The 70069-nt window shown below is 33.5% G+C and overlaps 3 protein-coding genes and 1 long non-coding RNA gene across 6 annotated transcripts; 3 read left to right on the forward strand and 1 right to left on the reverse strand.

The window, feature by feature from the left end:
* Nucleotides 1-19868: 19868 nt before the first annotated feature.
* Nucleotides 19869-22358, forward strand: LOC132737694 (uncharacterized). Its single transcript, XM_060725027.1, has 2 exons — nt 19869-21839; nt 22350-22358. Exons 1-2 carry the CDS (start codon nt 19869-19871, stop codon nt 22356-22358), a joined length of 1980 nt encoding a protein of 659 aa, XP_060581010.1.
* A 2174-nt stretch (nt 22359-24532) lies between these two features.
* Nucleotides 24533-43974, reverse strand: LOC132737690 (uncharacterized). Of its 3 annotated transcripts, none has more exons than XM_060725024.1 (5): nt 43777-43974; nt 32127-32313; nt 31470-31682; nt 27556-27764; nt 24533-25246 (listed from the first exon to the last, which is right to left on the reverse strand). In XM_060725024.1, the coding sequence occupies exons 1-5, from the start codon at nt 43900-43902 to the stop codon at nt 24548-24550; spliced, it is 1434 nt and encodes a 477-aa protein (XP_060581007.1). In that variant the 5' UTR covers nt 43903-43974; the 3' UTR covers nt 24533-24547. The 3 variants fall into 3 exon arrangements, with proteins under 3 accessions (XP_060581007.1, XP_060581006.1, XP_060581008.1); XM_060725023.1 differs by having other exon boundaries at nt 27556-27760; nt 31466-31682; XM_060725025.1 differs by lacking the exon at nt 43777-43974 and adding an exon at nt 43724-43746 and having other exon boundaries at nt 27556-27760; nt 31466-31682.
* Nucleotides 43975-43991: 17 nt separating this feature from the next.
* LOC132737691 (pre-mRNA-splicing factor 18-like) lies at nt 43992-55961 on the forward strand. Its single transcript, XM_060725026.1, has 10 exons — nt 43992-44147; nt 47806-47922; nt 48486-48548; nt 49134-49247; nt 49804-49965; nt 51373-51441; nt 52045-52185; nt 52525-52596; nt 53393-53548; nt 54006-55961. The coding sequence occupies exons 1-10, from the start codon at nt 44082-44084 to the stop codon at nt 54090-54092; spliced, it is 1047 nt and encodes a 348-aa protein (XP_060581009.1). The 5' UTR covers nt 43992-44081; the 3' UTR covers nt 54093-55961.
* Nucleotides 55962-60893: 4932 nt separating this feature from the next.
* LOC132737692 (uncharacterized) lies at nt 60894-63624 on the forward strand. Its single transcript, XR_009626772.1, has 2 exons — nt 60894-62195; nt 62659-63624. It is a non-coding gene; the product is annotated as an uncharacterized LOC132737692 (long non-coding RNA).
* The last annotated feature ends 6445 nt before the right edge of the window (nt 63625-70069 follow it).

Below are 70069 nucleotides of genomic sequence, written 5' to 3' on the forward strand. Positions count from 1 at the left end.
AATTGACACTAAAAATCTTAACTGGAACCGAAAATATATTCTTATTAAAATATTGTATAAATATGTTTATCTATCTTTTCGAAAAAAAACAGTCCGCGATATTACGGTTTTTAACTTGACTGTAATTCTCCCGTTAACATAGGCCAAAAAATGCTGAAGGGGCCAATAAGGTGCTATCAAAGTCCCCGAGCTTTTACAAGCCAACAGAATATTTATAACTCCGGGAACTAAAGCTACAGGAGGTACTAACCTTATTTTCATTAGCCCAATTTACAGAAAAACGCGTCAACTTTCATCAATGCCCGGGAACCCAAATAAACTGTTAAACGAACAATTTTTCGATTATAATGGTTCGCAAAAATCTACTGTATAGGTCCCAACTTAAACAATGAAATCAAAAAAAACCTCCCTAAACGCCCCAGTCATCAACATCACATAATTTTACTATAATAATCAGCCAAAAACATTAGATTCTCTGGGAATTTCCATGTCATATGTAAAGAAAATCTGATGTTTAATGCACAATTCAAATAATATCTAAAAGCTATCCTTGTAATCTAATGACGTACTCCCCCATCAACATATGAACACAATTCTATTATCTAATAACTCAAACACCCCCCCCCCCCCTATAAATGGTAAAAAAACTTTTTAAGGCAAATAAAAAAGCAGTTTTAACCCGCCATGTAGAACTGGTGTCCTTCTCATAACTGAGACCAATTCGGTATGACAAATTTTTATCGCATATTATCTTTTCAATATAAGCAGCGCAGGCTATTTGGCTTGCATCAGAATAGACAGTTACTGACTCAATAACTATATGAAACAAGATCTAAGGTTGGTTTACTTATTACTTTCTTTTTCCAGAATTTGATTTCTCGAATAGCTCCCTTAAACCGGCTAATATCTAAAACAGAGTCCCAACCCTAATTTCTCATTTCTAGATTCAATGACATGATGCAAATGTTTTGTCATTAATTTGCAAATATTACCTATAACAGGCATTAATGAAATAATTTTCCCTGTAAACTTTGCTATTTCTCGTGCATTTAACAGAGGAATTTTCGCATTACATATTCTCCGCCTTTTCGGAAAATTTCCAAAGCAAGTTATCCTTTTAAATTCCATAAAAAGCCCAGCCATTCAAGAATTTGTACTGTTTCTAAAAACGCATTTGTTCAAATCAATCAAAAATACCTGACCTAATCAAAAAATGACTTCACAAACATAAACGCATTCTTAGCCGATTGAAGTTTTTATTTACACCCTAGCCATCATCTAAAAATAGTACAAAAAAATATACCATTTTTCCCTGATATGCTTAACAATTGGCCGTAAACACTTTGTCCAGATAAATGGAGCCGATGTCAGTCCGAAAGGTAAAACAGTGAAAACATAATATTTTGTTAAAACCGTTTTCAAATCCAAGAAAATCCTAAACATGTTTTGCTTAGATGGAGCTATATCTATATGGTGATATGGCTGAGGTTACATCAAATTTGTACATGAAGCTTCCCGATACACAATATTCAAAAGCGACTGACCAGTCTCGAACTTAAAATGTTCTTTCCAAACATACCTTATTTCATAACGCTTAAGTCAAGAATAAGACGTTTTTTGCCAGAAACTATTGAGCGACACTGACAACGGATTAACTAAATAAGGAATAAAAGGAACTTCTAAAACACAACCAGAATGAACTAAATCAGCGATAGCACCCGAAACAAAATCACAATGTTCAAAAGCAGACTTGTTGTTTTTGAGAAAATAACTAATTTTGTATTCAAAATACTTAGTTTGTGCTAAAATAATGTCATTTAAAACACAGTTTTTGTTCTGCAAAATACAATCATTTGAAAAATACTCATCTTTACAATAAGCCGGTTCTTGGTTCAGTTGCGGTTTGTTGTGGTTTTCCCGCTTGTTGCTGATTGACCTTGACTGGTTGACCTTGTAAAGAGAAGGCGCTTCCAAGAACGGGATAATATCCGACTCCTTGGGGTTGACGTAATCTTGGGCAGTTAGACCGGAAGTGTCCAAATCCACCACAGGCATAAACACTGGATGAGCTGTTTGTTGTTTCGTCGAAAGGTGCGAAAAGACAGAATACACCCCTATCAGTTGTCATCAGCATAACCCGTATCACGTGACGAACTCCAGCAAGCTGACTGTAGAAGTTGCAGGGTTTCGAACCCGAACGAATTTTTTTCTTGGCCAAAGCTCGCTTTTTCAGCACGACGGATCTTCTTATCATCGTCGCTATCGCTGGCGATTTCATCCGACTCATATTCAGCAACTGTGTCCCATGCCGCCGGGACTTTTATCAGCTAATTTGATAAGTTTATTCCTGTGAGTCAGGCTTTTGACGATTCCGGCAACTTATCTAATGATCTACGCTGTTCGTCGTTCTGAATAAAACTGGACACCGACTCTAACTGTTCAATTAATCCCGAGTTGAATTCAAACTGTTTCCGGTTACTTGTCCACTTAAAGTCCCTAGCACAAGAACTAGTACTTCCTCTCAATTTTTTGAACTGCTTGTCATTGGAAACTAATAAATCGTCTCTCAATTCTCGCTTAAGCGAAGGAAACTTCTTATCTAGATACTCCTGAAAAGCGACCATAGAATCTGCTGAACCGCCTCTATCGCTACCACGTGGCCGCCCTGCGTTTTCGCTATCACTATCCATTTAAGTGGGAAAATAAAAATAAGAATAAAGCAATGCAATTACCTATGGTAAGAGAAGCCCTTAAAGTCTGAAAATAAAAGCATATCAATCATTGAACAATTAAAGACAACAATTATTTTTCAGTTATCTCAAAAATTCAAACATATGATAACTTTGCTCATTGAAATGAAATATGCACATATTGACATCTTAAAAAGCAACTTTACAATTTTCATAAACGTATCCCTGAGGATCAGTCATGAATATAAGGGATACTTTTACTTTTTTCTATGTGTCAAGTATTGCTATTTTATAATATATAAATCATGAATGATATTTGAAATGACACTTTAAAATTATTTGGTTGTTTATATTTTATGAGACCTATTATATTACATTATTTTATCTAATTATAAACAAATTCTCCCTGGTCTTTTCTTAAGAATCACGTGACTACATGTTTATATATCTTGTATATCGTTATAAAATCTATAAATAGTAACAGATTGCTGATAAGACATACAGGTAACTTGTTAATGGTTGGCAAAAGGTGTGGTAGCTGATAAGATACTTATCATTGTAATTTTGTACAGATAATTACATAAGTTATTTTTCATTAATCAGTTTCATACTTTATATCATTAGAAAAACCTGTTTACTCATATTTTACACATTCAAAATAAATTTTCAAAACATTTTCCTTTCTTCTTGTTAAAGGGTTAAACTTGGTCCTTTCTGTCAAACTTTCGACAAGAAAGTTCAAAAGTTTAGTTTAGGTTGAACATCCCAAAATAATTTTATGCTTAAGAGGCACATTAGTGAAATGTATAATGGTAATCGTTGATTTCGGTATATTCCGTCGGTTTCCATCATGACGTTAGGGGTCCGGAATCGTATTAGATACATAGACTATCTTTGTGTTGATAGTTTATCGCACTGAAAGGCAATTAAACGTTAATTTTATATATCGTATGTAACGATGGGAGTACATGTATTGATTTCAACTTAATAATATATTAATAATATATTTTTTCTATTGCACAAAATAATGATGTACAACACTTTTACAGTAAAATTGTATTGTTTCATGAAATAATTAAACAAATATATTTGCATAGTCACTTTGCAAATATTCGATGATTGGTTATTATTTATCAGTAATTATCTGAATCTGAACTAGTAATCTATACGAAAATCAATGTATGGTACTACAGTATATGAATAAGGTACAATTACAAGAAGAATTACCAGCATAGCACTTGCCTTACAAGCCTCAGTGGCAAACATTACTCAACTCATTGTTCCTCTTATTTTTGTACTTGAACCATTAAACTTATATTTTCTTATATTTATGATAATACAATCATTTTTCTTTCCGGCGACTTGATGCTTTAGCATCAAAATCTCTACTTGTTATTTTAGGTCTTAGAAAATTCTATTAGATATCCAGCAATTTTCATAGTCTTACAATGTATCATTTGTAATGCAACAAATCTTTCAATGTTAAATTTGTTTAACAATTTCCTTTTAAAAATGCTAATGTTCCGTTAGCAATTTGCTGCTATATCTGACAAAGTCTTGAAACTCTTAAAACTATACAATTTATTTCTGCAAACAACTTAATATATAAGCACTTGATACAATTTTTTCCTCTATCTGACGCTGGGGTATAATTTGCAGCAAATATATCGTTACTGAAAGGTTTATGTACTAATATTAAAATCAATATTCTCACTGATTTTATTACATAAAATGGTCATCATGTTGCAGTCAACTTATAGTTTGTAAAGAAAAATATATAAAAAATATGAATGTATGAATAGGGTAACGAAAATTATGAAATCAAAGTGTCATATTTATCCTAATTTTACAACATAACATTATTTTATTTGTATTATTATCTTTTAGTACAGTTAACAATAATTCATCAAATAAATATATAATATGCATATAGATATTAATTTAAATAAAAAAATATCTTAACCACATTTGCATTCAGCACTTTAAAACTGCTTGTTTTTGCATTTTCATTTATTAGTCAAAATAATGATATGAGCGCTTTATGTTTCTATGCTGTTCTCTTTGCAGTCTGTCATTAATTTTGACATTCATGAATCATTCGGAAACATTCATCAATCCAGTTTTCACCAAAGAATCTTTTTACTTCTCTTTCTGATGGTGTCTGATTAGGGATCTCTAGGTCATTTGCGCTTGACCTATCTATCAAAGGTGAATGAGCTTTCCTCATTGTTTAATTTTTCCTATCATTGGGGATTTGAAGCGGAACACTTTGAGCGTTCAGAATTTGCATGTTAGCATCTTATACGTGCCATGCTTCAGTGTGTCGACATCAGTTTTGTTTAAGCGTTTTATAACTTTATGTACACATGTTCGGAACGCAAAAGCAACACTGTGACAATTTTGCATTTAAGTTGCAGCTGTCCCTGTCACACTCAAGTGTAACTTTGGGTTAAAGTAATCAAGTACTGGCTCTCTGTAATGATTTATTTCACCTTGAATGCATCAGTTTGAGGTTAATCCTAAAGGAACTCCGTGTATTTCTTGAGTAACAATCTTATGGGGCTTGTAACCTCGGTTAAGTTTGGAGAAAATTTCTATAGTCAGTTAGCCATATAAAGTATGTTCTCATGTTGATGTGGGGCCTTTGGTATCTCAAGGCTTACAATTGCCTCTATTTTGTGAATGGTCAGCTTTCAATAAAAGTGTCACACAGTAACACCTATGATGCATTTGTCAAGATTGAACTAAATGCCCTTGACTTAGCTCTGTGTAAATTTGCGTTGTGCTTCTCGCGAGATCTCCTTTATATAAAAAAAATATTGCATTGACTGTTATACCAGTCAGTCTCTCAAAAATGTCTCCCACTTTCTGCCTATATATGTCGCTTGAAATTGAGATTGCACATTGTAGTCTTAAGCATCGATGTTTACCAAATTCTGTCCTATAAGTCGTCAGAAGTTAGGACTTCTTTTATTTTTACGCTTCAATAGGCATGATACTGAAAACTTTAGCGACAATCAGTCTTGATGTGAAGTTATCAGTTATATAAGGCGTTTAGATCAAGCGTTCCCCCTTATATGTTCTTTTTCTACTATGACCTAGAAATTCATCCAGTCTGTAGGTTCTGTGACCTTACATATTTTACGAGTCAATGTTTCGGGAATCCGTCTAGGTGCATTAGTAACAGGAATAGAATTTGCTTTGATATGTAGCTTCCTTTCACATGGAATGACCCCTACACAACTGAATACATCACCGTACTCAAACATAACCCCTAATCTGTATTTACGCGGACAAATTTTTGTGCAGAAGACTTTAGACATAGGAGAGGTATTGATTGGCTATTAACATTGTAACACATGTTTTATCGGGATGTTATTTTATCTTTAGATCTTAATTGACAACTTATCATACTACAAACAGGTAATGCCTGACCTGTATATGATGCATAGCGACTGCCTGAGGCCTCTTGAATGTGATTTATATATAGCTTATTTAATAATTTGCCATTTACAAGATCAAGAGAAGAAGATTCTCTAACTGGATCAACATAAAATTCCTCATCACTTCTTGATTTATATCCATAATTATCATTCACATTATGAATAGATTTTTCTGCAGATCTACAAGCACTAGCAAAGTGTATAATCCCCCCCCCCCCCACACACACACACTTATCGTTTATGACGATGAGATTTTATTTTGGTTTTCTGTCAAACTTGGGTTATTTCACTGGGTGCTGCCATTGTACTGAGAATGGGATTTAAATTTGTCATAGTAGTTCTGAAGGGTTTTTGTATTGTCGACTGTGAATCAGAGGTCAGAGACATAACTGGCTTCCCAGATCATGACTGGAGCAGATAATCCTGATATTGAAACCTTTGTATTCAAATACTTTTACTCTTTCTGACTCAATATTATGTTTTCTGTTTGTGTACGTATGTATATACTATTATAATATTACGTTCTGCCACATACTAACTAATGTGAGTAAATAAAGATGAACTCAGGTGTTAAATAATATAGTTTAATATAAGAACTGGTCTTTGAGGGGAAAAACCGTCTAATAGTAGAGTCATCCGCAGAATAACACTAACATGTAACGGTCAAGGTAAAATGCATCATCATTACAGTATAGTAAGGTTACCGGACTTATTTGGCGGAAAACAGGATAGGTTGTTTTTACAAATACTTTTTATTACATAGTTCCATGGCAATGTAAACAAAAACAGGATGTTGATAGACCATATGATTATCTCCGTCACCCTGGAGGCAATTAGTATATTGAAAACTTTATGAAAGGGTCTTTTGAAAGTAAACAATATTGAATAAGATGCAGTTTCAGTGTGTTCATAAAGAGGTAGTCCTTAAAATAAACATAAATTCCTAAATCAAAGATGATTTGCATTAGCATTCTATTCCATTCCATTCCCGTTCAATGTATCCCTGTCTATGGAAGATTATTTATAACATAATTTGTGTTGTTAGATCTGTTATATACGTCTTCATGCTTAATTAGAAATTATTCGCATGTAATTAGAAATGCATAATTTCTAATAATTAAACATTCTGTTTGATAAAAACAGTTGTTTAATGCGTGCGACTTGAAATCGTAAAATTTAACTTTGAAAAATTTCAAAGTCATTGATTTTTTTAATAATTGATAACCTTGCTGATAATAACATGAAGATAATATTGAATTTGTGATTTAGCATAACACATTAAACAGATGTAAAATGTAATTACCGCATGAGTAATCTTCTCATCTGTTTACAATACTAGTTTGCTATATTTGTAAACGCTTTCCGACTAAACTGTATATCTTTCATGAAAGAATAAAAAGATATATCATCTTAATATGGTCAAAATCACTTAAAGTAATACAACGCAAAATGGTTTTTAAGACAAAATAGAACTGAGAGGCAGTAGCAGTTTGTGTTATACAAACATAGCGTAAAGACGCACTAAATGTTAGGGCTACACTATAGGCGTGCCAATGTACAGGGGATTTTTTTCACTGTAAACAGTTCTTATTTTGTGTATGTGTTAAATAGAATATCATATTCGTGTAGATTCAATGCTAAAATTATTGAACTCGTCGATATTAATTGAACCCAAACTCAATTAATATCCTCTATGTATTGTTTGTTTTTAATGCAACACTTGGCGTAATGCATATTAGAAATAACTTACCTTTGAAAATATCTTGATTGTGATAAATTTGCATATAGGACAGCTCAAAGAAGTGCAAAGTTTATCAGCAATATTTCAAAAGGGATGCAGTAAATATCTAAACGTATAATTTTTTTCCATTGCGGATAAATACAAAAAAGTGCTTCCTAGAAAGTCAGTTGTTACGGAATTTACGGTTTATATCCAAAGTCAAGGGTTGCTGTGGTAGTTACTGGTTGCAATGACAAGTTATTGGTTGTTCTGGGAAGTAAATGATTGATATTATAGTAACTGACTGTCAAGGAAAGTCAATAATTGCTATCGAAGTCTTTTCGTCTAGTTGATCACTACCAAGTTTGTTTAAACTGCTGCTTGGATTCAAATTTTGCCTCATACCGGGGAGTCATGGGTTTTCCCTATCTGTATATAGTAAAAACTTTCCTCTGAACACGCAAGGACAAGAACTAAACCATTTTGCATCTGGAACGCTACCATTTATTCAAATTAAAGGCGTGCATACATTTTAAATTGATGTCAGTTGCGTAAATGGTACTGTTGCACTGTACACACGTCAGTGAAAAACATTATACTTTTTTCAAATGTAAACAGTTCTTTTTTGTATGTGATGAATAGAATATTATATTCTTGCAACTTAATTTCTAAATTTACTCCAGAACATCTTGATTCAATTGTATACGTTTTTCAATTAATAAAGCTACACTCATTCAATTCTGTATAGGGTTTTCATCATCATAGTTTTAATATGCAGAAAATATTAACCTTTCTTGCAAAATTGCTTTTGCTTTTGCATTTGATTCATTATCAAGCTTAATAGATATGAATTGTGTATCTTTTATGTTGTTAATGTTGTTACTGGTCCGGTTTTGCTCGCACAGACAAGAATAAACCTAACCGAGCCGACTTAAAAGGGACCTTGTTTAAACTTCAATTCTCATCTTTTCAATAAATCTCAGAGACTATTTGAACCTATCCGGAGATTGACGAAATGGGCAAGGGTTCAATCAAATCGAGCCTCCAACAGTTTCGATATTGCCGTGTTGGACAATATCTAATGTTCCAATGTTTTTTTCACAAAAGCGAAACGGCAAACAAATGGAAATCATAATAAATGTTTATATATATGTTGTTTCACAGAAATTGTAACCAGATGAACATTAAACTTGTAATTATTTCATAAAATGGTGAGCGTTTAGGATGTACAGTTGCCAGATCATATTAAGTTGTTTGTCAAGAAGCTCAATTCAAGTAAAGAAATCTGGAAACAAAAGGATCCCTTGGAAGCATTAATCGCAACAAAATTACATGAAAATTGCGGACTCGGTTCGATTGAGTCTGTACATGAGGGATAATGAATAAGTGCAACATCCCTCACGCCCTTTAGCACCGGCTTGAGCGGTACTCAATTATCAACACTTTATAGTGCTGGCATCAATGATCCCGAAGGACCTGAACAATGTAACAACACTGAAGAAGAAGCCTAAAAAATATTTGTTTACACATACTTTAACTGAAATATTCTTAAGAGGATAATATACAATTTATTTGCATTTTAAGACGTTTTGAGCCCTTACCCTGAGTGTATGTGGTGACAGTCAAATAAATTTATATTTTGCAATTTTAAAATGACTTTAAGTTTCATAATTTACTTTGCATGAATTACGACAAAAACTCACGTCGCCTAAGGAAATTTCTGATAGTATCCATCAAAATTTACATGTAATGTTCAATTAATAAAAACAAGAGGGACAGTATTTTTATAATTTAGGAAAATTTAAATTTTGCCCTAAACATTTTCTTATTACTTGTATCTATATTGAAAAATGAAACAGAGGGTAATTCAGAAATTTTTGGCTAAATGATAACACCGACATTGAAGACTTCTAATCAGAATTAATTACATTCAGCAGTGTCATGACACCTCTTTTACTATTACAGGCCCGCTATGTATCGCTAATGACATTATCAGCTAATATTGAACCTTGCAGTTACTGTAGTAACTCCTCACTGGGAATGAAGTTAATTGTGTGAGTGGACGGTAGTTTGAACTTACCACAACTGTCCAATAACAGGCTCAGGCAAGTCGACCCTACATAAGTTTTTATTTGGCTGTGTTAGAACTTTCATTTTATCATTTTCTTGTTTCCCCCTTACCACGCTAAATATCTTTAATGGACTTGACAATCTTTCAATCTGGACACGGCCATTTATCGTTTTAAGAATAAGTTCTGTAATATATTGACTAAATAGCGAACAATGATCAGACGACATGGGCAGAATTAGTAGCCGGCATCAGAATTAGGGTTAAGGATGTGGGTTTGGTTTAGAGAAACTGGATTTATTGTTCCTAAAAATAGTGACAGTAAGTTCTGAGAATTGCTTTCTTGATGACCTTTTTGTGCCATTTTATACTTAAGTGTAACGTTAATCTAACAATATTGTTACAAAAATGTTGTCTATTAATATCCATTTCAAAACATTACAAAGAAATAGTCTAAGTAGAACACCGTTTCTAATGTACATATTTGTATAAGTATGCAGAAATAATCTTGTAAAGAAACAACAGGGATGGTTTAACTTTAACAGGTTTAATATTGTAAATTTTTACCTTTCCCATGAAGGAAAAAATATGAAAAGGCTATTTAATTCATTAGCAATTATTTAATAGACTTGCGATCACAACAACGATATAAACACACCCATGCAGTATACTTGAAAACAACAAACAGCAACAAAGCAAAGAAAATGTATTATATTTATTTGACTTAGTAATTCTTTTAAGTGTTATGTACGGACAAACGGACGGCAGGACGGAGGCCATTCCTATAATCCCTTTAGAGATTAAAAATAGAGGCTGTCCTACTTTGAAATGACATCAATATCAGTATGCTATAATTTGATAAAATGGTTTTTGCGGTAAGCCGCTTTATAGTTACAACAAATTGTAGAGAGACTGGTCATTTTGAGCGAAAACAGCCAAATTATTAACTCTGAGTACAAAAAAGCTCTCAAAATGCAACAAACAATTACCAATTATTCGAGGATTTTTCATGTGCTGGGCCATTATATCATAATGTAATTTTATGTGATTTTGATTACTCGAATGAGGTTGTGAGAATAAACATGTTTTGAAAATATTAACATATGCTTGTATAAGGATGCCCGATGTTACTTCGCTGAATTCAGTGAACAATCCAAACTCCTCGCAGCGGTTACTTCCCTTTACATCAGTGCAGTCTACGCTAAAAAATTAAGGGGAGATCACTGCGTGAAGATTGTGAACAGTTTCGTTTGATTAGGTCGTAAAAATGCAAATGTTATTTCATTTTGTTTTAGGCTTAACTTATACAAATAAATATATGTCAATTATTTCTATGTATTTTACTTTATTTTACAAATGTTTATTAAGTATTTGTCGTGAAGAAGTGAGAATTGAGATTTCAGCAATATCGCGCATGAATATACATTGTATCTGCATACAATATTTTTGCAAGACGACGACAGGGGTTTTCAACAAGCGTGCAATTTTCCGCGAATAAGATGTGATTTTACATATTTTCAGTTTATCAATTGCATTGTTATTGTATGTTTAAGATTATGCAATGCTGTTTTAGCGGTGTCTGAGTGAATTAAGCCTAAACGATCACTGCCTTGTACGATACCTACTTGCGCTTGGTTTGTTTACATGAAGGTGATATTGTTTACATATCAGTATAATCACATGCATATTAGATTGCATTTTACTGTTTGATATATGGTTAGTATGTGGCTGGTAAACGTATTTCATGCAGGCCTTTTTTCAGTTGCTGCTAGTTGTAAGTCTGTAAATTTATTTTTGGCGTCTTTTCCATACTATATTACCCAATATGATACATTTCCAACCTTGTTCAGTATTCAGATATTCAGAGATGGATTGATTTCAACATACTGAATTTCTCATGGTATAAATACAAATTTGATATTAAATTACAGAATTGTACATGTATTGAAATTGTGTTGAATTTACATGGGATTTGATTTACACTGAATAATACATGGAATCTGAATTGCACTGAATTTCACGTGGAATATGACGCACACTGAATCCCACATGGAATTTGAATTGTACTGAATTCCTCATAGCATTTGAATCGTGCTGAATTTCTCATGGCATTTTAATAACCGATAAACAGTTTCTGAACTAGCAGACGACAAGCTATTCTTATCAGTTGAGTTTCAAGTAAAGTTAACCGGTTACATATCTCTCAGTATAAGTTGTATGTAAAATGGTGTGACAGGCAGTATAGTTTAGGTACCTTCAGTTTCAAAAGGGGGAGAATAGTCTGACTACCTATGCTTTACAATTCTCGGTCTTACCGCATACAGCACTTTCAGTGCTTTGATTTTCTTACAGTAGTGCTAAATTTATCTGTATTGAAAAAGAAATAACAGTTGAACTTCGGCCGAGTATCTTTATTAAAGATATTTCTTGGGGTTTTTGTTGTTGAAATGGTTCGTGAGTTAAGAACCTAGAATCAATTTGGTAAAATTTCATTGTTTTTATGGTTTTGAATAACAGTTACAGCAAAAAAAAAACATATCTTGTCCAGTAATATGATGTTTCCCGGTAGTCTGGAAAATATTTGTTATCACTTCATAAAATGTGTTAATATTCAAATATTTGCAGGATAAATTTCAAAGCGGCCTTAGTTATTTAAGCAATGCAATGATAATCAAGGAAAAGTAATCAATATGAAAATTCCTGGAAACGCTTTTGTTTAATGTATTCAATTCTGGCACAAGACTTTTCATCGTGTACTTTTTCGAACGAAGTCCGTCTAAGAACGGGTTGACTTCCTGTAAAATTTACAGGGAAGAACTGAATACGAGTAATGGTTTCACTGGTCATTTAGAAATACATACTACAATCTGGATATTTCATTGGCCATTCTCAAATTAGTATAATAATGTAAAGGATATTTCTGAAACGTAAACACATCCAAACTATTAAATAACCTAAAGAATTATATAGCACAAACTTTCTAGTTATCAGATATTTGAAATATGTGAAACGTGCTTCCGCCCGCTGCTTTTAAAATTTCATTTATTCTTGAATAGCTCATTGGACTTAAGAAGTTACGTAATTAGTTATTAATGACTTTTTACAGGTTAAAGTTTTGTACAAAATAACCAATAATGCTCACGATCCCATACATAACTCATGTGCATACCAAAAGACATGAACTTTTCTGGTACTCTCAAAAGAATTTGTTCATTTTTCATGATATTATACATGTATGATTATTGATGTGTTCAAATTGATATAAATTAAAAAGCAAAAACACTTATATTTGTACACGAGTACGGAAGTAAAGGGTTCAGTTAAAGAAACGCGACAGTTTCATTTTAAAACATATTTTCTAGATCTAAACATTAATTTAAATTACTGAACTCCGACACAGCGTATGCAAGTAAAAACAGTTGTACTTCGTTCGAGTATCTTTTAAAGTAATACTTTCTTGTTTCTTTTTCAAGTTTATGCATACCTTAAGCTTACAATAAAAGTTTCGAATTTCTGAAAGATATGGTTTTCAAAATCATATACACCAGTATTCCGTGTTTGTATAATTTAATAGAAATAACAGAATCATTACTTAGTATTCATCAACTATAGCATCAGTATTTAAAAGTATTTACGTGAAAAAGGTAAAGCTTTTGTTATTTTTAATCATTCATACTGGTATTTCAATTTTAAAGAATTACTCATTCAACAACCCCTACTATATAAAAATAAAAACTTTTGTTTTCTTGTTGTTTGTTGCTTTCAAATCTCCGGGGTGTGTTTATATCGTTGTTATGATCGCAAGTCTATTAAATAATTGCTAATGAATTAAGTAGAGGTGTTAGTCATAATAAACAGCCTTTTTATATTTTTTCCTTTATGGGAAAGGTTGAAATTTACAATATTAACCCAGTTGAACCATGCCTGTTGTTTCTTTACAGTGTTATTTCTGCATTCTTATACAAAAAAATAAATGTACATTAGAAACGTCCGGTGTTCTACTTAGACCATTTCTTTCTAATGTTTTGAAAAAAATGTCATCATCGTAAAAAGCGATTATCGGAACTTACTATCACTATTCCAGGAATGCCAATAACAATAACTTCAAAGTCTCCATAACCAAAACAATACTTTGAAAGTAAAACCCTTATTGCAGGATCCCTTATCCCTTGATCTGCTGCGGCAACTGATTCTGCCAATGTCGTCTGATCATTGTTCGCTATTTAGTCAATATATTACAGAACTTATTCTTAAAACGATAAATAGCCGTGTCCAGAGTGAAAGATTGTCAAGTACATTTAAGATATTTAGGTAAGGGTACAAAGACAAAATGAAAGTTCCAACACAGCCAAATTAAAGCTGATGTAGGGCCGGCTTGCCTGAGCCTGTTATTGGACAGTTGTGGTAAGTTCAAACTACCGTCCACTCACACAATTAACTTCATTCCCAGTGAGGAGTTACTACAGTAACTGCAAGGTTCAATATTAGCTGATAGGGTCATTAGCGATACATAGTGGGCCTGTAATAGTAAAAGTGGTGTCATGACACTGCTGAATGTAATAAATTCTAATTAGATAGGAAAGTCTCCATTGTCGGTTTCCTCTCTGTTTCCTTTACTTATAATATTAACATGTAGATAATCAGAAAATGTTTAGGGCAAAATATAAATTTTCATTCAATTTAATTTCGTTAAAAACATACATACATTTAAGAGATTATAAGTTGATGTAAAAGACACGCATGAACAAAATTATCTGAAATATAACATTTACAAATATGCTATCACGTCACTAAATGTGTAAATAAAAGATATTATGAGAGTATAATATATTGTTGAGAACAAAACTAACTCATTTGGAGGAGTACACAGCCACCAGACCTATATTGGACGGGGCGCTAGCCATTTTACATCTGTGTATGAGTCCAGTTGAATCAAATATAATAATAAAATTTTTAAATTTGGGTGAACCCTAAGCAAATTTAAAATAAAACCCCTTTTAACTGAAAAATTTTTTAAAAAGCGAGAAAAAAGAGTGTTTAACAAAGTCCGTAGCTGGGACAAGGGGGCCCTTTTCAATAGAAAAAAATTGTTATTTTTTGTTCAATTTGGTTTTGGTCGGGAAAACATTACACTGCTGAATGCTTTATTCCGATAGGAAAGTCTTCATTGCTGGTGAAAAGTTTAACCATTTTTTGTTTTCTTTATCTAAACAGGATTATTTTCTAATTATTTAAATTATTGTTAGCACTACTAATACCGAGATCTATTCCTTTGCGCCGAAGATTATTTATGTTTACAAACATAAGCCAGGGAGGTTTATTACACGTCTGATTACAGAGACATAGATAACATTTACATCTCTGCTGATAAGAACATAATTAATTGACTTAAAAAAACTTCTGCAATATTATATATACAAAGAGAAGACTTTATAATTATGACATAGCACAACTAACCTATCCCATTTTCTTGCATTGTGGACGTAAATGGGAGCTCGCACTTCCCACTTCTTTCGTTAAACGAGCTTGCAACAGTTCCAACTTTGACGTGTTAGGTGACATATCATTTTGTATTGTAGACCCCCTCGGATAACATATCATTTAAAACTGAATCTTGCTTAGTAATGATAAATTGTTAAGAAACCATCGATTTCAATGTGTATAATAACAAGGGTGCCATAGTCACAAAATACGCCCGTTTACGAAAGCTTTAGATGGAGATGGGGGCATTATGGATAAGTGTTATCTAGCAAGCAAGTTTTTATTCTTGGCACTGTGTTGTTAAATGAACCTTAAAACAAATCAGTAGGGAAGATATGCACAGGATGTGTGACCTTGACCTTGGTCGCAGGGACCTGAATTTTATGCACGGCACTCAGCCTCACAATGATGAACATTTGTGCCAAATTATATTGAAATCCCTCTATGCATGTAGAAGTTTTGCTCCAGACAAGCGTTTTTCTATGAGCTCTAACTGTGACCTTCACCTTTGACCTAGAGACCTGGATCATGCATGGAACAATACATATCATGGTGGTGAACATTTCCATAAAGTATTATAAAATTCTTTCATACATGTAGGAGATATGCTCCAGACAAAATCTGGATATTTCACCATCTTTAGTGACCTTGACCTTGCATATATTGACCTAAAGTACATGTGTCACAGCCGTAGTCATGATAATGACCATTTGTGTTACAATCCCTCAATAAATGATGATTAAATCGTCCCTATACACATCTTCATATTTTTATCTAATCTTTGACCTCTATGTGTGACCTTGACCTTGACTGCAAGGACCTGAATTTTGTGCGCGACACTCCGCCTCACAATGGTGAACATTTGTGCCAAGTTATATTGAAATCCCTCTATGCATGTGGAAGTTTTGCTCCGGACAAGCGTTTTTCAATGAGCTCTAAGTGTGACCTTGACCTTTGACCTAGAGACCTAGTTCCTGTGCGTGACATGGCTTCTCATAATGGTGAACATTTCTATGAAATTTCATTAAAATCCCTCCATGCATGTAGGAGATATGCTCCGGACAAAATCTGGATATTTCATCATCTTTAGTGACCTTGACCTTGTATATATTGACCTAAATTATATGTATCACAGCCATAGTCTTGATAATGACCATTTGTGTTACAATCCCTCAATAAATGATGACTAAATGGTCCATATACACATCTTCATATTTTTATCTGAACTTTGACCTCTATGTGTGACCTTGACCTTGGCCGCAAGGACCTGAATCTTGCGCGCGACACTCCGCCTCACAATGGTGAACATTTGTGCCAAGTAATATTGAAATCCCTCTATACATGTGGAAGTTTTGCTCCGGACAAGCATTTTTCAATGAGCTCTAAGTGTGACATTGACCTTTGACCTAGAGACCTGGTTCATGTGCGCGACACTGCTCCTCATAGTGGTGAACATTTCTATGAAGTTTCATGAAAATCCCTCCATACATGTAGGAGAGCTGAACTGATATTTACTTGAAAATTAAAATATAATTAAATTTCTATGAGAAAGTATTTACATTTGATAAGGTAATTACTGTATGATCTTTATGAACAAACACCAAGTCTACAGAACACCATAGTAATCACAGTTAAGAATCTTGACCAATGAATGAAACATGTGTAAATAAATGTTACATTCTTTAGAACATACTCAAGTCCAAGAAAGAGGATTATTTTATGCCCTTTGATTAAATTCTATTTTTAGAATTGAAAGTGAAAGTAGATCAAGGGGAGTAATTGTGTAAGTCATTTATGAACAAAGTAATAACTTTGTTTGTCGCCCTTTGATTAAATTCTATTTACAAAATCTGGATATTTCATCATCTTTAGTGACCTTGACCTTGTATATATTGACCTAAATTATATGTATCACAGCCATAGTCTTGATAATGACCATTTGTGTTACAATCCCTCAATAAATGATGACTAAATGGTCCATATACACATCTTCATATTTTTATCTGAACTTTGACCTCTATGTGTGACCTTGACCTTGGCCGCAAGGACCTGAATCTTGCACGCGACACTCCGCCTCACAATGGTGAACATTTGTGCCAAGTAATATTGAAATCCCTCTATACATGTGGAAGTTTTGCTCCGGACAAGCATTTTTCAATGAGCTCTAAGTGTGACCTTGACCTTTGACCTAGAGACCTGGTTCATGTGCGCGACACTGCTCCTCATAGTGGTGAACATTTCTATGAAGTTTCATTAAAATCCCTCCATACATGTAGGAGATATGCTCCGGACAAAATTGGACGCTGAAATCGCTCACCTGAATATAGAAACTCTCAAAGACAAGAAACAAGTAATATTGTAAACTATAAACAAAAGCAGATATAAGATCAACTGATATCACAAAGTTCATATTTGTATCTGAAATAATGCATGTGAAACAAGAGGGCCATGATGGCCCTGAGGTCGCTCACCTGTATATAGCTCCCCCCCCAACCCCCACCCCCCAACCTTGCAGGGCCAATTTAACCCAAGGGCTTTTATTTGCACAAACTTGGTAGACACCCATAAGAAGATGTTTCATGCTAAACATCTAAGCTCTAGCTCATTGGGCTTTTTAAAAGAAGATTTTTTTTTAAGTTTTTACTATACACATGTAGTTAAAAACAATGACACCCCTGGGGCCGGGCCAGTTTTGACTCCAGGGCTTTTATTTGAACAAACTTTGTAGACACTTACTAGAAGATGTTTCTTGCTTAATATCTAAACTCTAGCTATTTGGGTTTTTTCAAAGAAGATTTAAAGTTTTTGCTATACACATATAAAGAAAATCAATGACCCCCGGGGCGGGGCCAATTTTAACCCCAGGTCTTTTATTTGAACAAACTTTGTAGACACTCACTAAAAGATATTTCATGCTTAATATCTTAACTCTAGCTATTTGGGTTTTTTCAAAGAAGATTTTTTAAGTTTTTGCTATACACATATAAGGAAAATCAATGACCCCCGGGGCGGTGCCAATTTTGACCCCAGGGCTTTTATTTGAACAAACTTGGTAGACACTTATTAGAACATGTTTGATGCTAAATATCTTAGCCATAGCTCTTTGAGTTCTTTAAAAGAAGATTTTTTAAATTATTACAATATGCATATAGGGAAAATCAATGACACCCCGGGGCGGGGCCAATTTTGACCCCAGGGCTTTTATTTGAACAAACTTGGTAGACACTTATTGGAACATGTTTTATGCTAAATATCTTAGCTCTAACTCTTTTGGTTCTTTAAAAGAAGATTTTTTAAGTTTTTACTATATGCATATAGGGAAAATCAATGATCCCCCGGGGCGGGGCCAATTTTGACCCCAGGGCTTTTATTTGAACAAACTTGGTAGACACCTATTAGAACATGTTTGATGCTCAAAATCTTAGCCATGGCTCTTTGAGTTCTTTAAAAGAAGATTTTTTAAGTTTTTACTATATGCATATAGGGAAAATCAATGACCCCCCCGGGGCGGGGCCAATTTTGACCCCAGGGCTTTTATTTGAACAAACTTGGTAGACACCCATTAGAACATGTTTGATGCTAAATATCTTAGCTCTAGCTATTTGGGTTCTTTAAAAGAAGATTTTTTAAGTTTTTACTATATGCATATTGGGAAATCAATGACCCCCCGGGGCGGGGCCAATTTTGACCCCAGGGCTTTTATTTGAACAAACTTGGTAGAAACTTATTAGAACATGTTTCATGCTAAATATCTTAGCCATAGTTCTTTGAGTTCTTTAAAAGAAGATTTTTTAAGTTTTTACTATATGCATATAGGGAAAATCAATGATCCCCTGGGGCGGGGCCAATTTTGACCCCAGGGCTTTTATTTGAACAAACTTTATAGACACCTATTAGAACATGTTTGATGCTCAATATCTTAGCCATAGCTCTTTGAGTTCTTTAAAAGAAGATTTTTAAAGTTTTTACTATATGCATATAGGGAAAATCAATGACCCCCGGGGCGGGGCCAATTTTGACCCCAGGGCTTTTTATTTGAACAAACTTATTAGACACCCATTAGAACATGTTTCATGCTAAATATCTTAGCTCTAGCTCTTTGGGTTCTTTAAAAGAAGATTTTTAAAGTTTTTACTATATGCATATTGGGAAAATCAATGACCCCCTGGGGCGGGGCCAATTTTGACCCCAGGGCTTTTATTTGAACAAACTTGGTAGACACTCACTAGAAGATGTTTCATGCCAAATATCTAAGCTCTAGCTCTTATGGTTTTTTAAAAGAAGATATTTAAAGTTTTTTCTTTCGGTTGCCATGGCAAAGTTTGATATATTACGTAGTTTCATTTTGTAATCACAGTGATATAAATTGCTTGTGAATTACTCTTGTGGTTTTAAAGATATTTGGAATTTAAAACTTTGATGATTCTATACATTTTAATATTTTATTTTTAAAGCATACAGCAATTATGTGTTTTAGTGAGCGAAACTCGACGAGGATTATATATACACGGTCAGACCTGTATAATATCGGGCAATTACCAAGTTCACAAAAAGGACTTAATCATATTATTATCAACACTTTGAAAGGACTTAAGTTAATGCAATACAGAGGGAACAGAGGTGGGCAATATGGGATTAGACGAGCCTGGGATACTAACAATGGTGTGAATGTTGACAATTTACAGTTACTTTTCCAAGAAATAACAAAAGAAAATCAGAGAAGACGTATAGAAAAATCACTCAGCATGTGCAATGTGAAAATTTTAATCCGGGTAAATCTTGAACACAATACAACAGTAAAAGGCCAAACAAACATAAAAATATGTTTAATGAACACACGCTCAGTGAAAAACAAAACCCTATCCATATGTGACTTTATTCTCTCCAGTGAGTTTGATATATGTGCCATAACTGAAACATGGCTAGGTAGTTCCGTTGATAAGGTGTGTATCAGTGAACTTGTACCTCCTGGCTACAAAATGAAACATGTCCCGCGTGTTGGTAGGCGAGGTGGTGGTGTAGCTATTATCCATAAAGCTTCTATACAAGTCACCACTGAGTCGTCAAGTCAAAGCAAGGAATTCTCACAATTTGAGTTCATGGACTGTAATGTAGTTATTGGGCGGTACTCTATGAGGCTAGCGGTAATATACAGACCACCTCCTTCTAAACAGAACGGCTTGAATACAAACACTTTCCTTGATCATGAGTGGCCCCTTTTCTTAACTAAGTACGCTACAGTTGACAATTCTGCAATCATAGTAGGCGATCTGAACCTTCATCTAGATATACCAGACAACAACGATACGAGAAAATTTACAAGTAACCTTGATGCATGTGGTATGCATCAGCATGTACAAGAACCAACCCATGTTGCAGGTCATACATTGGACGTAGTGATATCAAGGGAAACAGACAACATTGTATCAAACATAGAGGTCGTAGATCCTGGACTCTCTGATTCAAGTGGAAATATCTTACGTGACCATTTTGCTGTTACATTTGCTGTCAAAGCCTCAAAACCTGCACCGGTACGGAAATTGGTTTCTTACAGAAAACTTCGCGCAATTGACATTGATTCTTTTCGAGATGACATACGGAAAATGGAATTCTTCAACAAAGAGTGTATCCCTTCTGACATAGATGGTTTTATGATGGAGTATTTAGACAGTCTAACCTCTATTTTGGATAAACATGCTCCGATGATTAACAAGACTATTACATTGAGACCTGCTTGTCCGTGGTATACAGAGCAACTCCACGAAGCCAAACATGAAAAACGTAAAATGGAACGGAAATGGCGTGAAACTAAACTTACAATAGACCATCAGATCTACAGAACACACTGTTCTAGTGTGAACAAGATGTTAAAACAAGCTCGTGTAGAATACTATACAAGTAAAATAGAGTCTTGTGGCAATGATCATAAAAGTCTATCTAAGATTACCAAAGGTCTACTTGGAGATACAAATGAAGTGATTCTACCATTTGATTCATCTTCAGAGCGCCTTGCCCAGAAATTCAGTGACTTCTTTATCGGAAAGATTGAAACAATAAGGAATAACATACGTTCTCAAACACAATCGGTACCTGATAATGTAGATATGGAATCTGAATATACGGGTGTCAAATATACTGTGTTTGCTCCAACCACAGAGCAAGAAGTAAAAGCATTGATTAAAAAATCAGCCACCAAATCCTGTGAGTTAGATCCCATTCCAACATGGCTGTTAAAAGAATGCCTAGATGAACTAACACCAGTGATAACCAGTTTTATAAACGTGTCCTTGGATGCTGCTTATGTACCAAAAATGTTCAAATACTCACGAATAAGACCACTTCTAAAGAAACCAAATCTAGATCCTAACGAACTGAAAAACTATAGGCCTGTGTCTAACTTGCCATTCCTGTCTAAAATCTTGGAAAAGGTCGTTGACGTACGAATTGAGAGCTATCTGAAGACAAATAATCTACACGAGGTCAACCAATCTGCTTATCGCAAGTTCCATTCGCCCGAGACTGCATTGTTAAAAGTTCAAAATGACATTCTACGGTCTTTGGATAATAACAATGTGACTATTCTCGTGATGCTTGATTTGTCTGCTGCTTTTGATACAATTGATCACGGAACGCTCCTTCGCCGCCTTGAACGACACTTTGGAATTACAGGCAAGCCACTCGCATGGATGACGTCATACCTGACCGACCGATACCAGACTGTATGCATAAACAACAAACTATCACAGCCAGTCCACATGGAGTACAGTGTACCTCAAGGGTCTGTCCTGGGACCCAAGAGCTATGTGATGTATACGAAACCTGTCGGAGAAATCTGCCGTAAACATGATCTAAACAACCATTTCTTCGCAGATGACTCACAACTCTATCTATCCTTCAAACCAGTGACTAATATTTCAATTCAGAAAAATATAAACCGTATTTGAAAGATGTCTTGAAGATATTGTAAGTTGGATGAATGCCAACATGCTGAAGCTAAACGGCGACAAAACAGAGTTGATCATCTTCTCATCTGAACATAACGCACAACCTGTTTCAGATGTTACAGTAACAGTCGACGGTTCGAAAATTAGCCAATCATCTAGTGTGCGCAATCTTGGTGCATTTCTTGACTCGAACATGAGGATGGAACAACATGTAAATAATGTCTGTAGGAACTGTTATGCACAATTAAGACAAATCGGTCACATCAGACCCTATCTTACTGTTAAAGCAACCAAATCTCTAGTAAATTCACTTGTTACTTCTAGGTTAGACTACTGTAATGCACTGTTATATGGAGTCTCTAAGCAGTCAATGACCAAGTTACAACATGTTCAAAATACAGCAGCTAGAATTGTGACCAAAACACTCAAATATGACCACATAACACCTATCTTACGTGACCTTCACTGGCTTCCGGTAGAGTATCGGGTCGAATATAAAATTTTGACTTATACATATAAATCCCTCATCGATCAATCACCAGCTTATATAAAAGACATGATAGACGTGTACATCCCAGTCAGAAATCTGAGGTCCCAGAATAACTCAATGACATTAGTTGTGCCTAAAGCTCGGACAGTACGATATGGTGACAGGTGCTTCCAGACAGCCGCAGCGAAATTATGGAACTCGTTACCACCTGACATTAGAGACTGTAATACCTTGCCATGTTTTAAGAGAGCTCTCAAAACACATTATTTCATAAAGTTCTATGGACGTTAGTTCATAAATCATCATACATGTACTACTTTTGCTATATTATCAGTGTTAATTTTAATTGAGCCTTGATTTTAAACTAAATGTGTCTGTATTTCTTACCATCCTTTACTGGTTTTAGATTATCATTATTGTTTAATAGGTTTACTTAATTAATGTTGTACATTATGTCTTATATATATATATATATGATTATGTTTTATTGGATTTATGTAAAGCACTCTTGAACATTTATTATTTATGAAAAGAGTGCTATAGAAATGTGGTATATAATAATAATAATAATAATGGCAACCGGAGTTCTGCATGGAATTAAATTCTTTGAACAATTTTTAAAGGTGACCACCAAAGGAACATTCCTGTGAAGTTTGGATGAAATTGGCTTAGTGGTTTATGAGGAGATGTCATTTAAAGTAAAAGTTTACGGACGGACGGACGGATGACAGACGGACGGACGCCGGACGAAAAGCGATCACAAAAGCTCACCCTGTCACTTTGTGACAGGTGAGCTAAAAACATTACTGGATGCTGTTGCTAAGGGAAAACAACATTTCCAAATAAGTTAAATCAATTACCCCGACTGGGCGGGTCAATTTAGACCTCAAGGCCTTTTATTTGAACAAACTTGATAAACATTCACTAGGAGTGGTTTCATGGTAATATCTAAGCTCTAGCTATTTGGGTTTTTAAAATAATATTTTTTTAAGTTTTTACAATATACATACTAGTAAAAGGAAAATCAATACCCCCCTTAAGCGTGCCAATTTTGATCCCAGGGATTTTATTTGAAGAAACTTGGTAGAAACTCATTAGGAGATGTTTCATGTTTAATATCTAAGCTCTAGCTCTTTAGGTTTTTAAAAGAAGATTTGATTTTTTTAAGTTTTTACTATATACATATAAGGAAAATCAATGATCCCCCCCAGGGTGGGGCCAATTGGGACCCCAGGGCTTTTATTTGAACACACATGGTAGACACTCACTAGAAGATGTTCCATGCTAAATATCTAAGCTCTAGCTCTTTAGATTTTTTAAGAGAAGATTTTTTAAAGTTTTTCTTTCAGTTGCCATGGCAACCAGAGTTCTGCATGGAATTAAATTCTTTGAACAATTTTTTAAAGGTGACCACCAAAGGATCATTCCTGTGAAGTTTGGATGAAATACGCTTAGCAGTTTATGAGGAGATGTCATTTAAAGTAAAAGATTACAGATAGACGGATGACAGACAGACGAATTGTGATCACAAAAGCTCACCTTGTGACTTGGTGACAGGTGATCTAAAAATAAATTAACAAGATAAATATACTTCATAATGTGTGTACTAGTATAGCAAATCTTGTTAAAAAAGTTTTTGGTCGGGGACATCTTCTATCTACTTGTATCTATAAACTAACAAAAATTCAACCACAAATTAACTATATTTTCTTTATTCCTTAACAACATGTGCAACAACCATTAAATGATCTGATGGGAACAACTCTTCCTCTAGGACTGTGTATGTTAAATCTAACACTGGTTTGAATACTCGTTTTGTATATATGCTAAATGAATATAGGATGATTAAACATCCAAAAAACTGTATATATGGTGGAAACCAAAACAATGGCCACATCTGACAAAATTTTAGACATTGCTGCTTTCTTCCAAAAGTTTTTCCACTGAACTTGCATAACTTTGGATTGAATAAACAACACTTAAATCCTAAAATTGAATGTAAGGTGTCCCCATATGAATTTGCACCAATTGTTAAAATTAACACCACTGAATAAAACAAATGAAATAGAACGATGACAAATATAATGAAATGCAGGACTAGATTCTCTAATACATCTGAAATGCAATTATCACAGTAAGGAAGCAGACAATCCTTTTTGTTTCCAATAGCAACACAAACCCCACACTGACATGATCCATGGGGTCCACAATCATGACTGCATGGATATCCTTCCACTCCTTGATATGACAAGTACGCTGATTGGATGACAGTGGTGAATCTTGACCAATGAACAGCAGCCTTATATCTCTGTTTATATCTCTCACCATTCCCAATAACTTTTGCATTTTTTACAGAAAGCTTAGACTCCACCAGGATTCTGTCTGGTCTGCTTTCAAATCCAGGAGAAGGCTGTAATGATAAATCATATGATATCATATGAATCTTATTCATTTATACCTAAATATCATGATGAACAATAAAACAGGTGATTCAAATAACTATCTATGTGGAAAAGTTGACAATCAAAGAACAAATAATTGCAAATGAGCATTAAAGTTACATTTTAGTTAACCAGCATATATTCTGACAGTTCCATCCCTTTTTCATACTTTACTCATTAACAGATGAGTGGGAGAGGACACTCATGAGCTTTCATAGCTTTCTGCCCAATCCCAAAATGTATTGTGTTAATATTGTTCATCATGCAAAATGTAAATGAACTAAATGAACTAGAACTGCCACTGTCATGGCGTGAATACCACGGCATACCACTTTGTCAGAATCAACACTGGCCATTTAGAGCTCAAGGACAACCTCCCTGCCTAAAATGCTAAGTTATGATTCTACATGCTTCAAATGTGAAAATGTCAAAATCAATACTCTGAGGACAGGCATTCTTAAGCATTTGAGCAGACAAGCTTATTATAGTAAAAACCATGTGACCTTGACATTTGACACAGTCACCTAAAAATCAAAAGGGGTCATCTACTAGTCATAAACAACCTCAATACCCAATATGAAGACTGTTGACCAAAGCATTCTTAAGCAATTGAGCAGACAAGCTTTTTTGGTCAAGGCCCCTGTGACCTTGACCTTGGACCCAGCGACTTAAAAATCATAAGGGGTCACCTTATGGCCATGATCAACCTCCATGCCAAATATGTAGACTGTGGGTCAAAGGTTTCTTATGTTATTGGGCGGACAAACTTTTTGAAGTCAAAGTCCATTTGACCTTTGACCCAGTGACCTCAAAATCAATAGGGGTCATCTACTAATCATGACTATCCTCCATGCCAAATATGAATACTTCTGGTCAAAGGAATTTTAAGTTATTGGGTTGACAAGTTTTTTTTAGTCAAGGCCCCTGTGACCTTTACCTTTAACCCAATGACCTCAAAATCAAAAGGGGTCATCTATTAATCATAGCTAACCCCCATGCCAAATATGAAGACTGTGGGTTAAAGGAATCTTAAGTTATTGGGCCTACAAGCTTTTTGAAGTCAAGGCCCCTGTGACCTTGATATTAGACCCGGTGACCTCAAAATCTAAGGGCATCATCTACTAATCATAACCAATCTAAATACCAAATATGAAGACTATGGGTCAAAGGAATCTGAAGTTATTGGGCAGACAAGCTTTTTGAAGTCCAGGCCCCTGTGTCCTTGATCTTTGACCGAGTGAACTCAAAATCAATAGGGATCATATACTAACCATGACCAATACCAAAATTTGAAGAATGTGGGTCAACGGAATCAGAAGTTATTGGGTGGACAAGGAAAAACCGATGGAAGGCCGGACGGTGACAGCTGGATGTCTTGACGGACAAGCTGATTCCAGTGTACCCCCCTTACAACTTCGTTGTGGGGGGGGGGGGTATAAAAATAACACAGCATAATTTCACAAAATGTTAACCTTAACCACAGACTGACTTGAAATTTTCATCTTGATACCCCAAGAATCAAAAAAAGACTGTCACAGTTCTATAAAAAATTCAGCCAGGTAAAGGGTTAAACCAGGACAAGTCCATTACATTCAAGTAAGTGCAATAATGGTTAAAGCAGCATGCCTCCTAATTAATTTTTGTGAAAACTTCAAAAAATGATGAAAATTTTTTTGTCGAGTGTACATGCATGCACAAAATAAGTTATTTAATCTATCATTTGGGTCATATTTAACCTGTAACTTGTCAAAAAAGGTAAACATTTCTCTTCATTTGCTAATTAGTAAATTTTGTCATATTTTGCATAATGATAACAGACTATTTAAAGAGTCACGAGGATTATTGATATTTGTAAAATGGTGTTTTTTCCCTATATACAACAGCCAAATATAGTATGTAAATATCCCTAGCTTAAACAATCTTATTGCCAAGAAAATGCAACTCTGCACATTTCTCACCAGAACCTTCACTTAAGCTGATTTAGATCAATTAGTTAAAATTTGATGGATAGAGAGACAGAAAGAAATCATTAAAGATCAACTTTGCTATGTACCATGTATGTTTAGTTGCATTTAAATCTAAAAATTAAGTTATTAAATGCGCCACTACTGGTATGTTGCATTCAAAGTTATTAGTATTTAATATTGGTTGCTTAAAAAAAATCTTAAAAGACCAATCATTGTATGTATAATTTTTAAACTACCATTACATTTTTCTCATTATTTATTTTTTTGAAGATTTATTTTATTAATCTGGAGGCGTGTTGCTTTAAAGTTACCATATTACTGAAGGTTAGACCACTCTTTTCAGCATTAACATTCAGCCAAGCATCTTTAAATTTGAGTCTAAAAAGGTTGACGTTCTGGCTTATTTTCCAACAAGGATTGTCTTTAGTTACTTTCCCATCAAGAAATATATCTATTGGCCAGTTATAGTCATTGTATGTATTGAAATCACCCATTATTATCACATTGCGAAGTCGTCTTTCTGAAAGTCAAAGTTATATAAATTATTCAGTAGAGAAAAATCAATAATAATGAATGAGCACTTTTTCTTTCAATCACAATATTTATCAACTACAAATTAACAAATATCTTGAGCTCTAATATCTTTTCTCACAAAACAAGCCAAACATCCAAGGTTTCATTAACACAAGAGAAGAAAACGTGCATTACAACATACATCGTCTCATCATGTCAAACTAGAAATGTGTCCATAGGACACGGATGCCCCCTCATGCCACTGTTCTGTCAATCTTATGACTCAAGGTCAAATATTTTTTTGACTACATGTGCCACAAGTTGAAAACTTAAAATCAACACAGGGCCATAATTCTGTTAAATTTAGTAGCAGCAAAAATTCCTTCCTTTACTATCATCTACACATTAAGGTTGTTCATCCCTGGAAGTTTAAGCAAAATCTGCCATCCGGTTTAAGAGGAGTTGCGCTCACAAAATTTCTACATAGAATATAGTGAAAAAATCAACAAAGGGCCATAATTCTGTTAAATTTAGTCGAAGCGAAAATTCCTTCCTTTACTATCATCTACACATTAAGGTTGTTCATCCCTGGAAGTTTAAGCAAAATCTGCCATTCGATTTAAGAGGAGTTGCTTTCACAAGATTTCGGGATGTACGGATGGACGTACGGACGGATGGACAAGTGCAACGCTATATGCTCCCACTTTGTGGGGGCATAAAAAACTCACATTTAATCTTTAGCTTTGACTAAGATGGTCCAGATTATGGACTAGAAATATTGATAGCTTTGCAAGTTGACTGAGCTTGAATAAAAACCACTCAAGAAAATTTGTAGAAAATGCAAGTTTAAGTGAAGTGCAAAAATTCTATCACCAAAAATTGTGTTGTATTGGAGACATATTTGGATAAAGTTTTGTGTGTTTGTCTACCCTCATGGCATAATTTAACTACAATAAAAACAATTTTCACATCTAAAGTCTTTCAAAGATTGTCTGAGCTATTAATAAAATAATTGGGAGAGGTTTTTTCTGACATTGTTTTTTCAGTCCTTCAAACATTGACTGGAATATTCATAATATAACTGCCAGCAATATTCAGTTTTTTGCCATTGAAATTGCCCACACTCAATACATTTAAAAGAACAAAAAGTTTAATAATAGAAGCTGCCTTCAGATTGAAATTCTAAAATTGTTCTAAACAGTTAACAAGAGAGCCATGATGGTCCTTATATGCTCATCTGATTATTAGGGCTCTTAATGACAAGGATCAATAAATATTTTTAACTATGAATGAAAATTAGATATAATGTCTTCATCTTAAACTGATATCATTATGTACATATATTTTCCTTATTACCATTAATACAAGTAATGGAACCTTTCATGAAAATATTATCTCTAGAGTGTTTACAAGGTTTTCCTAAATTTGGGGTGTGTGACCTTTTTATTTTACCCCGGATGACTCATACACAATCATGAGCTAGAAATCATCTAAACAATCTTTCTAGCCAATTTCCAGGATATTTGTGCTGAAATTGTAACCTCTACGATATTAAGAAAGATTTTCCATATCTGGGCTAGTTTTTGACCCCAGATAACGCATATTCAGACTTGAACTGGAAATCATTGCATCTACCCTTCTGAAATATTTCAAAGGTATTTGGGCTGAAAATGTAACTTCAGGAGTGTTAATGAGGTTTTTTCATATTAGCTGTAGTTTTTTTTTTAAATCCAAGAATACCTAAAATGAAAAGCGTTTAAATGCTTTTCACTCAAATCGGGCAAAGAAAAGCATAAAAATACAATTTTCAATTTATTTCAAAGTATATTTCTTAACGTAACCTTTGCATATATTTCTGTTTAAAGTGTCCATGCTCCTTTATGTAAGAAATCAAAATGTTATGTTTTAAGGCTTTTAAACGGTAGTGGAGTCCTTTTAAGAGTGTTTATAAGATTTTTTAAAGTTGGCCCATGTGACGTGATCCATCCATAAATGAACTTGAGCAAGAAATCATGGCATCAATTCTTCTGATTTCTAAGATATTTGGGCTAACAATGTTACTTTAAGAGTGTTTAAAAACTTTTTCCTTATTATGACCTTGGCTAGAACTCATCTAAACAACCTTTCTGATCAATTTCAAGGATTTTTAAGGCTGATAATGTTACCTCTACAGTGTTAACAAGGTTATTTCCAAATTTTCAGGATATTTGGGCTGAATATGTTTCCTCTAGAATGCTAACAAGGTTCTTACATATTTCATACATGTGACATCCCGGCGGGATTTAAAAAAATCCCGATATTTCAACACTGATCCCGATTCCCGATATTACAGCTTGAATTCCCGATATTTAAAAAAAATCAACATAAAAAAAAATCAAACACAGCACCTGTATCTAAAATGTAAACCGTGCCTCCGGGCATTGATTGTTATATGTCCATATCCTAAATTATAGCGGATTAAATGTTGAGTCACTAATTGACAGCCAGGTGACGTAATAAACAATTCCTATACCCAAAGTTATTCTCACATGTTTAACTTATCACGTGTTGTGTGTCAATCAATTGACCTCTTTTGTAATTTGGCAGTAGAGGTATTACACGCTACGTCATCAAAACTACCCTGTAAATTTACATGTATGAATTCGGCTCAACCTTTGATTTTCTTTGATTAGTGCCGCACTGATAAAGATAAAAGCTGAGCAGAATCAAAAACCTGTTCGAGATGTCTAATTAACCTATTTCTAGTGAGTGGGTAATTTTTTTTTTGTTTTGTTTAGGAATTTCACTATCATCGAGGCAAAAATGTGGATTTAATTAACGGAACGATTCTTGTATTTATTTTGAGTCTTCTACTTATGTTACATTATTTAACTGTCAGAGTCTTATGTTCATGAATAGTTGTTGTACGTTATCAAATAGCTTGTAGACAATTATTGAATGACTGAAAAGACAGATATAATTCTTCAAACTGAAAATAATGAAATGTGAAAATGTGACTGTTTTGAAATAGCCTGTATGACTACACTTATTTATTTATCTATTTATTTATTTTTTGATGAAATAAATTAATATTGATCCACAAAAAAATCATAAAAAGTATAATCATTTAATGATTTTGAGGGTAATATAGATTCTTTGAACGAAATGTGCCAAACACGCATTGAAATTCAAGTCGATAAAAAAAATCCAGTTTTGAGCCTCAAAATCCAGCTGAAAATCCAGATTTGGCCCATTTCATTTGTCACATGTATGATATTTATGCTGTGTGACCTAGCTTCAGATGACCCATATTCAACGTTGAGCTAAAAATCATCAAAACAACCATTCTGACCAATTTCAAGGATAGCTGGACTGAAATTGTAGCTTAAAATTTTCTATTTTTGGCTCCTGTAACCTAATTTATCATTTGAGATGACCAATGTTCAAACTCGTGTGAGCAATCACTGTGACAAACATTCTGACCAAGTTTGGTGACAATTGAGGCAAAAATGTGACCACAAAAGTGTTAAAAAACTAAATGTGGACAGCCTACAGACATTCAACAATCTTAAAAGCTCACACTGAACCAGTTCAGGTGAGCTAAAAACTATAGGTTACCCTAGTGGGGATAAGAATTGTATGAATATTGAGGCATGCTGTTTTGATAATTTTATGAAAATCAGGTCTCTAATGAATGAAGATCAGCTAAACATAATTTGACATTTCTACCTACTTGTTATAAATGTAACAATATCTGCTACATTTCTACACTGTTGCTGCCTGTGGTATGACAGATGGACAACAAGAATATCATACGAAGTTCCGTCTCTATCTTTCACTCTGACATGTACTATCACACGTTTGTTTTTGTCCGGGTCTGCAGGGTGTGGCAATAGATAATGGGTGGAGCTATCTATAATTGGTAAACGACTTATGATACCAATACCTGAAATTTATGATGATCTTTTTTTAACAAGTCTTAGCACTTTTTTTCATAATATACATAAGGGACTTATACAAAAGAAATTGGGGATAATACTTTACTATAACTGTTGGCCAATAATATACATCAAAAAGACCTGTCAGCACAGATGAGTGATAAACGAATGTGGCTACATAGCGAAGTGGATAATCCATCAGACTAGCATGCTGTATGGGTTCAAAACAACGCCAAGCCGTTGTTTCCTTGAGCAAAAAATTTTAAGATCATTGCTCAGTACTGGTTGGTTCCAGGAACAAATTCAAGTGTAAGTCTGTATAAGCTTACAATTTCCTACATAATCAATCTAAAATAAAGTCTGCATAAAGTTAAACTGCAAAAAAAACTCAAAGGTACTATACATATAAGGGATCAGCAACCTATATACTTATCTGATATTACATGTATTACCTTCTCCTGGGTATGATTTGTCTATAGTCTTGTCTATGAAGGATACATTGTTTGCTACCCTGAAGACATGCCATTTAAACTGTGACGGAAGTCCTGACTTCAACTCTAATATTTGATTAGAAAGCTGTGGATGTTCACCACTTCTCACTTCTTGCAAGGCAATTATGTCTGACTCTGTTGTGTGAATCTATAAAATATAACAATCATCAAGATTATGATTTTAGGAAGTCAATAAACAAGAGGGCCATGATGGCCCTGAGGTCGCTCACCTGTATATAGCACCCCCCCGGCCAATTTTTACCCAAGTGCTTTTATTTGTTTATTTGAACATACTTGGTAGACACCCATAAGAAGATGTTTCATGCTAAACATCTAAGTTCTAGCTCATTGGGTTTTTTAAAAGAAGATTTTTTAAGTTTTTACTATACACATATAGTTAAAAACAATGACACCCCTGGGGCAGGGCCAGTTTTGACCCCCCGAGCTTTTATTTGAACAAACTTTGTAGACATTTACTTAAAGATGTTTCATGCTTAATATCTAAACTCTAGCTATTTGGTTTTTTTCAAAGAAGATTTTTAAGTTTTTGCTATACACATATAAGGAAAATCAATGACCCCCGGGGCGGGGCCAGTTTTGACCCCAGGGCTTTTATTTGAACATACTTGGTAGACACCCATTAGAACATGTTTCATGTTAAATATCTTAGCTCTAGCTCTTTGGGTTCTTTAAAAGAAGATTTTTTAAGTTTTTACTATATGCATATAGGGAAAATCAATGACCCCCGGGGCAGGGCCAATTTTGACCCCAGGGCTTTTATTTGAACAAACTTGGTAGACACTCACTAGAAGATGTTTCATGCCAAATATCTTAGCTCTAGCGTTTTGGGTTCTTTAAAAGAAGATTTTTTAAGTTTTTACTATATGCATATAGGGAAAATCTATGACCCCCTGGGGCAGGGCCAATTTTGACCTCAGGGCTTTTATTTGAACAAACTTGGTAGACACTCATTAGAAGATGTTTCATGCTAAATATCTTAGCTCTAGCTCTTTTGGTTCTTTAAAAGAAGATTTTTTAAGTTTTTACTATATGCATATAGGGAAAATCAATGACCCCCTGGGGCGGGGCCTATTTTGACCCCAGGGCTTTTATTTGAACAAACTTGGTAGACATTCACTAGAAGATGTTTCATGCCAAATATCTAAGCTCTAGCTCTTACAGTTCTTTAAAAGAAGATTTTTTAAGTTTTTACTATATGCATATAGGGAAAATCAATGACCCCCCGGGGCGGGGCCAATTTTGACCCCAGGGTATTTATTTGAACAAACTTGGTAGACACTCACTAGAAGATGTTTCATGCCAAATATCTTAGCTCTAGCTCTTTGGGTTCTTTAAAAGAAGATTTTTTAAGTTTTTACTATATGCATATAGGGAAAATCAATGACCCCCTGGGGCGGGGCCAATTTTGACCCCAGGGCTTTTATTTGAACAAACTTGGTAGACAATCATTACAAGATGTTTCATGCCAAATATCTAAGCTCTAGCTCTTAGGGTTGTTTAAAAGAAGATATTTAAAGATTTTTCTTTCGGTTGCCATGGCAACCAGAGTTCTGCATGGAATTAAATTCTTTGAACAATTTTTAAAGGTGACCACCAAAGGAACATTCCTGTGAAGTTTGGATGAAATTGGCTCAGTGGTTTATGAGGAGATGTCATTTAAAGCAAAAGTTTACGGACGGACGACGGACGGACGCCGGACGAAAAAGCGATCACAAAAGCTCACCCTGTCACTTTGTGACAGGTGAGCTAAAAATGGTATTGTGATTCAATATAAAAACAACAAACAATAGTAAACAAGAGGGCCATGATGGCCCTGAGGTCGCTCACCTGTATATAGCCCCCCCACACCCATAAGAAGATGTTTCATGCTAAACATCTAAGCTCTAGCTCATTGGGCTTTTTAAAAGAAGATTTTTTTAAGTTTTTACTATACACAAATAGTTAAAAACAATGACACCCCTGGGGCGGGGCATTTGACCCCAGGGCTTTTATTTGAACAAACTTTGTAGACACTTACCAGAAGATGTTTCATGTTTAATATCTAAACTCTAGCTATTTGGGTTTTTTCAAAGAAGATTTTTTAAGTTTTTGCTATACACATATAAGGAAAATCAATGACCCCCGGGGCGGGCCAATTTTGACCCCAGGGCTTTTATTTGAACAAACTTGGTAGACACCTATTAGAACATGTTTGATGCTAAATATCTTAGCTCTAGCTCTTTGAGTTCTTTAAAAGAAGATTTTTTAAGTTTTTACTATATGCATATAGGGAAAATCAATGACCCCCTGGGGCGGGGCCAATTTTGACCCCAGGGCTTTTATTTGAACAAACTTGGTAGACACTCATTAGAACATGTTTCATGTTAAATATCTTAGCTCTAGCCCTTTGGGTTCTTTAAAAGAAGATTTTTTAAGTTTTTACTATATGCATATAGGGAAAATCAATGACCCCCTGGGGCGGGGCCAATTTTGACCCCAGGGCTTTTATTTGAACAAACTTGGTAGACACTCACTAGAAGATGTTTCATGCCAAATATCTAAGCTCTAGCTCTTAGGGTTTTTTAAAAGAAGATATTTTAAGTTTTTTCTTTCGGTTGCCATGGCAACCAGAGTTCTGCATGGAATTAAATTCTTTGAACAATTTTTAAAGGTGACCACCAAAGGAACATTCCTGTGAAGTTTGGATGAAATTGGCTCAGTGGTTTATGAACAGATGTCATTTAAAGTAAAAGTTTACGGACGACGGACGGACGACGGACGAACGCCGGACAAAAAGCGATCACAAAAGCTCACCCTGTCACTTGTGACAGGTGAGCTAAAAAAGTCACTAGTTAGTGGAATAATAATATGTCCATGGGTTATGCAAAATCTAGGGAACCTTTTAATATCGTTGTCCATGGACTATGCACAATCTAGGGGGGAAGCTTTTAATATCATTGCCCATGGATTATGCAATCTAGGGAAGCTTTTAATATCATTGTCTATGGATTATGCAATCTAGGGAAGCTTTTAATATCATTGTCCATGGAATATGCAAAATCTACGGAAGCTTTTAATATCATTGTCCATGGATTATGCAATCTAGGGAAGCTTTTAATATCATTGTCTATGGATTATGCAATCTAGGGAAGCTTTTAATATCATTGTCCATGGATTATGCACAATCTACGGAAGCTTTTAATATCATTGTCCATGGATTATGCAATCTAGGGAAGCTTTTAATATCATTGTCTATGGATTATGCAATCTAGGGAAGCTTTTAATATCATTGTCCATGGAATATGCAAAATCTACGGAAGCTTTTAATATCATTGTCCATGGATTATGCAATCTAGGGAAGCTTTTAATATCATTGTCTATGGATTATGCAATCTAGGGAAGCTTTTAATATCATTGTCCATGGATTATGCACAATCTACGGAAGCTTTTAATATCATTGTCCATGGATTATGCAATCTAGGGAAGCTTTTAATATCATTGTCCATGGATTATGCACAATCTACGGAAGCTTTTAATATCATTGTCCATGGATTATGCACAATCTAGGGAAGCTTTTAATATCATTGTCCATGGATTATGCAATCTAGGGAAGCTTTTAATATCATTGTCTATGGATTATGCAATCTAGGGAAGCTTTTAATATCATTGTCCATGGATTATGCACAATCTACGGAAGCTTTTAATATCATTGTCCATGGATTATGCAATCTAGGGAAGCTTTTAATATCATTGTCTATGGATTATGCAATCTAGGGAAGCTTTTAATATCATTGTCCATGGATTATGCAATCTACGGAAGCTTTTAATATCATTGTCCATGGATTATGCAATCTAGGGAAGCTTTTAATATCATTGTCTATGGATTATGCAATCTAGGGAAGCTTTTAATATCATTGTCCATGGAATATGCAAAATCTACGGAAGCTTTTAATATCATTGCCCATGGATTATGCAATCTAGGGAAGCTTTTAATATCATTGTCTATGGATTATGCAATCTACGGAAGCTTTTAATATCATTGTCCATGGATTATGCACAATCTAGGGAAGCTTTTAATATCATTGTCCATGGATTATGCACAATCTACGGAAGCTTTTAATATCATTGTCCATGGATTATGCACAATCTAAGGAAGCTTTTAATAATATTGTCCATGGATTATGCACAATCTACAGAAGATTTTAATATCATTGTCCATGGACTATGCACAATTTAAAAAAAACTTTATTTCTATCCAACCCTTTACCCTTCCCCATGCACTCACAAAAAGTTTTTTTAATTTATTAGCTACAATTATTCGTAAGGCTTTATAAATGCAATTATACCAAAATATTTGTACGTTTTAATTTGTGGTAAAAGTAGTTGTTGTTGGAAGAATAAAAATCTGCTTCATCCAGTAAATGTTTTTTTAAATTTGTAACTTTGATGATTGTTACAAGGTATCATAATTATAACTGTTTTGATATACTTCATGACAATATGCCCCATGACTATATTTTGCACTACATTGATCAATTTTTCACAATAAGTTTATTGTTATTCTATGTAATGAATCAAATATTGAATAAAGAGAGATAAGTAAGAAAGTGTAAAAATAGAGTTAGTATGGTTTATTCCACTTTTTCATGACTCGATTACAAATTCACCATGACCTACGGAATACTTTACTGTTGGTGCAACATAAACCCAACCAAAACAAACAAAAACATTAAAGTCTGTCTTTTTTTTTTAAATCAGTATTTTGATATACAATGTAGCATTTAAAATCATTATTATTTAAAATCATTATTAAATTTTTAAATGCTAGCACTAGTAGCAGGGATCATTTACTAAATTCGTAACTGCCACCACATAGGAATAGTGCTGACAATGTGCATATCTGTGCAGTCATATACAAACTTTTTTTTGACCCCAATATCACGCTAAATATCTTATCTTTCATTCAGGACAAGAGTTCATCTTTCAATCTTGACTGACCATTTATTATTTTAGGGAATAATTTAAAATATGTACTGACTGAAATATTTAGCAAACTGTCTTAAAACTGTCTGCCTTAAACTTAATACAATATTTTCAGAAATTATTATTTAATCTTAATTATATCATATTCATCTAGATTCTAAAATATGAAAACTATTGTTTAGAAAAAAATATTGTATTTTACATAACAAATGTTTCTTGTCAAATTTTAAATTTTGAAACTTGAAAAATTTAATTGAAAATGGATATATTGCATTGGGCAATTTCATTTTTCCTGCTGATAGCAGGAAAAACCAGAAATTGCCCAATGCATTTATATCCATTTTCTTACCAGATCCTTTCAATTTAATAAATTCTGACTTTGGTCACACTGCAAGGTAATAGCGGGAAAAATGTGACTGTTTAATGACAAGTGATTGTGTTAAAATACTGTTTATGATTTATTAAGTTTTTGTTGATTTTGAACTTGATGATTAATTCATTTATGTGCAGTTTGTTTGTTTGGTTATACAGCACACCAATACAGTACAGGTCGTATTGCCCCAAAACAGGAAAGATTAGTTTAGCTATATGTTGGGAGTTACAAACTCCAAAGCAACATCTGAAATTCTTATGCCTCAACCATTGACAGCTGCCAATCACTCAGTCACATGGGTACATTTATCTACAGCCCTATATAAAATATTGTGATAATTATATAGTAACAAAAAGTCAGCTAGAAGTTTTGCCCAGTAATATACCATTTCTTGTTTGTGAGGCAGGGTCTCTGCTCTCTTAAAAACAAATTTGAAGTGTTGAAAAATTATAACTGATACTCGCTGATATAATTATAGGGTACATATAATTTTTTTTATAATTCCTAAAATAATTTTAGCCATTTTTACATTAAAGGTGAGTAAGAGTTTATATAACATAAGCATAACATGAAAATGCCATGTATTAAATAATTTTATTTTTTGTTGACTGACAAAAATGAATTAGCACAAATGGTGATTAAGTGTCAAAATAACAATATTTGAAATGTTATTCTATTATCACTCAATGCGTTGGCCCAAACAATCCCATGCTGCTCATTATCCTGTTTATTTATAATATTATGTTTATTTTACAAATTCCTGTATGTTACCAGAAAATAAACAACAAGAAATGTGAATCATCCTGTTTTATATCTTTCTATCAACAATATATTGTCAAATACATTCTAAAATTGATACATTGGTGTAAGTAAGGTTCGATATGACATTTCTTGATTTGTTTGAAATTGTTTGGACCTGTAGCACATGGACCTTACTTTATAAAAATTTATTCCAACGATTTATTATCATCCAAAAATGTGTACATCCAATAAACTGATTTTAACTTGGGTTAAACTGTATAAAATTCAGTAAAAGTGACTTTTTCAATTACATTTTGTTGTTAATAATCAAGGAGTTTAAATATCAGTTATAATAAAACTTTATGATGAGTTTCTATAAGAAATATACATCAACAGTCTTGAAATAAAATATAGTTTTATTAACAAAACTATAAGCAGAATGTTGCTAAAACTAAAAGAAAATTAATAGTCCTTTAATGGAATATCCTTTGGGTTTAGATAAATCAGTCAATATCTGTGTTCTGCTAACATTTACATTTAAATCCTGGGTGCATGTAGATTCAGGATAATTTTCAGTTAATATTTCAATGTCTCATCTATGAAACTAAATATTCCGCAAGTAATTTCCCTTTGGTCTTCAGTCATATAAATCACATTTATTTATAATCTCTTTTTATTATTTTCCTGTGCTGTTTTTAGAATTTAAGTTTGTACAAAATGTAGAGTCAGATTATTACAAATTTAACATTTTAAGTACTATTTCTCTCCAAATCAAGCAGGAACTAGTACATTCAATGTTAGCTGAAATTGTGTGAAGATCTATAGTACTTGAGCTGGAGTCATGAGACTTTACAGGAATGTTGGTCAGCATGTGTTGTTGTGCACCTGGGAATTAGGAATTCTTGCTGCTCAATATTGGGACAAATCATGATGTCAACAGTCTGGAAAAAATGAATGTCATTTTTATGCCTTACGACTTAGGAGTAGTGGGAGTCATGCAGAATTTCCTTTGTCTGTCTGTCTGTCTGTCTGTCCTGTTGTATGTCAGTAGACTGACAAGAAAGTGGAATGTTTAGTTATGCCTAGAATACTAGACTTTGTAAACAAGCTTGTTCTTCATATTTTGCTAACATTTGCTTGTACATAAGCAGTGTTTATATCAGTGTAAGAAGTTTAGGTTAAGAAAAATATTTTATGTAAAACATTTTCTTTTCTTTCATTTATGAGATTTTTCCCAATCAATAATTTCATGTCTGAATAAGTTACATCCTAAATCAAATGTATATCAGACATGAGACAACAAATGTCTATTTTTGTTAACATTATTAGTATTATTTACATCAATCAACAATTAATTTTTTTTATTTTAAATTCTTTAAAGTTTTAACCCTTGAATAGTGTCCAATATCAGCAAATATTTTCATTGAAATGTTTGATAGTCTAAGAATTCTATTGCAGTAGGCTGGAAAAAAAAAAACAGCAATGGAGTTTGACACACTGTTTCACTTTTTGCAAGTTTAATATACGGTAGATTGATATGCTAATTACAGTCTGTTTTCCGATTTATTTCAATCACTTCTTATGTTTGCTTTGACTGTAGAATTCTTTGCTCAGTTTTTGGAATTAATTTATTTACTGCAAGTAACCTAAATCAGCATAAGTTTCGTACATTTCTACTCTTAGTTTGTAAAGAAACAAATAAAAGCTGCCCAATCATCCTTCTCTGTTCTGTTCCAACTCCTTGTGCCCAAAGTAAAAAATTAAGGAATACACCAAAAACTAAATTAATGTGGAGTTATATATACATGCCAAAACAATACCCTTATTATCCTTAAGTCATAACTTCTCTATCCTTTGGTTTCAGTGGTTTCAAGACTGTCTGCTGTTGATGACACTAATTGACAGATATGTTAAGAAAGTATGCAACATGTTTGGATAGATATAAATGGTTAGTTTATCCAATGCTGAAAGTGAGCGCTTCTTTGATAATTAAAGGGATGTCAGAGAGATTAACTGATGATGCAATTTATCATTATTTCTTATCATTATATCTCAATGCCTGTAGGTATATCACATGGGACATGCAATAATAGGCTTGTTTTTGTTTTTTTAATTTATAATAAGTCTTTTAGATTATTGAGGTTTTTATTAATTCATTACTTAAGAATCAAGGTAGTGATTAGATCAAAATATCTGTAAAAAGGTGTTGTTGAATCAGTATTTTTATTAGTTATTTGGTATTATATTTGTTTCGTGTTATAGACTACTGTACATGTTTTTTTTTAATAAATTTTGTATAAAAATAAATGTGAAATGTGATTGCATACCAGGCATTTATTTTCTAGAAATACCATACATGTGACAAATGAATTGGGCCAAATCTGGATTTTCAGCTGGATTTTGAGGCTCAAAACTGATTTTTCATTGTCTTGAATTTCAATGTGTGTTTGGAACATTTGGTTCAAAGAATCTATATTACCCTCAAAATCATTAAATGATTATACTTTTTATGATTTTTTTGTTGATCAATATTTATTTCAACCAAAAAAATTAATAAATAGATAAATAAATAAGGCCACAGAAAATTAATTTTTAGACTCGCATCCTCGCCCGCCCGTATCAAAATCTTTCCGCTCCAAAATAATTTATTTTCATAAAAAAAAATTGTTCATTTCGCAGACGTTTGTGGACGAAAATTTGTCCGAAAATCATGGTCGAATATTCGCGGGACGAACGCATAAAAATCAGACTGAGGTTTACAGCGTCTAGTGATCAAGATTTTAAATACGTTCGTTTTCGATCAGTAAAATTGTCAAAATGTTCGTCACATGTGAAATATATGATGCAATAAACAAGAAAACTGTTTGGGTTTAGTTTTGATCAAAATCTGGGTGGAAATGATGCGACGTTCATTAAAATATAGATTTAAACACTTTTGTTTATTCATACATTTCTGTTTTTTCAGGTCTTAAAAGTGATGGATAAAATAAATTATAAATTCCACCCACCCGCCCCAATTATTTCTTGAAACCTGGATGAGAGTCTAAAGATTAATTTTCTATGGCCTAAGTGTAGTCATACAGGCTATTTCTAAAAGTGTCACATTTTCACATTTCATTATTTTCAGTTTGAATAATTATATCTGTCTTTTCAGTCATACAATAATTGGCTCATAATTTAAAACACAAGCTATTTGACAATGTGCAACAACTATTCATGAACATAAGACTCTGACAGTTAAATAACGTAATGTAAGTAGAAGACTCAAAATAAATGCAAGAATCGTTCCGTTAATTAAATCCACATTTTTGCCTCAATGATTGTGTAATTCCTAAACAAAACAAAAAATTACCCACTCACTAAACATAGGTTAATTAGCCATGGTTTTGCTGCATCTAAAACAGATTTTTGAATGATCCACTTTAAATGATTCTGCTCACCTTTAATCCTTATCAGTGCGGCACTTATCAAAGAAAATCAAAGGTTGAGCCGAATTCAAACAATCATGTAAATTTGATGACGTAGCGTGTAATACCTACAGCCAAATTATAAAAGAGGTCAATTGACTGACACACGACAAGTGTTAAGTTAAACATGTGACAATAACTTGGTAATGGAACTCAACATTAAATCCGCTATAATTTACGATATGGACAGATAACAATCAATGCCCGGAGTAAGGCCCCCACGGTTACACGTTTAAACGGATCCGTTTCGATTTTCATTCGTAAACGTTTACAAAATGTTTTACCGTTTAATCGAAATGACCATATTGTCTTACAAAAAATATTAATCATTGCCTGTTATCATGAATTCTATTAATTCTAATTGATTTATTCCGAAGTAAAAAACAGAAAATGGGTTGTTACAAACCTCTAGACAGCATCACCGTGCAATAATCGCTCGTGAAATAATACATTTTTGGTAAAGTTGATTTACCTTTGTTGCTCAAAAGAGCGAAATTGAGATACAATGCAGAAAATGTGTGCCGACTCAATTGTGATTTAAGCCCTGAACATTATTTATAAAAATATAAAGTAAGTCATCATTTGGCGGCTTGAATTCATGGTGTAGTATAGTACATAGAAGTACAACCGTTTAAACGGTACCGTTTCGGTTCTTAACAATCGTGTAAACGTTTACAAAAAAGTGTAAACGTGGGAGCCTTAGCCCGGAGGCACGGTTTACATTTTAGATACAGGTGCTTTGCTTGATTTTTTTTATGTTGATTTTTTCTTTTAAATATTGGGAATTCAAGCTGTAATATCGGGAATCGGGATCAGTGTTGAAATATCAGGATTTTTTAAATACCGCCGGGATATCACATGTATGAAAAACTTGTTACCCACCTTATTCGCTATTTTACAAATGAATGAATAGGCCTACACCTTTACATAATACAGGCGTATATCAATCACTGTCCAATAATCTTAATCTCTCACAATGAAAGTGTTAAAAAACCTGAAAAAAAGGTGTTAAATCAGGTACGTATATTAACAATATACGTACCTGGTTAAATTTACAAACACTTTTCAGATAAACATACAAGAGTGATCAGTGATCACATGTGTCGCCTCATGATGGCCAATTTCATGTTGGGACAAGTTTTGTGACAGACGGACTGACAGACAGACAGACAAACAGACAGTGCACAACTAGACTTGGTACTGATCATTCCTGTAAAGTTTGGATGAAATTGCACCAGTAGTTTATGAGGAGTAGTCCGGACAAGCTTTTGTGTATCTGGCAACACATAGAAAAGAACACCTTTTTATCAAAGGGCCATAACTCGGCCTAAAATCATTCAACCTGAAAACCTGTGCAATATGCTCAAGGACTTGAGCTACAGATCAATCCTGTAAAGTTTCATTGAAATTGCATTAGTGGTATAAGAGAAGTAGTCCGAACAAACTTTAAAAACAAAAATTATTAAAGGGCCATAACTCTGACACAAATCATTGAACCGGAAAATGCTGACAATATGCACAACTAGACTTGGTACTGATCATTCCTGTAAAGTTTGGATGAAATTGCACCAGTAGTTTATGAGGAGTAGTCTGGACAAGTTTTGTGATGGACGGACAGACGGAGAAGTGATCCCTATATGTCGCCACTACTCTGTAGAGGCGACACAAAAATGCACTTAATTTCAAACATATTCTTTTAATAATCTTCATTAAGAAATATTATTTGATTAAGTCAAAACAAAAATTATAGGGGATAACTGTCTGCATATTTCAAATTTGGGAGAGAACTGTCCAGGGAGGAAACAGTTTGGGAGAGAACCATCAGGGACAGGAACTGGTAAGGGAGAGAATAGTCTGTCATTCTCTGACGACTAGATGGCCGAAAGCCATAAAAATTGTGCTGGAAGCCAAATGATAAATATAGTGCAGAAAGCATGACACAATCTATTTTAATAAGAATCTATACAATAGCCTAGAACCAACAAATACAGTACCATGATACACATTTATATATATACATATATTTTATATCATTTATCTGTCTCACCATTTCAAGAACTCTAAGTTTCCTGATTTGCCAATTAAACATAGTGTTCCATATATTATACGTAGATAAAATAAGACCATAACCGGGACTGATGATAAGAAAATAAACAAACGATGCCGGTTTCATGAGGACTTTTCTTATCTTAAAAATACTATTTTCATCCGGGTTCTTTTCCAAAACCCAACCCGAACATATTTTAATACAACGACAGCAATTGGCTAAATCTATGCAAAGTAACCAATCAGATTTCGTATTCCATATAATTGAGGAGTAGGAAAACAGAACTCTTCTCTTCCCAGTCGAAAATGGACGTCTTAAAAGCTGAATTAGAGAGGAAGAAGCGCATGTTGCAAAGTAACAGCGACATAATGGTATTGTTTTATTATTAACTTTTTAATATTTATGTGCGAATTAGATAAATTTATATTATTTTGCTGTATTGTCTTGTTTGTACTATCGATTTTAAAGAATTTCAAACAAGGCTATCAAACTCTTCGTATGGTTACTTCCCTTGTTCAGTACAGTTAGAATGAAGGGGAGATCACTGCGTGGAATTTGTTAGGCTACATACCAAAAACGTTATGATAATATTTTGATTATTTTCTCAGTTTAATTGTAATCATATGAACAAATTTGATCTTCTGTAACCTATGACATGATTGAGGCTGGTCATCAGCAATTTAAAGTTATAGTGCACACATTGTAATTTAGTAAGCTAAGGTCTTCAGGGGCAGCACGAAATACCCAAATACACCCAAGGGCAACCATCGGATATATAATAAAAGCCCAAAAGCGCACAATTTGTTGGGCTAGACTTTCATTAAGATACAATCAAACATACCCAAATATACATTTTCCTATCACTGTGTTTTGAATGAAAGTACACTAGATCTATAATTATGTTCTCCATTAAAGCTATTATTTTTTTTTTAAATGACATTGGACACTTGTATATGATATGGAATTTCAACAAAATTACACCTTAAAAATCTAAGTGTAGACAACAAATATCATAATCTTGATTTAAAATTAAAAGTACATTGACTACATTCATAAAAAACCTTATCCTTTATTATAAATACATAAGCAAATGTCACAACTTTATTTTCTTACAACATCTTAACTGCCCATTTCAACGGAATGAATTAAAGCTTTAGCAGGTTAAGTCATATTATTCTATAAATATTTATTTATTTCTCATTATAATCTATATTTTATACAAACAAAAATAAATAATATTATATTTGGGTATATTTGGGTATATTTTGGTATTTCGTGCCGCCAGTCTTCAGCGTACCCGTTTATAGCATGCTCGACGAGCTGGCCCGAGTACCTGCTAAGTGATGGTTTTGAAAACTTTCGTGCGAAGTACCAAATTGGACACATCCCAACTTTTCGAATTACAAGATAACGATAAAAGCTGATGTACTCTGATTGAAAACGTAAGCGTAGATTGGTGTCCTGCGCAGTTTTATAGGAACCATAATAGAAAAGGGGAACCAGAAGAAACAGAAGCAGTGTTTAAAATACCGAATGACAATTTTAAAACGGAAAATATAAAATAAAAATGAACAATTATTTTAAACTATCTTACGGTAAAAGAAAATCGAGCTCACTTTGAAAGTTTGAGGCTTTGCCTTTTTAGCTCGACTATTCGAAGAATATGAGAGCTATTGTAGTCGCCCCGGCGTCGGCGTCGGCGTCCGCGTCGGCGTCTGCGTTGGTTAAAGTTTTTTGTAAAGTCAAATATCTCAATTATTACTTGAGATATTCAATTGAAACTTACAATACTTATTTATAGTAACAAGGTACATCAGATTGACAAGTTGGATAACTCTGCATACAATATTGACAGAATTATGCCCCTTTTTAACTTAGAAATTTTGGTTAAAGTTTTTTGTAAAGTCAAATATCTCAATTATTGCTTGAGATATTCAATTGAAACTTACAATACTTATTTATAGTAACAAGGTACATCAGATTGACAAGTTGGATAACTCTGCCTACAATATTGACAGAATTATGCCCCTTTTTAACTTAGAAATTTTGGTTAAAGTTTTTTTTATAAAGTCAAATATCTCAATTATTGCTTGAGATATTCAATTGAAACTTACAATACTTTATTTATAGTAACAAGGTACATCAGATTGACAAGTTGGATAACTCTGCCTACAATATTGACAGAATTATGCCCCCTTTTTAACTTAGAAATTTTGGTTAAAGTTTTTTGTAAAGTCAAATATCTCAATTATTGCTTGAGATATTCAATTGAAACTTACAATACTTATTTATAGTAACAAGGTACATCAGATTGACAAGTTGGATAACTCTGCCTACAATATTGACAGAATTATGCCCCTTTGGAACTTAGAAATTTTGGTTAAAGTTTTTTTATAAAGTCAAATATCTCAATTATTGCTTGAGATATTCAATTGAAATTTAAAATACTTTTTTATAGTAACAATGTACATCAGTTTGCAAAATTGCATAACTCTGTCTGCAAAATTTGCAGAATTATTTGCCCCTTTGAAAGTTAGAAATTTTGGTTAAAGGTTAAAGGTCTTCAAAGATATTTACTTGAAACTTTACACATGCACTTAGGGTCATAATTGGAGGGTCATAATTGTATGTCACTGACCAAGTTCCATAACTCTATCTTGCATTAAGGCTGATTCATATTCCCTTTTCTACTTAGTCTCTTGGTTAATGTTTACATGCAAGTTTTACATATCTCAATAACTATTAAAGATATTTATTTAAAACTTCACATATGCATTTAGGGTCATAATTGTAGGTCACTGACAAAGATCCATAATTCTATCTTGCATTTAGGCTGATTTTTCTCCCCTTTTTCAACTTAGAAATTCATGGTAAAGTTTTGCTTGTAAGCTGTTATCTCAATAACTACTGAAGGGTTTGTGCCTTTTTGGGACAATTTTATGCATTCATAATAATAAAGCAGTGATTTACTTAATAAAACATCTTAATAACAAGCCTTTGTACCTTTTCTGTCAAATTTATGTATTCATAGGTTATTAGTATTATTATACTCAATAAAACACCCTTGTGACATTACCTTCCGAATAGTCAAGCCAATACTGTATAATTGGCCTATAACATGAATTTATAAAAAAAAATTGGCCCTTTAGTGAACTTAAAAAATTTAACACTATGAAGGCTCTTTTACTATCAAGCACTTAGAATAGTCGAGCATGCTGTCCTACTGACAGCTCTTGTTATATTATACTATGACATGATGTTTAATGCCGCATCTGATGAAAAACAAAAATGTTAAATAGCGGCTTATAAACTTTTGGAAGCCAGAACTATAATTTTGTAAATATCGAAATTAAATTTCATCAAAAGAAAAATTTTCACCACAACTATACATTTATATGGAACTAGATGATTAATACATGTCCTGTCCGATGAAACAACATCTAAGAGAGGTTTTTGCAATGTTTATCATGCTGTAATTTAAACCAATGCAACCTTTTATTTTGCATGCCTCAAATAAAATTATAAACACACCCGTTAACTGGTGGCAAGTAGATCCTTTGGTTGTGGGTAGAAAAGTTGTGCGCCTGTTAGTTTTTTATCCTGCAATTATATCATACAAATTAATGTTTATTGAAAGAGACAAATTATAGTAATAAAGTATATTTTACCTGCATCAAGCTGTCCTACTTGCTACATGTTGACAGGTTAAATAGGAGTGTTTATATCTGTGTCAAGTAAAACATAACAACCGTTGGGTCACAATTGTCTCATGGAAACAGTATATTTTACTTGTATGCAAATTTAATAACTGTAAACAACACAATGTATGTTGATGTATTTTGACCCGTTTTGTGTGGGATAGTACTTAGCAATATACAGGTCCAATATTGTGACCGTCATGACAGACGCTTATTAAGTTAAAGTTACCACTATTACCACTGACAAATACGAACACGAGTGTTATTTGGTGAAACTTGAACTGAATTGAGATTGAATAGGAGTACAAACTGCCAAGTTTTGTAATTGCAGGCTCCAAATAAGAAATATTTCAAGAGAGGTGATCTTGCAGCTAAACAAGAAGAGGAGTACTGGAAAAAACATAAAAAAGCTGTTCAAAATACAGAGATAGATTCTGAATTAGCTCAGGTTTGTTACCCTTTTTTAACAGATTTGTTTAAAAAGTACTCCTAGCCTCTTCATACATGGACATTGTTGCTAAAAATGTTTAAATCTTATGTAAATATTGGTAAAATTAGATAATCATCGCAGATTAATTATTAAGGGCCTCTATGGCTGGATGGTTAATGTCACTGACATCAAATCACTTACCCCCGTAGGTATCCCACAAGGCATTTTATATTCTTTTATGTGAGAAGATATGTCTAGCAAGGTTATGGGAGGGAAGTGATTCTACTCGAGTGTGCTTATGCCGAAAATATGCATTTAGGGGCACCTGAGGTCATTTTCCTGACCAAAATGACTAATTGACCATAACAGTCATAGCATAGTCTGTTTATACTCATTCATGGAAAATAAGCCGGTCAAGCTTTGTTTAAATTTAAATCTTCAAAAAGGAGTTTTGATTGATCTCAGGCCATTGAGGCCAATGTTGAGAATTTTTTGTTTTGCCTTTTCTGTTTTGGGCAATGAAATGTTGTTTTGTGTTAAAATTATGATTTATATCTAAGTAATTGTTATACTTTTTACAGATGGGTGGAAGTAAACCTTCAAGTTCTGAAGACTCGGAGAAAGTTATGCTTCATAGAAAAGAGGTACATTTGATCATCCTTTTATTTATTTTAGTTTTAAGGAAAGTGGCGTGTAAATACAACTTTGTTTGTAGCAGCAGTTCTGACTTTGTCTTAACAGGAATTATCTAGTGGTTACTGGTAAACAATACTGTCACCTTACATTATAATCATTTACAGCCAAACTTTAGGTAAATAAATAAAGATTTTATAGCAAAATTTACTGTCTATACAAGGTTGTTAAAGTAGTTATTGTTAGTGTCATTTGGAAATTATGACCTATATTATATTTGTTTACGTTTATGTTTAATACAACTTGCTTATCGCAGCTATGGGTGTTAATTTCACCAGCAACTTTGGATTCTTTTATGTTAGGAAGCTACACAGCTGGCTTACATAAAGTAGTTGGTAGTTCTACTCAGGTGCCTGTTGTCCTGAAATAATGGCAGGAGGGACATCTGAGGCCTTGCTGAAAATTTGTAGTATGACCTGTACAGTGTAGGTATGTTGCAAAATCCAACCCCAGATATAAAAAAATGTCTTAAGATATTTAATAATTGGTCGACTTGTTATTGCAGATCATTATATGCTTGCCATGGATTATTTCAGGTAATAAGAAGGCTTCGAGACTTCAATGAACCAATACTTCTATTTGGAGAGTCAGAATATGATGCTTTTGCGAGACTGAAAAAGTTGGAGTCGGCAGAACCGGACTTCAGCAAGGTTTGTCAACATTTTACATTTGAATCACATAGAACATTTTAGCTTTACTATTTGAAGAAAAGTGTGAAGGCATCTTAAGGGGAGCGATGGCCTTGTGGTTAATATGTCTGCCTCTCAACCCAGGGATCATGGGTTCAAGCCCTAATCGGGTCACAACCATGTTTCTTCATATGACATCAATACTGGTTGGTTTGAGGAAGCGGACTGGAAAGTGATTAATATAAGTTGCAAGAACTTGTTTCGCAATTGAGCTTGAAATGAATATGTTTAACCCAAGGGAAGTGTGACTACCTTATTTGCTCATGCTTCAGCATTGGCATAAATTCTTGTTTCTTTGTGTAACACTTAATATTTCATCAGCCAATGATTATATTCAGTTGAAATTTTACACATATCTTCAGGATCTAAATTGCATATTCAAGGTTCAAAACTTATATTTATGAATTTTTTTTCCAATTACTTTAAGTGGCATATATGGAAGAAAGATTTCAACTAGTGTTCACAATGTTTATATAAAGAAGGTAAAGTAATGACTTCATATTTTCTAACATTCCAGGGTTTAGGAGCTGGTTCCAATGATTTTAAAGCGGCTATGGACAAGGTAGATCAGGAATATTATGCTGAGATCATGAACTCTGCCGACAGTGCTGAAGCCCACAGCAGAAAAAGGGAAACAGTCTCGGTCAAAGATGATGGTACCACAATTGATGATATAGAGGTAGGCAAGAAAAGTTCTTTACCATTTCTTGACTTGTTCCAGAAGACATGATGCATCAGTTTTGCCTGTAAAAAGATACAAATATATAGATGAACATGTGTATCATGGTGTTTTCTGAATAATTGGACTAAAGAAGGTATAATTTTGATGAACAGGGTTGTTTTAACCTTTGTAAAGTGTAGGAGTGTTAAGAAGGGCAAACCTATCTTTATTTTAAGAAATTAAACTCGTTGTTTAATACTACATGATTTATGATTGATTAAGGTATAGATAGATTTTATAGACATATTTGTACATTGTATATTGTTTTCAAAAACAAACAAGAAATGTTTCTGAAAATGTATGTAACTGCCTGTCCGTTTTATATTGCAGTGGATGTGATTGTCATAATTGTTGTAACAGCATCCATGGATGTTTGTTGCTGTAATGTTTGATGTAACCGCATTCCTGAATGATTGTTGCCATCATATTAGCTGTAACAGCATTCCTGAGTAGTTTGTTGCTGTCATATTTGCTTTATCAGCATTTCTGAATGGTTTGTGTTGTCATATTTGCTGTAACAGCATTCCTGAATGTTTGTTGCTGTCACAGCATTCCTGAATAGTTTGTGCTGTCATATTTGTTGTAACAGCATTCCTGAATGTTTGTTGCTGTAACAGCATTTCTGAATAGTTTGTACTGTCATATTTGTTGTAACAGCATTTCTGATGGTTTGTGCTGTCATATTTGCTGTAACAGCATTTTTGAATGGTTTGTAACGCATATTGCTGTAACAGCATTCCTGATGGTTTTTGATGTCATATTTGCTGTAACAGCATTCCTGATGGTTTTTGATGTCATATTTGCTGTGACAGCATTCCTGATGGTTTTTGATGTCATATTTGCTGTGACAGCATTCCTAAATGGTTTGTACTGTCATATTTGCTGTATCAGCATTCCTAAATAGTTGTTGCTGTCATATTTGCTGTAACAGCATTCCTGATGGTTTGTGCTGTCATATTTGCTGTAACAGCATTCCTGAATGGTTTGTGCTGTCATGTTTTCTGTCACAGCATTCCTGAATGTTTGTTGCTGTCATATTTGCTGTAACAGCATTTTTGAATGGTTTGTACTGTCATATTTGCTTTATCAGCATTCCTAAATAGTTTGTGCTGTCATATTTGCTGTTACAGCATTCCTGATGGTTTGTGCTGTCATATTTGCTGTAACAGCATTCCTGACGGTTTGTGCTGTCATATTTGCTGTAACAGCATTCCTGAATGGTTTGTGCTGTCATATTTGCTGTAACAGCATTCCTGAATAGTTTGTACTTCACAATCAACCACTGTAAAAAGCAAACTGTCCTATGACAGCTCTTGTTTACAGATGGTTTAGGGTATTTTTTTACAATGACAATTTTTATTTCAGGTGTGGAAAAATGAGTTGGGTAATGGTGATAGTGACAGGGATCAAGAAATTATTCTGCGTTTCTTGAAGGTAAATGCTTAAATAAATATTTAAAAAAATAAAAGTAAACAAGATAAAAATAAATGGTTAACCCAAATTATTATACCAATATATAATGATACTGTTTATGTACAGCTGTCATTGAGTGCAAAGCATATCAACGCTGTATCAATATCAAATGACAAATATCAAGTATATGATATATCAACAATACATAACACTAATATATTGATAATTACCTATAATAATGTGTCTGTCATTCACTTTCCTACTAGTTTAAATGATTCCAGTAAAATACATATTCTTTTATAAATTCCCATTGCATGATTTTTGTTTTCTGACCATTTTTTTGTGTCATCACTGCCATGAAATAATTCCATTACGTAACAACAGCATAACGTTAGACATAGATAACTGCTTCTGTATATGTTTTTGGTGAATTTTGGTAATTTCTAGACATTGAATTAATCAGTCAAAATTATCGATTTTTTGAAATGTGAATGGATAATTGATCGATAGAAAATATCAACAATACATCGATATTGTTTCTATCAATGACAGCTGTATGCCTAGTATGTTTATATAATGAAGTTGGTCATTCACCTATTATGCTTGATTTTTTTATCCCTTTAGTTTGTATTAAATACTTGGGGAAATGACATCAACAAGAAATCTGATTCGGAAAAGAGAAGTTTAAAAGGAAAGATGAATGCTGCTATGCACCAACAAACTGTCAGTTACATGAAACCCATGTTTAGGAAGTTGAAAAATAAGGTAGGGGATAACGTATATTTGTAATTGTGTAATCTTAAAGGTACACACCAATGTATTTTCAAAAATTCAAAAATAGTAACATATACATGTACATGTGTATAAGAGTATTACCAATCCATTGATGATTTGCTAGTTTTATATTAAAATAAAACATAAATATCCATGGTCTTTTGTTGTTGTCTTTTTCTCTAAAAATTTCCTTTGTTTTCTGAAGAAATATTTAAAATTCTACTGTTATAAGTTATTCTACTGTAATTCTACTGTAACATGGTTGCAACAGATTTTTGACTCCAATGTAATTAATATGTTGATACATTGTATTTATTTTGTGTTCTACAGAAAATGCAAGAGGACATCTTGGAGTGTCTAGTTCAGATTTTAGGATTCACTCTAGAAAGGGATTATATCAAGGTAAAATACTATTTTAATCTTATTTTAAGAAGAATTTTTTATAAAACTTAGTATTTACATGCACAGTTTACATATAGTAATCATATATATGTTTTTAAAAACAATTGGTGATTAGATAGACAAATGTCATTAGGCAATTGGCTTAGATTAAACAGCATCTTCTTTGTGAAAATATATTTTTCTGTTGATATCAACCAAACCTCCATAGAATGGTTGTTGACAAGTACCCAGGCACATAATATGTTTTAGAGTGATTTGATCATGTTTTGGAAGAATTATGGCCCTTTGTTTTTTGTGTGTGCTTTTTCTTTCACATATTTGTTATTTACAGAAAACCTAATTTTTGTGACATTTTAATGTCAATTGTTTTCTCATGTAACTCTTTCATCAGTTCATGTTCCTTAGTTTCCTACAAAGCAAAATTTTCTCTTTTGTCTTTGCACCTGGGTTATGTACCAGTATTAATCTCCCCTCAAGCAAGTTACCAGAAATAAAGGAAGAATTATTTCAGACACGATAAAATCTATAAAATCATACAGAACATGTGCCTGAACTTCTCTGGCTATGCTATGCTTGTAGGGTGATCAGATATTGAAAACCTAGAAATGATAGCTGGTTTTGAATTCTATTAACATAATTTTTTATGTTACAAGTCTGATTTTAAAGTTGGATTTTAGACTTAAAATAGATGGTTTAAAATCACTAATATTAATGTACAACATAATTAAGCTAAAATTCAGTATATTTGTATATATTATGTATTATGCAATCAGTTAATGTGAATGTTCATTTTTAGGCAAATGATTCATACTTGGAGATGGCTATAGGTAATGCGCCCTGGCCTATTGGTGTCACTATGGTTGGTATTCACGCCCGTACAGGACGTGAGAAGATTTCCTCCAGATATGTTGCCCATGTTCTGAATGACGAAACACAGAGAAAATACATTCAGGTGAAAGTCTTTCTTCACAGTATTTTTTTATGCCTCCAAAGGGCAGCATATTAAAATTGCACTACCTTAAAGGTCAAGGTCACAGAGGTTGAAGGTACACATTCGTATCCAGAATGTTTCTTTGTGATGCATTGAAGGATTTTAAAATAACTACATAAATGTCTACCACATTAAGACCGATGTTTCTACCTGCAAAGTTAAGGTGATAAAATTGCTTTGAATAGCACTTCATTTGACAAGAACAATATTAAGCAATTAGTTACTTATATTCTCTTTTCTTTTCATAATACCTTTCTGCAATACTTATGAAACCTTTTCAGGGGCATTTGTCTCTTTTGTGTGACAGCTCTTGTAGGGATAACGTCTAACTATCTTTTAGGTACAAGAATGATATCAAAATCAATTTTAATTTACCGTGGTACCTTTGGATAATCTTTACATTATTTGTATTTTTCAGGGACTGAAAAGAATTATGACACAAGCTCAAGTGTTCTTCCCTACAGATCCATCTAGAAGTGTGAACTTTGAACCAATCCATCACTGAGGCCTTGTCTTCTAGATCTTTATGGCTATATTTGATCGTGATAATGTGATAGTACATATTCTGATGTTAGAGATAGAACAGATGTAAGAACAGAATAGTGAGGTACCACTGTACATATACAGGGATGTGACACAGTATAGGTTTGTGTTCTCCCTGTGATACGAAACAAGAGGTCAATGATATGAACCAAGAGTTCAATCTAGGGCGGAAAATTAAATCTTCGAGGTTTTACTATGCTCAGTCTAGTACCTACCTTGAATTGTTCAGTAACGGAACACAAAATATCGTACAGGGTTGTGTAGCTTTGAGTTAGACAAGATGTTCCCTTCTGCACTCTCCGTCTTCTTAGTTTGTAGTTTTTTATTCAGTACATGTAGAATATTTTTTGTTTTTTCACACTTTAATTAGCAGATGTAGCAATGAAAATTAACTTTTTATTTGTTTTACAGGTATTGAGATATAGGTACACCAATTGCAAAACTTACATATCTCAGCAACTTCATTTATGAAGTTTATAAAAAGTTCTGAATTAAAAAATAAAAAATGCCAGTTTGATAATAGATTATTGTAAATTTTCATGGGGCATTCGGATGAGTTGTTAAATTGGGTATATTTATGTTTTTTATGTTTAGATGATGCATTTAAGAAGGATTATTAAATACAAGATTCTTGATAATCCCCATTAATTAAATGTATCAAGTTACTAAACTATGTAAATGTCAGATTCTAACAATAAATTCTTACTTTCATAGATCAGTAATAAAGTTCAAATTGTTCTGATAAATTCATTTTCAAATTCCCTTGCGTTCATTTTTGAATTAAGTACATTGTATATTAGAATTAACCCCTTGTAAAGTCTTTCTTTTTTCACTCTGACGTTTGTTCATATGCTTTATAGCTAAAGATTGAGTCCAATCAATATTAGGTGGTGAAGTACAGAAGTCTGGAAGTATTATTCCTTTGGGATCTCTCTGATATGTGAATTTCAACTGAACAGTTTCCTTTGCCTTGTGGCATTCCTGGGATAAGGGAACCCTCTGTTACATAAGGCTTATCTAGGTTTCCTTTGTCCTATTTACTTGACTTGGCAGAGCTTCTTTATTAGATCTTGCTGCTTCTAGTTGAGCTGTTCTCTCGGATTCCTAATCTTCCAGTCTGTCACTGATTATGTTGAAATCCATCATCGCCTGCTTGCTACAACTTTTGTTTTTCCATCATTATATATCCTTATCAATTTCAGTCAGTTTTGCCAAATTATTAGTTGGCTCACCTACTGTAATACTTGGAAGCCTTTTATCTAATAACTGAATAATCTGTTCTGCTAGTCAGATCTGTTTTTTCGGGCCATAAGGTCCATGTCTCCTGTAGACTTGGCACGATACTAATTGTTGATTAGTTCTGTGTAAAAGATTGCAAAGGTATTCTAAATGTGTTTACAGTCACTTTTCGTATTACACATTATAGAGTTTACATTCTGACTTTTCAATTACAGTCCTCTTCCTTGAATAAGGTGCATTTTGTTTTGAAAAGATACACACGTCTTTTTCCACATGTTTTTTTCTTTACTTTGGATGTTAAACATAAAAAATTTAATATAGTTGGTTTTCATCAAATAGTTGATGTCTTTGGTGAAAGTTTGCAAAGGTGTCCCAAATGTGTTTTCCACATTTTCAGATCAATTCTTATTAATCTTCCATTGTTTCCAGTAACAATCCATAATTTTGTAGAGGTGCTCATGCACAATTTCCATAACTGAAGTATTTCATGCTGAAGTTTTCAAATGTGTTCTCATTTTTCTGATTATAAATTATATGTTATAAATATTAAATATATATCATGAATATTATTATATATATTATAAATCACCCATTGTTATGCTCCCCGAAAAAATTCCGGGGGAGCATATAGTCGCCGCCTTGTCCGTCCGTCCGTCTTTCCGTCCGTCCCTTTTCTTGTCCGAGACATAACTTTGAAACAACAAGAGGTATCAACATGAAACTTTGTAGGTAGATAAATCTCATTGAGTAGGTGTGCAGTGCACAAGAACCGTAACTCTGCCTTGCCTAACTTTTGAATTATTCCCCTTTGTTTATTTTTACACTTTGAACATTGTCTGGGACATAACTCTAAAAGTATAAGAGGTATCAACATGAAACTTTGTAGGTAGAAAGATCTCATTGGGTAGGTGTGCAGTGCACAAGAACCGTAACTCTGCCTTGCCTAATTTTTGAATTATCCCCCTTTGTTTATTTTACACTTTGAACTTTGTCCGGGACATAACTAAAAGTATAAGAGGTATCAACATGAAACTTTGTAGGTAGATAGATCTCATTGAGTAGGTGTGCAGTGCACAAGAATTGTAACTCTGCCTTGCCTAATTTTTGAATTATTCCCCTTTGTTTATTTTACTTTTTGAACTTTGTCCGGGACATAACTCTAAAAGTATAAGAGGTATCAACATGAAACTTTGTAGGTAGATAGATCTCATTGAGTAGGTGTGCAGTGCACAAAAACCGTAACTCTGCCTTGCCTAATTTTTGAATTATTCCCCTTTGTTTATTTTACTTTTTGAACTTTGTCCGGGACATAACTCTAAAAGTATAAGAGGTATCAACATGAAACTTTGTAGGTAGATAGATGTCATTGAGTAGGTGTGCAGTGCACAAGAACCGTAACTCTGCCTTGCCTAATTTTTGAATTATCCCCCTTTGTTTATTTAACACTTTGAACTTTGTCCTGGACATAACTCTTAAAGAATAAGAGGTATCAACATGAAACTTTGTAGTTAGATAGATCTCATTGAGTAGGTGTGCAGTGCACAAGAACCGTAACTCTGCCTTGTCTAATTTTTTTTAATTATCCCCCTTTGTTTATTTTACACTTTGAACTTTGTCTGGGACATACCTCTAAAAGTATAAGAGGTATCAACATGAAACTTTGTAGGTAGATATATCTCTTTGAGTAGGTGTGCAGTGAACAGGAACCTTAACCCTGCCTTGCCTAATTTTTGAATTATCTCCCTTTGTTTATTTTTACACTTTGAACTTTGTCCGGGACATAACTCTTAATGTATAAGAGATATCAACATGAAACATTGTAGGTAGATAGATCTCATTGAGTAAGTTTGCAGTGCACAAGAACTGTAACACTGTCTTGCCTACTTTTGGAGTTCTTGCCCTTTGTTCATTTTGACACTTTGAACTTTGTCTGGGACATTACTCTAAAATTATAAGAGATATCAACATGAAACTTTGTAGATAGATAAGAATCATTACTCTGCCTTGCCTTATTTTGAAGAAATTGCCCTTTGTTTATTTTTACTTTTTGACTTTTGTCCTGGACATTACTTTAAAACTATTTGAGATATCAACATGAAACTTTGTAGGTATGGAGGGCGATCGTTGCCAAAATTCCAGTCATGTAAAATGTTCCTTTTGAAAACTACTTTTGAAAATGCGAACGTGTATGTCTAGCATTTTTTATTGTATTCCTGCACAACAAATGATATGCCTCTTAATCCAATCTTTTAATTGAAGTCACCCGCTTTTAAATAACAAGTTTACATGTTATCTCAACAACTGACATAACATGGAGAACAACAACAAATTTACAAGTTCGTATCTTCCATTGCATATAATACATAAGCATGTTTGCACACTTGTAGATATCTATCTGTACCTGAAAAATACAAATGAAATGTAAAACTCGAATACAGAAAATAGAATTTAATAAAGCATGTCCAGTCGTAGAACTACAACAGTACGTTTACACAGTAACACGTTTAAAATGACAAAAGTAGATTCACAGAGTTAAAAGATTTTAAGTCATGCATGACGCCCCGCCCCTCTCTGAGTACTTACGATCTTCTATTACGAAATGTTCGGACATGTATAATACTCGTCGCCTCTCTCCTATTTCTCAATAATGTGAAAGAAATCACGGCGTCCATTCTAACTTTTTTTATTTCTATAAAAAGTCAACTATTTGTTTGTACCAAATGGAAGATTACGGAAGATTACTCCATAAGCTTTGTATGAGTACCTCAAAAATAAAAATAAATTAAATAGATGTATTGAAATTTTTGTTTCAAAATTTATCATTTTTTTCCTCTGAAAATAACACTCTCGAATTGGTAAGAAAAACACGGCGTTCCTTCCAAACTTTTTAAGTTCGTAATCAATTTTGATAATTTTGGATTGAATTAAAAGTGTGCTTCATACGATTTATAATATATAATTATATAATGCCTAAAAATAAAACTGAATTAAATCAAAATGAATTATTTTTTCGTTTTAAAGTTTATCCATTGGTTCTTGTTGCTGGGTCATGTGGGGGTTGCGTTCATTGAACGCCGCCTTTCCTTGTTGATCTTGTTTATCATATTTTATCATGTTACTTTCTGTAAAATACAGAAAATAAGAATCCCTAAAGAACGCTCAAAACGACAAAATTGAGAATGTTGCAGGCTCGGTTTGATTGAGCCTGTTCATGGACGGTAATGGCAAGTGCAAGTTACCGTCCACGCCCCCTAGCACCGTCTCAAGCAAAATATGAACTGGTACAATTTTGAAACTTCCGCATATGTGTTAATATGGCGATTATCATGGAACCTTCAATGTGACACGTTAGTGCCATTCCATGAAAAACGGCATATGGTCCCCAAGTAAGAAAACAAAACACACTCTGAAATTCAGTAAGAGAAACATTGTGCCCCTACTTACCTTTTTTTCTTGGTCATTTTTTATAAATTTAGACTCAAGTAAAAGAATCCTTCGTGAACTTTCTAGTGATGCCTTAAAAATGAAAATTAATCACGTATTTAAAATTTTGTTTCGAACTTATCGTTGTTTATTTTTTCTCTCTTAAAACCACATTCATATATTTGGCAAGAAAATCACGTCGCTTCCTTTAGATACTTTATTCAAAAAAGAAAATGAATATTGAATGAAAGTTAAGACCATAACCTTTGGACAAGTATATTAAAAAAAGTGATCCCTCGGAAGCATTAATCACAACAAAATTACATAAAATATGATAAACAAGATTAACAAGGAAAGGCGGCGTTCAATGAACGCAACCCCCATATGACCCAGCAACAAGAACCAGTGGCAAGGAGCCCAGGCGGACCCCAAACAAAAACAGGACAGGGCAAAGACAGAGCACGGACAGGTTATTCACTAAATGATTAATAATTTGTAACTGATTAGGAATTCAAAGGAACTGTAGACTCGGTTTTATTGAGTCTGTACATTAGGGAAGATGAACAAGTGCAACTTCCCTTACGCCCCCCCTGGCACCGACTTGAGCGGTACTCAATTCTCAACACTTAATAGCGCTGGCATCAATGATCCCGACGGACCAGAAAAATATAACTACACTGAAGTGGAGTACGGGGAAACTTTTTACAGTTGCTACACGGCCTTGACACCTGCTGTTGTGAAGTATAAAAATCTTGAAACAAAGTGATCCCTCGGACGTATAAATCACAACAAAATAACATTAGAAATTCAGCCTCGGTTTGATTGAGTCTGTACATGAGGGATAATGAAAAAGTGCAAAATGTTTTTATTTATACTGAAAATACCATATTAAAGATTGTACAGATGTGCTACGGATAAGTTTTTTTCTCTTGATTTCAGAAAGGAAATCTCGGTGGCTGCTTTAAAATCCTATTTTTGCAAATACTTGCATAGTTTTTGTTGAAAATGAAATTTGTGCCAATACATTTTTCAATGAAACCAATAAAAATATTGGATGGTCTTAAGATTATCAATAATATTACTCCCTTGAAGTTGGTCATTGTTTGCCCTAAAAATTTCCAAATCGCCGATGTTTCTCAGGAAAACACAATGTTAAATGATAAGTTTATGCATAAGTTATCTTCATCATAAATGTTAAAACCAGCAATTTTCAAGTGATGTTGCAAGTGACAAAACTTTTGTAACTAATGAAACAAATATATGTATGAAATAGGCGGTATGGTGTCCTTGGGTTTTATTTAGAAATATGGGAGAGGCGCCGCTTTATACCTGTCCGCAATAGAAGTTCGTAAATACTCCGAGAGGGGCGGGGCGTTATGCTTGACTTAAAATCGTTTAACTTTGTAAACCTACTTTTGTCATTTTAAACATGTTACTGTGTTAACGTATTCGTGTAGTTCTACAACTGGTAACACGTTTTAACTCTCTCTCTATTCTCTGTATTTAAGATTTACATTTCATTTGTATATTTCATATCTAGAAGTGTGCAAAAATGCATAAATTATGAATTGCATGCAATGGAAGATACGAACTTGTAAATTTGATGTCGTTTTAGATGTTAGGTCAGTTGTTACGATCTATATGTAAACTTGTCATATAAAGGCGGGAACCCTCAATTAAAAGATTGATTTAAGAGACATACCATGTGCTATGCACGGGTAAAATAAAAAATGGTAGGCATACAAGTTTGCATTTTCAAAATTCATTTTAAAAAGGAACACTTTACATGTCTGGAATTTTGGCAACGATCGCCCTCCATATGTAGGTACCTAGATATAATTGGATAGAACTGCAATGCTTAAAGAACCTAAACAAAGCCTGGTCTAATTTTGGAGTTATTGCCCTTTGTTCATTTTTACACTCTGATATCATCAGGAAACTTTATAGATAGATAGATCTCATTGAATAGAAGTGCATTGCAAAAAAACATAACTCCACTTTGCCTAATTTTGGAGTTTTTGCCCTTTGTTCATTTTTTTTATAATTTCCTGTGTCCAGAACCTTCTCGGGGAGCATCACCCGGTTCAACCGGTTCTTGTTAGTTTCTGTAACAAATCCAAATCTTTGCTTGATCTGTACTTAATTGTTCTGTGTTAAAATTTGTTACTGTTTGTTTTCATTCAGAACAGAATAATAGGCGTTGGTTACTTTTGTAAGGGAAACACTGTAAAGAACAGAACAAGTTGTCTATAATTCTCTAATGAACCAGCATTGTCTCTGTTTTGTTAAGGTCCTTTTGAGCTTGTCTTTTTAATATCATTATTACATTCCCGGTAAAACTTTTTTTGGTGTTTTTTGCCTTGGCATGGTATTACTATATTCACATTCTTTTTAGTTGAGGTAGTGTAAAGGTTTTTAATATCATTATTACATTCCTGGTAAAACATTTTTTGGTGTTTTTTGCCTTGGCATGGTATTACTATATTCACATTCTTTTTAGTTGAGGTAGTGTAAAGGTTTTCCTAAACATTAGTACATGAACAAAGTTGTTGTTCAATAAAATTGTCCTTTTTGGCACATTCTAACATTTAACAAGTTAAACTGCTATTATTACCAAATATGGTAAGTGTAATAAGACGATAACCAACATCTTTGAGCATTAATTACAAAATTTATGAGCTGGAAAAAAAGTTATTTCTGGAAAAATGTAATGCTTTAAACTGCCAAGTACTTACAGTGATGAAATTGTAAATTGCCAATGAGAGCCAAAGTCTTTAATGGAGGTTCTTTGCATCTGTTACTGAAATGTTTAATTATCCCCCGCCGAAAGGCTGAGGGGGATATAGAAATAGTCTCCGTCCGTCCTTCCGTCCGACATTTTTGTCCGGAGCATATCTCAAAAAGTATTTGAGGTATCAACTTGAAACTTCATAGGTGGATAGACCTCATTGAGGAGGAGTGCAGTGCACAAGAATGATAACTCTACCCTGCATAATTTTTGAGTTATTGCCCTTTGTTATTTTTCAAAATTAATTTTTGTCCAGAGCATAACTCAAAAAGCCTTTGAGATATCAACATGAAACTTCATAGGTGCATAGATCTCACTCAGGAGGTGTGCAGTGCACAAGAATGATAACTCTACCTTTCATAATTTTTGAGTTATTGCCCTTTGTTATTTTTCATACTTAATTTTTCACCTGAGTGGAGCATAACTCAAAAGTGTTTGAGATGTCAACATGAAATGTCATAGGTGGATAGATCTTATTGAGGAGGAATGCTGTGCGCAAGAATGATAACTCTTCCCTATATAATTTTTGAGTTATTGCCCTTTGTTCTTTTTCATACTATTTTGTCAGGAGCTTATCTCAAAAAGTATTTGAGGTATCAACTTGAAACTTCATAGGTGGATGGATCTCATTGAGGAGGAGTTCAGTGCAAGTAATGCCTGAAAAAGGATAACTCTTCCCTGCATAATGTTTGAGTTATTGCCCTTTGTTATTTTTCAAAATTAATTTTTGTCCAGATCATAACTCAAAAAGCGTTTGAGGTGTCAACATGATACTTCATAGGTCCATAGATCTCACTCAGAAGGTGTGCAGTGCACAAGAATGATAACTCTACCTTTCATAATTTTTGAGTTGTTGCCCTTTATTTTTCATACTTAATTTTTCACCTGAATGGAGCATAACTCAAAAGTGTATGAGATGTCAACATGAAATGTCATAGGTGGATAGATCTTATTGAGGAGGAATGCTGTGCGCAAGTATGATAACTCTTCCCTATATAACTTTTGAGTTATTGCCCTTTGTTCTTTTTCATACTATTTTGTTGGGAGCTTATTAAGGTATCAACTTGAAACCTCATAGGTGGATAGATTTTACTGAGGAGGGTGCAGCACACAAGAATGATAACCTACCCTGCATTATTTTTCAGTTATTGCCCTTTGTTATTTTCAGCCATCAGTATTCACATAGGTTTCAAATCTGTTATCACTTCAGCCATCAGTTTTCATTACCAAAAGACCTCTTAAAATTGAATTATTCTGCTCTACTACATATACATTCTTCCAATGAGCAAACACATTCGGCGGGGGATGGCCATGTTGACATGGCTCTTGTTTATAATATTCTGAGCAATAAATTGTAAAGGTTGTTTCAGTTTTCTAATGATTATTTTTTCAAATGTCAGCTCAGTTGTGTTGGGTTTATTTTTATTGCATTCTATATGGTTAAGGTAGTGTAAAGGTTTTCAAAAACATGGACCAGAATTGAGGTCAACGGGTTTTTTTGTGTAAAATGTTGTATTTAAAGCACTTTAACATCAATGATTAAATAAATCTTATCATATATAATAGTAACTAATAATTCTATATAAGCATTTAAACACCCTAGCAGTAAAAATGTAATGTTACGTAAGATAATAATAATGGCATACAAAATTGAGAACAGCAATTTATCAGATTAGAAAAAAATAAAAAAATTGTGGAAATGATGCCTTGATTATCAGGTTGTTGCAAGCTAATGTTCTGTTATGACTAACCCAGGGAGTCTGGGTGCCCTTTAGCTGACATTTTCAGCATTGCAACAAATGCCAGGCAAATATATGTGTGATATCGTCTTCTGTTACATATCATATATGAGATTTAGAATGTATACTTTCACTATCATAATGTTAAAGAGATTAAAGAAAGCATTATGATTAATATGACCTTATTGATCAACTATTTTTTAAGCTCGCCCATACAAAATGTATTGAGAGCTGTCCTACTCACTGTGGCCTCCATGTCTTGTCCAGATTTCAGATAAAAGTTTTGGTGCAGTAAAGTATTTTAATTATTTCTTACTATAATTTTTTATTTCTCAAGGTATCAACTTCAAATCAAATATATGTTACTTATTATCACCCACATCATGTGTGACAAGATTTATAACTCAACCATGAATATTTCCAGAATTATTCCCCCCCCCCCTTTGAACTTTGAAATTGATTTTTTCTTTATTTTTCAAAGCAAATAATTTACTTTAAACTTTGATTTAAAGTTTCATATTCACTTCCATATAATAGTTGTATGACAAGGTTCATAACTCTAGTGTCAATATTTTCTGAATTATCTTCTCATAAAACTTAAAATTTTTCTTATATTTCTGTAACTTCTTATTGCTTCAGGGATGTCGGAATAACTTTTATTGACATGGTCACATGTATATTATGTGGTGCACAGATATTGAACACTTGAGTGCGTTCTTGATACTGATACAGAATATATATTAACTCCTAATTGTTTTTTGTTTTTGTTTTTTTTTCATATAAAAGTTTTGTCTTCCTTTACTGTGTCCAGTATTTAACCAGTATTTAATTAGTCGAGCGTGTCTGTCTCCTCTGACAGCTCTTGTTTATGAAGTCAACTATATAGGTTGGTTTCATTATTGGCTTGCCTGTGCAAGTTTTGTCTGTTTTTATTAGGGCAATGATAATATTAGCATGTTTCATTGGTTCTTTCTGACACAGATGTGTGTCAGTTCCTTCATTATTGTCTATACTTCCAGTCCTAAAATTGGAAAATGAACAATGTATTAAACATTGTTTATTTACAGCTCATGTAACAGCAACCTGTTTATAAGATATCCCCCTGACATTCAAATTGCAATTACATGTACTGTACTATCATGAGCTGTTGCTTAACCACAACAATCATTTCCTCAGCTAACAAGATCAATTTTTCTGCATGTGTTTATGCAACAAATTCTGTTTGAATGTTAAATAATTTCTTCACTGTGCATTGTAGTAAAAGCAAAGGTTTGATTTTATTCAAAGGGGATAATATAATGTTTCTCCGTTGTACAAGGTAGTGTAATGGTCGCTAAAAATAATGTTCCATAGAGTATGATCACTTTAAGATCACTTGAATTTATGCCCTTATGTATAGTGTTACCCTTGTTTATGTATGTGTGTGTGTGAAAAGTGTATACTTTGATAAGGGTTAGAAGGATGAATATGACCTTCATAAATAGATTATATGTCCCAAGCATAACATTGGCAAGCACTTTACTGTGTCCTATTTCGTCCTCAAAATTTTGCTAGTAAACATGCGATCATTATAGCGTCTAAAGGGCGAAATTTAGTACTCAATTTCACATGTCTTAAATTTCGCTGGTCTCTCAAGCGATAATAATCGCCTTTTCTTTAAAAGAGGGACATTTATACTAGTGAAATTTAACAATTTCGCTTCAATAATTATCGTCCTAATTTTTATATGTTGTTTGTTCTACATCAAGGCTAATTACGAGAGACTAGTAAAACTTAATAAATGCAAAATTTAGTGAAATTAAGTTATAAATTTGGCCCTTTAGAAGCGATAATTATCCGATGTTACTAGCTAAATTATGTGGACGAAATAGAACACAGTAATAATTGGAGTAGTACACAGTTCCACCATAAGTAAAAATTATTATACACATGAGACCAGCATCCCTAGGTCAAATGTCAAGGTCACAGTAGGGGAATTAACATAGTGTTATTGTCATAATGGTTTTAGAGCTTTTTTATTAAGGTTTTGTTTGTACTATTTATTGCCCTTAGAAATTTCACATATGCTTTTTAAATGTGTTTGAACTGTTATTTTCCTGAGGGCTATCTCTGAGACAGTAACAACATTCTTGAATTCATCAAAACTTCATAGTAATCTTCCCATTAATTTACCAAGAAAAAAAAAACATTTTATAGCGTTATTGAATTTTAAGAAGAATTTTTAACACTTTATTTTGAAGGAATTATTATTCCATGAAAATATATATAATTACAGCTTTTATGCTACAAATTAAAATTTTCCTTCTGTTCTGTTAAATACTGGTCCATTTAATAATTCAACTAGCTTACCTTGACCTTGTTCGTGTGACTTAAAACAAAAACTAAACAAAAAAATCAGACAATTTATGTAATATATAAGCATATAGATAAGCTTATCTGTACTTAAGTTTGTACTTAAGTATAATATTATTAGTTTTTAAGACTTGAGTTTTATTTCAAGTTATTGGTCCTCAGAATACCTCTTTGTAAGCCAACATGCAAAACTCATTTTATCTTAAAAAAAGTTGTTGATTGCAGGTGATGCAGTGTTAATAGATGTATAACTCAAACCTTGTTTATATAAGTTTGTCAGATATCCAATCACGTTGTTTACAGTTTCAATAGTGGTATCTTCCTCACTTTCACGGTAGTTGTAACCATGTTTATTTGTTTGGGTCTTCACTAAGTTTCCATACTCCAAGACTTTCCATTGTTTTGCCTGCTTCAAAATTTTCAACCGTATTAATAAGTTTTATGCATTTATTGTTACTGACCTGAATTATTTCCAATCCATCCTTCCTGCTTTTTGTTGATATTTGTGGTATTGTCATGTATCTGTTTTCTTCTGTCTTGGAGGGGAGGGGGGGGGAGTTCTCTGGTGATACATTGTATTTCTTTGGTTGTTTGGCTATTATGTGTTGGTCCCCCTTCTTTGATTATCATTAAAACTACTATCTTAACTCTACTAGGTTTCAAAGGAGTCTACTGGGTGATTCGGGTCTTCTGGTTGACTCACTGGAGTTATTTACAGTGTTTTTTCTCTACACTGAAATTTAAAGATTACTCTTTGCTCAGTTAAGAAGCTACATCATTTATGCTTCTAAAAATCGTCAGTGGAGATCAGAAAAGAAGACCCTTTATATATATACTGTAAACCCAAAATCAGTTATCGGACACATTAATTCACAATCCAATGTTTATCAACAGAGTATTTGGTCAGGGGAATGAAATGTACATAAAAAATTTATTATTTTACACAATTTTCAGTCTGGTTACACTCTACATCTCTATGAAGGAAAGGGTAAAAAAGAAAGGCTGATAGTGAGTTTTAAGTATATAAAATTTTTGAAGTTTGACATTGGATGGAAAGGTTGTTTGAATTTCAAATGAGTTCCATTTCGAGTTTAGAAATTTAAGTCCAATTGTGACTGTTATATACTGGAAATTTACCATTGTCCCAAAATCAATGACACATTACTGAACCTGCAGAAAGTCAATACCCATTATTATCAAATGTTGTATATCAACAAAAACTTGAAATTTTTGTTTTAATTCACTATTTTCCTTTCTTTAAAGGTTAAACTGATTGAAACTGCACCGTTAACATCAATTAATTTACCACTTACACCTCTAACTTGTTTATTATCACTTTGGTAATATTCATAACATGATCTATCAAAATACATACAACATAAACCTTGATCTAAAAGACATATGAGCCGCATCACCACAAAACCAACATAATGGTTTTGCGACCAGCATGGATCCAGAACAGCCTGTGCATCCGTGCAGTCTGATCAGGATCCATGCTGTTCGCTTACAAACCCTATAACAAGTAGAGAAACTGATAGCTAACAACATGCATCCTGATCAGACTGGGCGGATACGCAGGCTGGTCTGGATCCATGCTGGTCGCAAACCCATTATGTTGGTTTTGTCATGATGCAGCTCATTTTTATTTCATTCCTGAGATAATTACTTCTAGTATAAAATTTTGATCAATTATGAAGTTTTGATTTGTTTGTCTTTGTTGTATTTGAATCTTCCATTCCTGTACTAGAAAACCACTTCCGGGGTGAAGTTTATATGTGAGAGACTAGATACATTACCAACAAAATATTGTGAAAATGTCATTTTATTTTATATGACGAAAGTAAAATATGCATAGGAAAACAGTTATCAAAAGAACATTTTCAGCCCCCATCCCCCAAAAACCTTGTTGGATTTCCATTGTCAACTTCTCTACAAGTGTTGATTTTCAGTAGTGGAACTCGTGCACGATGTGGAAGGTTGTTCGATGACATTAGGATGTGATGGCGGCACACATGTATTGGTCACAAGACCTCTGCTGTGAAATTGAATGGGTGTTACTGTTTTGAGTTACTGTATCCAAGGTTTCAGCAGAAGTTTGTTGTTGCCTTTTAGATTTGGTCCTCATTATCATTGGCTCAATTCGACTTTGTTTTGGTGGCATACTGTCTGAAAAATTTGTAATTAAAATACTTACCACAGTATGTGTAAAATAATAAGTATTTAGATGCCATTCATATATGGTAGTCATTTTGCTATTACATTAATTATTATTTCTAAAACAAACATTTTTGTGAAGACGAAGATCAATTCCAGCTTATACAAACAAAAAACATATCCTATCATCTGATTAATATTAAAATGAAAGAGTAAACTGTAATGTATAGATAACTATTATATAAATTTAGTATTATTACAAGTACTTAACATAGGTTCTCTTACAAGAACAAAATATAATGAAGCATTCTACAGTACATGTATACATATGTAGGGTGCTATGTATATTTATGAGCACTCTGACACATATTTGAAAGATCAGCCTAATTATATATAAGTACTCTTACAGGTACTGGTAATTTCAGTGTTATTTTGTGAATAGCAGACATAGCATTTGACCCTTACAGGTTCAAATGTCCAATACAGTATACTGTACAAATGTACCATTACAGGTACCAACATGTTTGTCCTTTACAGGATAATGAAAACTGTACCATTAAAGGTACCAAAAATGTGTCCCATACTGACATCGAGAATATTTCTAACAAGTGCTACTAAATACTATCAAACATATAGTAGTAAGTTACACAACAAGTTACTAAGATATACCACAATGCACATACCATATTAATATCCATGTTATACTTTATCGTATTTATTATGCAAGCAAATAATGCAATCTCGCAGACTACGAATGTATTTTAGGTACCCAATTTCTAATGATAGGTGAACACCATCCGCACAATGAATTGCTTTCAGTTAATTCCACATTCCTCTATGTCTCCATAACACAACAAAGAAATCACAAGTAAAAAGTTTATGTTGAATTGCAACATAAGCCCTAACAACATGTTCATTATATCCATGAAAAGGTTCTATACTACGTGTCTGACAGAATCTGAGACATTGCAACTCTTTTTACACCAAGACCCCTCTGTTAGAAATGAGCAATAACTAACAATATCCAATGCAAATTGTTCAGGCACATAATTTTCGAGACACAAATCATTGGAACCAATATCAATTATCACTAAGTCTTGACCTGCAAGAAGATGATCACTGGAATGTAGTCTTTGCCTCTGCTGCAACTTTAAACCTCCAATACCAATGCATGATATATGAAATAAAGTGACATGGTGAGCTTTTGTGATAGCATTTTGTCCGATGTCCGTAAACTTTTACTTTAAATGACATCTCCTCGTAAACCGCTAAGCCAATTTCATCCAAACTTCACAGGAATGTTCCTTTGGTCGACAACTTTAAAAGTTGTTCAAAGAATTTAATTCCATGCAGAACTCTGGTTGCCATGGCAACCGAAAGAAAAAAATTAAAATATCTTCTTTTAGAAAACCGAAAGAGCTAGAGCGTAATATTTGGCATGAAACATCTAGTCAGTCTACCAAGTTTGTTTAAATAAATGCCCTTGGGTGAAAATTGGCCCTGCCCAAGGGGGTCATTGATTTTCCTTATTTGTATACAGTAAAAACTTAAAAAATCTTTTTGTAAAAGAACCAAATAGCTAGAGCTTAGATATTAAGCATGAAACATCCTCTAGTAGGTGTCTACCAAGTTTGTTCAAATAAAAGCTTTGGGGTAAAAAAAGGCCCTGCCCCAGGGGGTCATTGATTTTCCCTTGATTTATATAGTAAAAATCTTCTTTTAAGAACCCCAAAGAGCTAGAGCTAAGATATTTAGCATGAAACATCTTCTAATGGGTGTTTACTAAGTTTCTTCAAATAAGAGACCTTGGGTTAAAATTGGCCCGCCCAGGGGTCATTGATTTACCTTACATGTGTACAGAAAAAAACCTTCAGATTAAAATCCCATAGAGCTAGAGTTTAGATACTAAGCATGAAATATCTTCTAGTGAGTATCTACCAAGTTTGTTCAAATAAAAGCCCTAGGGTCAAAATAGGCTCCTCCGAGGAGGGGGGTTTCATTGTTTTTCCCTATATGTATATAGTAAAAACTTAAAAATCTTCTTATAAAAATCCAAAAAGAGATAGAGCTTCAATATTTATCATGAAACATCTTCTAATGGGTGTCTACCAAGTTTGTTCAAATAAAAGCCCCTGGTTTAAAATTGGCCTTAGGCCAAGGGGCCTATATACAGGTGAGCGATTTCAGGGCCATCATGGCCCTCTTGTTAACGTTACTGTAAAAAGAATAAAATATGTATAGATT

Source organism: Ruditapes philippinarum, unplaced genomic scaffold (assembly GCF_026571515.1).
Source record: "Ruditapes philippinarum isolate M1 unplaced genomic scaffold, ASM2657151v2 ctg4291_1_1_1_1, whole genome shotgun sequence".
Lineage (NCBI taxonomy): Eukaryota > Metazoa > Mollusca > Bivalvia > Venerida > Veneridae > Ruditapes > Ruditapes philippinarum.

Excerpts from the sequence above, each read along its gene's own strand:
- LOC132737694 (XM_060725027.1), top strand. The coding sequence starts at position 19,869 with ATGTGTTTTAGTGAGCGAAACTCGACGAGGATTATATATACACGGTCA.
- LOC132737690 (XM_060725024.1), bottom strand. The coding sequence starts at position 43,902 with ATGAAACCGGCATCGTTTGTTTATTTTCTTATCATCAGTCCCGGTTAT. Across the intron at positions 31,683-32,126 it reads CAAATCATACCCAGGAGAAG|GTATTGGTATCATAAGTCGT; the intron begins GTAATACATGTA and ends CATAAATTTCAG. Across the intron at positions 25,247-27,555 it reads GTCTAACCTTCAGTAATATG|CCTTCTCCTGGATTTGAAAG; the intron begins GTAACTTTAAAG and ends TTATCATTACAG.
- LOC132737691 (XM_060725026.1), top strand. The coding sequence starts at position 44,082 with ATGGACGTCTTAAAAGCTGAATTAGAGAGGAAGAAGCGCATGTTGCAA. Across the intron at positions 47,923-48,485 it reads TAGATTCTGAATTAGCTCAG|ATGGGTGGAAGTAAACCTTC; the intron begins GTTTGTTACCCT and ends TACTTTTTACAG. Across the intron at positions 53,549-54,005 it reads CACAGAGAAAATACATTCAG|GGACTGAAAAGAATTATGAC; the intron begins GTGAAAGTCTTT and ends TGTATTTTTCAG.